Below are 67654 nucleotides of genomic sequence, written 5' to 3'. Positions count from 1 at the left end.
AGTGAAATCCGGACAGGGGCCTGTCCCACCCTTCGCAGCCGTTGATCTCGCAAATCAACAATTGAGATCTGCTGAACACTTTCTGGTCCAAAACAACGTTGTTTTGGCTCAACAGATCTCAACCGTTGATTTGCGAGATCAACGGCTCCGAGGGGTGGGACAGGCCCCTGTCCGGATTTCACTCGGACATGGGATCCTAGGTGGAATTCCACCGCTTCATTCATCTCTGAGAGAGAGAGAGAGAGAGAGAGAGAGAGAGAGAGAGAGAGAGAGAGAGAGAGAGAACCGAACAGGAACAAGAAGAGGAGAAAGAGGAAAGGAAAAACCTAGAAGGAAAAAATCCTAGCTCTGCTGATTGAAATTCAAGTAGGTATGAATTCCAAGTTTTTAGTGTGAAATTCATATTCCTTGCTGCTCTAGTAGATTGATTTCAAGTTTAATTGGAATTGAGAGTTGGGTTTTTGTTAGGGAGTTGAAGAACTCATGAAAGCCCTATTGAATGTTTGGATTTTGTGTAGTTTAAGTAGTTTAGAACAGAAATTACTTGGTTTAGAATTCTGCAGAATTGGAAAAGTCATGTTTGTCTGATTTTGGGGAATTTTATTGAGATAGTTCTTAAATTTCTGAGAATTTTATTGAGAGTTCCTCTATGAGTCTTCTATCTATGGTAAAAATTTCAGGATCAAGTTCGAAATATTGAGCTCTATAGAAATTCTTAACCTAGCATTACTCATTTTCGGAACTGTGCAGTCTGCATCGACACATGTTGGGGAAACGGCCATAATTTTTAGCTCAAGCGATGAAATTACGAACCGTTTTTTGATTTTGAAACTAGATTCATAGACCTTAACAAGTATGTGGAGTTTGTACCTTAGTTATTTTCGTGCAAAGTCAGATTTTAAGTTGAAGTTGATGAAATTGCAAATTCTGAAATTATTTCTTGAGATTGGTTGTCTAACTTCATATCTTTCACTCTATGACCTTATGTTCATTAAAGATAGGCTTATTTAGCATCTTCTAATCATGGTTTTGTTGCCTAATTGTCTAGGAAGTTCGTGTGACACGTGAATCGAGGTGAGTGACTCAATACCTAAATTTCATGGTTTTATGCAAGTTTTTCAATTCAAAGCTTGTTCTACATGTTTTGTACTATGAGTTGAATTCCATGGAAATAAATGAGAGGTGGCTATGTTTTTCTATCTAGAAAGACATTCCTACTATGTGACACTTATACGCTAGGGGTACGGGTAATGCTAAGACGTCGAAGCTTATTCACTACCGGGGACGCTTAGTATATACACCAACTATGGGAAATGTGCTTTATAAAGGCTATGCCTCTATGTTTGAAATCTCTATGAAATGTTTTATCATTTCCATGGAAAACATGTAAATTATATATTGGTCACTCATACGAGCGTTAGCTTATGTATTTTTCTCCACCTTTCAGGATGCGAAGATTAAAGGGTTGACGTGGACTCTTTTGTGTGGATAGGCTGTAAATATAAGACCTGTACTTTTGTTGTAGATATTGAAGCTCTACTTTAGAGACTTGTTTGTTTGTAGTTGAATCTTGTAAGATATGTGGAAGGCACAGCTCTGAGTGGTTGACAAGGAAAACCATGTATATAACCTGTGATGTTCGATATGGTAATATATATTTTGTTCCTTTGTCATTGCTTATAAGGTTTGTTACTTGATATGGCCTTGGTGGGATTTCCATCGGCGCTTTGTTTTGGCTTAACCCTTGGGATCGAGTTAGGGTCGTTACATGCAGCTCACCTTACACTTTGCACATCCGAAGAACCTTCGACCTAGATTCTTTTGTATTTCAGATTTCCTCGATGGTGCTGGTTCTCCACAAAAACAAAAGATCCAAAAATCGGGATCACCACTTCCATTGTTATCCGAACTACTTCCTTCCATCTAAATGGGATATGGCCAGAGGGAGAGGGATTCAAGAGGAAAAAATCTAAACTCCTACATTAAACATCAACAAATCGACAACAATTCTAAATTTTTCCTATGTACTGATAACAAATGGCCAAACAAGAGATGTTCTTATAAGTTAGGACTTATGAAACTACACAAATGGGAAAGCTGATGGATTAACCCTAACTTTATAGCTGGATAAATGAATTCCGTCCCTTATTTGTTATTGTTATTCAGCAGGGCAACACCCTATCCTCTCACAACAAGGATGGATCTCAATACATCTCTCTAATTAGTCTCCAAATTCGTTTATCATAGCCACAATTCACAGCTTATATTATGCGTTGGGGTCAAAATGAATTACCCGTCCTAAGATATCAACTGCCAAAAATGAAATTCAAAGTCCATTGTCCAACTACAACTTATAACGACAATGAACGCTACAAAGACTACTAATACAGAGGAAGTAGTTGGTCGTTATTGGAAGGCTAAAAAATATCATACAAGAAATAATACTAGCAAAATGAAAACTCAAAAATCATGCTGTCTTACTTTAGCAAGAACGGTTCAATCGAAGCCCTAATTTTTGGGTTCCTGAAAACAAAATATTCTGGTTTCAAGCCCTAAATCGCAATAAATATAAACTTAAAGGGTAGATGATGCATGTGGTTTGTATGGAACTTATTAAATAATACCAGAGATTACCAAAAAAAAAAAAACTAATTTTTCTAAAGCAAAAAAAAAAATCCCAAATTTTTTCACAAACCCAAAATTAGTCGAGTTTAATCGAGAGAGAGGCAGAGATCGAGAGAGAGTGAGAGAGACCTTGTTGTTCATCTTCATTTTCTAGAGCTACGTCTTTGTTCTTCGTCAATCTGATACAAAATAAGGAAAAAAAAATCCTAATTTACAGTCCAATTGAGAGAGATACGAGTCAGAGATTCGAGAGAGAGAGAGAAACCTAGTGGGCTTCGATGTTCTTCTTCGTTCTTCGTCAATGGGCTTCGATCGATTTCTTCGTTCTCTTGTGGATTTCTTCGTTCTTCAACGATGTTCTTCTTCTTCTCTCTCTCTCTCTCTCTTGAGCTCTCTTTTACGCTAAAAAAATGGGGGAAAAAAGGGAAGACCGTGTTTTAGGTTTTTTAAAACCGTGGCTGTTGGATCCATCACGTCCCGCACCACCGCCCCCATCCGAGATCCCTTAGGAGATCCTTGTTGTGTATGTATATTAATATATAAATAGGGGTATAATGGGGTAACTTGACAATTTGAGGATGGGAACATAAATATTCAAACTGACTAGGATGAACACCTAAATAAGTCTTGTAAATATGATGCCTATTTAATTTGTTATATTTTTTGGATGATGCTATGGTGTCCCCGGTCATTTTGGGGACACCGTAATTTTTGGCATAATTTTACCATTAGGAGCATAATTAAAATCAATTACAAGCATGACAGAACCCAAACAAGGCATAACCAAAGAATATCTAAAAAACCAATCAAGGCCGTAACTGAACCCAACCAAGGCATAACAAATACAACAGTGCTACTTGCACATATTTTTGTGCACATATCATGCACATACATTTTTGTGGGGCCCATATTGGGGTCCTACAAAATGATCCGAACCGCTCATCTTTTTTAAAATATTTTTTGGAGGGTTCCTGTAAAAAATCAGCTCCAACGGATATCGGCAAGAGCTTTCTCAAAAATCATAGGGCAAAACATAATGATTCGCCCTACGATTTCCGAGAAAGCCCTTACCGATATCCGTTGGAGTTGATTTTTTACGGAAACCTTCCAAAAAATATTTTAAAAAAGATGAGCAGTTTGGATCATTTTGTGGGACTCCGATATGAGCTCCACAAAAATGTATGTGCATGATATGTGCACAAAAATCTGTGTGAGAATCATTATTGTAACAAATCAACAGTGCTACTTGCACATATTTTTGTGCACATATCATGCACATACATTTTTGTGGGGCCCATATTGGGGTCCTACAAAATGATCCGAACCGCTCATCTTTTTTAAAATATTTTTTGGAGGGTTCCTGTAAAAAAATCAGCTCCAACGGATATCGGCAAGAGCTTTCTCAAAAATCATAGGGCAAAACATAATGATTCGCCCTACGATTTCCGAGAAAGCCCTTACCGATATCCGTGGGAGTTGATTTTTTATGGAAACCTTCCAAAAAATATTTTAAAAAAGATGAGCAGTTTGGATCATTTTGTGGGACTCCGATATGAGCTCCACAAAAATGTATGTGCATGATATGTGCACAAAAATCTATGTGAGAATCATTATTGTAACAAATAAGTTATGACTTGATATAGTTTTGATTATGCCTTGCTATGGTTCTGTTATGCTTATAATGGGATTTGGTTATACTCATAATGATTTTGTTATGCCAAAAGTTACGGTATCCCCAAAATGACCGGGGACACCGAAGTCATTCCCATATTTTTTATTTGGTTAGTTTAATTTGGTTATTATCGGCTGACACGGGGTAATATATAGTAGGAGTATCAAGAATATTACGTAGAGGGCACAAAATATGGAACATTTAGATGGACCAACTATTTGGGCCAGTAGGTGGACTAGTCCAACTTAAAGTCCAGGTCAGGTAGTGGGTGACTCTGTTGAATGGTCAGGGCCAATCCCTTCTGTTGTAGGGATATGACAATCATATCCATATTCCATACCCATCGATACTCGATCCCATCCGCTCATTTGTAGGTGGATATTACTTGATTTTTCTCCAGTAGGAATTGGACCCTCTTCGGTCAGACACCTATTCTAGAACAACACCAATGGCTGATTCACCGGGGGAAAAAATGGAGTAACACCAAAGGCTTCAACTATTGAACCATTGTCAACCAATGACAGATATTATGGAAAACTTTAGCAAGACTGATATTGGGTTTGAGCTTATAAAAAAACATCTCCGTTTCGCTAAGGGAAATAAGTATTCCCTTTGTCTCAATTTAAGTGTCCACTACGATTTTGCGTGACATTTTCAATGACTTATATCTCTCAACATATATTATGTTTTAGGAGTATGTTTTTAAAATCATTGTTTGTAGAAATAATTGAGATATATCAAACAAGTTTTATATTGCATATTTTTAGCAATATACTTTAAGAGATATAAGCAATTGAAAATAACACGCAAAATCATAATGGACACTTAAATTGGGACGGAAGAAGTACTTATTTTTTGAATTAAATGTGATCTATTGTAAGAGAATGACATGTTTCATACATCAAAAAATAAATACTTAAAAAATAAGAACCTTCGCAAAACAGGCCTAATACTCAAATTCTCTCATTGAGACTCTACACTGTGATACCACGGGTCTTGTTACAACCACACACAAACTCGCTCACATCATTTGTGGAGTTCATACACACTACACACCTCCAATATGTGTGGAAGCCCACATGTGGGTTCACACACACTACACACCTCCAATATGTGTGGAAGCCCACATGTGATGTGAGAGAGTTTGTGTGTTTGTGTGTTTGTGTGTGGTTTTAGAATTATTGGTGATACTTCCACTATCCGCAAAGAAAGGCTCCCTGATGCATGGATGGTGGAAATGATGGACCAAGTATTTGCGTTATTGAGTGGACTAGCCCAACTTAAAGTCCATGCAAGATGGTGGGTGACTCTGTTGAATGGTCAGGCCAATCCAATTGCTTGGTCTAATTGAGCCATTTGCGAAATATTCGAGACTCGGTTTCATTCAAGTTCGATTCGTCCACTAAATAAACCGAACTTGAACCTTAATTTTAAGCTCTTTCAATAAATGAACCAAACTTGAGCCCAACAATATTCTGCTCGAGTAGACTCGCAAACATATGGTTAAAACGTACTGCTACTAACACTTTTGAGGTCTATTGATAAATACGGAGTATATGTTTGGGGGGTATATACATAATTTAATAATTTTTTTGATGCTATACGACCAGTTCACATATTATCGCTAATTTTGGTAACGATCTTGGTGTTCTTTCCCCTTTTTCTTTTCTTTTCTTTTCTTTCTTTTGTCATATATATGGAAATATTTATGTGGTACTTGAAATAAAATTACTGAAAAAATAAATTGGAGCCTAAATTCTGCTCAGTTTGGCTCATTTGATTTTAACGAGCCCTGCTGAGCCCGAGCTTTGAAAAACATTACTGACGAACTGAATTTGAGCCTCGGCTCGATTTGGCTCGTTGTAGTTTAACGAGCAGAGCTCGAGCTTTCGAATTCTTTAACGAGCTGAACTCAAGCTTACTTGTCTTGCCTCAAATCAAGCCCGAGCCAACTCAAGCCTGACATATACTTAAACGAACTAATCCCAGATCTAGTAGAGTTTGGCTCGATTCTGCTTGTTTACAAGCATTGGGGTGGTAACAAGTCAAGCTTCGTAGTGTTCGAGCTCGATTCGTTTACTAAAGAGCCTACAATTCGAGCTCAAGCGGCTCATATGTAAACGAGCCGAAACTTGGATAATTTACTTAAACGAGTCTCTTTAAGTGAGCTAAACTTCTACGAGCCAAGTGCGGCTCGTTTATTTTACAACCCTAAAACTCGAGCTCGGCTCGTTTACTGAAATGAGGCCGAGCCATGAGCTTCTCGTGAGCAGTTTGGCTTGCAGCCCTAGTTTCGATTCTTAGGCCCAAAAATTGAGGGGGTGTTTCCGGTAGTGAAAAAATTGTAGATTTTTATTCGTGGTTAAAAAGTTATTAGGTATTTTCAGTGGTGAATAAGTTATTGAGAAATGTGAATAAGTTGTTGATATTTTTGTGAGTTACTGTAGCAAAAATAATTTTTGTTGACAATTTATTTGTTAGTGAAAACGAGATGATGAAATGTTGAAATTTTTTTGTTAGTGGAAACGAGATGATAAAATACTTTCAATTTTTAGTTTTTTTTTTTTGTTAGTTAAAACGGTGCCTAAAACAAGTGTAACACCAAAGGCATCAACTGTTGAACCATAATCAACCAATTCAACCAACGATAGCGAGAACCAGGCACCAAGAAGATAATTTTGTTACTACTAGACTTTCTTTTTTTTGAACAATGCTCCTTACTTGGCCTAAACATGATTCGTTTGCAACTTAATAAACCTGTTTAAAAAAGATAAACCGGAACTACGATTTTTACTCAAAGCCATTTCCCCAATTTTGAACCCTATTTTGCTATGTTTGAATTTACGAAAATGATTCTGGCACTCCATTTTTTTGATAAATCAAACTCCAAAATTTATATCTTTTAAAAATTAAACCATCTTTATGTGTAATGCCAATATCATTTCTCATCCCTCATCCGCAATGATAATAATCAAAAGGGAAAATGACGGTCAATGACGTGTTTTGTAATTAATACTAATAACCAAAATGTGTCACGTCAAAATTTGATTATTCGTTTAGTCCATAATCAAATTTAACAACCTCTACTTCCACATTGGTTATTTTTGCATCCCTAACAAAAAAAAATCCCCCCACAATACACAATGCACATTGCCCAATCGCAAACAAGTTCCAATCACGCACCCGACCATATCAAATTATTTGTCTCGATAAGACGATTCCAACGTGAGGTGTTTTTGAATTATTGAGTTTTGAGTTTGGTTATTGGTAAAAGTTGTTAAATTTAGTTATGGAATAAGTGAAATTTGATTATTTGCTAAAAAACTTGTAACTTTGCTTATTATAATGTGCAGTATTTTTTTGAACATTGTTAAATTTGCTTATCCACACACATTTGCTTATTACAATAGGGATGCTCTTATTGCTCTCATATGCTTGAACAAAGCCAAATGTAATTAAGCTCCTCCTCTTCCTCCTCCTCCTCCTCCCCTCTCTCTCTCTCTCTCTCTCTCTCTCTCTCTCTCTCTCTCCATTGCACTGTCGCACACATGGTGCCCTAGCCAGACCTTTCAGGACTTCCATCAAGTGTCTTTCCACGAAAGAAACCTCTCGGTGAAATTCAGTCGATCAGGATTCAGGTGTTTTAACTCTTATCAGAATTTGTTACATCTTGACAAAATAGCCAACTGGCAAACAGGGAAAGTTCAAAACCTCTAGTGGACCCAACAATACTGTTAGGAGTACTATATTTGTTAATTACTGTATAATTTCCTTGAAAAAATAAATACTCCAACTTATGCTTAAAATCATACTTTCCTGTTTTTTCCCCCACGCAAATGTGATGCTACGAAAATCTCGAATGATGACCGTTAGACCAATTCCTCGGAAAAAGGTTTTCGCTAGACTTTCCCATGACCGAATCTCTACGGCGTATAGCATGAAAAATACTATATGCCACGGGACCGGACAGTACTATACTTTGATTTGGGTTCGACGGTCAAAGGTGTCCGGACCAGCTTATAAGTAGCTCAACGTCAAACACGTATCCAAGAAAGTATTATCTTGCAGCATGTTTCTAAGAATCGAACCCTGATAAATTTTATAGAACCCACGAACCAACCAGACTAACCCCCATTACTGAAGAAAATGCGTATCCAAGAAAGTAGTATTTTCTTGTGGCCTGATTCCAAGAATCAAACCGTCATCAATTGTGTGAAACCCGCGAACCAACCAGGCTAACCCTCGTGATTGAAGAAAACTGATTCCGAAATAAAACTCACTTTGGTTTTTGGGAGGTCACACGTATGATTATTTGACTAAATACATGTGATACTCGTATCTGTCACCAACGACAAATTGGGAAGTGAGATTTCAAAAGATTTCCTTTTGGGAGTCACGGAGCAATTTAAAAACCCACCGGCCACCAACTTCGTCCAAGAAATTATTGAGGATTCCAGGACTTTTTGGCCTTATATACTCTGTTTTGCACCTAAAAAGATTTACAGCATATGAAAATCCAAAGTAGATAAAAAGTAAGAAAATGAAAGATTGAGCAGAAACAATAACAACACAAAGAAGATCCAATGTCAAAAGTAACAGGCCCAATGCCTCAGTATTGGAATCCTTTTTCTTTCCTTCAGCAACTTTTTTTTTTTTTTTCGACAGTCATGTCCGGACCAGCTTACTTGCACCTTGACTATTTCTCTATCCGATTCGATCAAAAGCAAGTCATTCATGCCAGGACTAAGGGATTCACAAGAGATTTCTCTCTTGTGACCCAACCTCAAGTAGTAGTCAAGTTTCGAAATCAAGATGTCAAAGTTTTCAACTCATGTTATCACTTGAGCTATGGCTTAGGTTTTTTCTTCAAAAAACCCCTCTCTCTCTCTCTCTCCCCTAGCTCTTCTGCTTCTTCTTAGTCCCATTTCCGATTTACCCTCCATCTTTTCCTCCACACTCTCTCTCTCTCTCTCTCTCTCTCTCTCCTAGCTCTTCTGCTTCTTAGTCCCATTTCCTATTTACCCTCCATCTCTCTCTCTCTCTCTCTCTCTCTCTCTCTCTCTCTGTTTTGCTTCTGTCATACCATCATCTACTGGTACAAACAAGAGATACAAACGCAAGTTTTTCTCCCTGGTTATGGTCATGTCTAGAAGGACTTTACTGGAAAAGTTGGACAACCAGCTACCACCACTAGTGGAGTCACCTCCAGCGGTGCCGGTGGTGGTGGTGGTGGAGCAGCAAAGCCACTCCTCAACGAACCGGTCAATCGAGACACTCGTGGTGGTGTTAGCAGTGATCGTCATAGTTGGTGTCGTTGCAGGGATCATAGCCCGGCTGTGCCGCAGCTGCATTGACACCGATGTTCCACCCGCACCTCCACCGGAAGCGCCGAAGCCACCGGCAACTGAAGCAGCAAAGAAGTGAGAACAGGTAGACAGAAATATATACATCAGTGGGCCCATTTTGAAAGGGTCGTGGTTCTGTAGTGTTTTTATGTGCGGTCCCTAGTCTTATTCTGCAAACAAAAGTATAGTGACACAGATGACAGATCCTTAGGTGGGTTAGGGTGTCTTTGATACTGTGTTGTTGCATAGCTGAAGAGAAGCTTGTCAGATCATACAGAAGAGAAGGAAAACCTGATTAAAGATGTTCTAAAGTATTTTGCAACTGATCAAAGGCTCCCTTATCAAATGGGTATCTGATTTCTACTCGGATGCCCATTTGTAGCCCAACTACAATGAACAATAAAATGTTTGTACCACAAAAGAGCAGTAGGGTAGTAACAAGTAACAACCCATTCGGATACAGTGATTTGGTAAGAAACCTACAGAAATTATTAGAGTTTCTCGCCAAATCACTCATTACTCATTTAGATGAAGTGATTCAGTGAGAAATAGGGAGAGAGAGAAGTACAAAAATGACACTCTTATTCTTTGATTGGTTGAGCTCCTCTTTCTTACCACATGTTTCTCACAATCCAAAAGGGTTGTACTTAGCTGACGTAGAATCTGTAACAAAGCATGCTCCATTCAATATTTGTGTCATTTGCTATCAAAATCACATGAGCCTTTTTAATCCATATTTAGCTCCTTCACAATGCATGTGAATATAGAAACTGGACCTCAGTGTTGTCCCTTAAATTTTTTTTTTGGTAAATTTTGCATGAATTATTTAAGAAAAAAACAAATTTGAGGAGCATTTTGCTTTGTGTTATTTTTCAAGTAAAAATGTTATATTCGATGACATTAATCCAACTCCTCCTTCAACCCCAAGGGGCTTGTCGCATTGGTAGTGGACTTGCCTCAGCGGGGCTTACCACCTCAAGGTCCCAGGTTGATTCCCCTCGACAGCCCGGAGAGATTAGTCCAGTTTTTAGGAACTCTTCGCTACCAAAACAAAAATTCTTCGAAGTCTTCCCCTTAGTTTCATCATCAGAGTTGAAATAATAAAAAGATGATTAAGCTAATTCCTAGGGCTGTAGCATCATTATTGGGTGAACACGATCCGACCATTGCTTTCTCCAAGACCTTTTCTTTATTAGAAAGATGGGACCCCTCTACCTCATTCTCGGGTCCCTGATTTATTAAAGAACCACTAACCGTTACTGATCCTTTGCTGGCAAAGAGAAATAGCCAACTGAAAGTCATTTGACCATAAAGTATGTTTTGGTCCAACAGCTCATAATTCAACTCGACAAGACCCATGTTTTTTGGCACATTATAGCCATAGTGGTGTTCATGACTTCATGTTAAGAAATTTTACGAAAGTATTTTTTTTTAATAACCGGAACTCTGGGATAGCTTACGCGCTCACCTTGACTAATTCCGGGATCCTGAAATTTTTTTTTTTTTTTGGGTAACTAGGCTTTGAAGTTAACGACTAAGCAAACCTTTCAATGGCCCCAAGGTTTAAAATGTTCGGCTTCTGTAGGATTCAAATATGCGACCTCATGGAGAACAAACACTTAGCCTTCCCATGCTCACTTGGAGTTAAGTTTTACTTAAGTATTTGTTTCAAGCTAGCTCACAATTAACTTAACAAGCTAAACATTATCCATCTGCGTAAGGGTGTTTTTACGTTCTCTAATGTCAAAGATTTAATGTACTAAATTATTTGTCAGAAGTACACTAGCAACAAATGACAAAAATAACTCAAACAAGCTGAAAGCACTTTCAAAAGACTATCGTGATTTAAGGGCGGCTCAAAATTCAAAAGACTAAAGCATCTTCACCCCAAATTGAAAAATGCACCAAATCCTGTAAAATGTACATCATAAGACTATATATTTTGGAAGGCCCACTTTAAAAAGGTCTCCATTCAAGCACAAAGGAATAAAAAGGCCACCCATAAACATAACATAGGTACTACAGATTTTGAAAAATGCCTCCAACGTGGCATAAGTTCATCAAAAGAACATACTCTAGTTTCCAGGAAGCTCTACATTGGCAAATGGCTACAGAGTTACAAGGACTCCAACATGTCATTTTATTTAGAGAAGTCCACCACCAACGTGAGGTAAGTTTTACAGGCTGAGCTAAAGTTTTTTAGCAGTCTTCGGCAAGAAATAACTTTGAATATACTTCCAAGTTTGGTCCATTTTATTTTATTTCATTTCATAGCCATTGTGCGAGGATCTAAATAAACAACAAAAGTTGAGTCACAAGAATTGGAGAGACACATGATTGATACTTAAAGAACTTGCAGTAAGAATTACTAATCTCTATCGTATTAGTTGCACAAAGAAGCAATTGAGATACCTCACAGCTTTCAGCCAGAAGAACCTCATGCTATATCACCAACTCTTCTCATCAACTGCTTCTATGCACCTTTTAGCTGGTTGAACCTGAACATAGCAAAGCATTCAACAAAATATGAAAGGGAGGGCAAGAAACTTTGTACAAGAGATATCAAGGTCCATTAGAGGACTCACCAGGGTATCATTGCTCCTGCTATAATGGCCTCTTTAGACCCTTCATGTATCAATTCACAGCGACTCCAACTTGCATGGGAGCAGAACAGGACAGAATGCCTCATTTGTGGGTTCATTTGCCAGAACAATGCATTGGTTCACAATGCAAGGCTCCCAACCATCACTGAGGATTGTATGCCAACTTCTCCCTGTCTAGACACATTACTTACAGGATCTTGCATGTGTTGTAGGACAGAAAATGCAAGAAAAAGACATTACAGCCTTACAGGTAGAGAACTTACGCATATTGTACAGATACATCATACACTACCTCCCTCCCTCCCTCTGACTAGAGGTGGATAGAGTAGCACTTTAACAGCATACTTAGCTGCTGTGAGTTATACTAACATCATAACAATCTGGCCTAAAGAAATCCAAAACATACTAAAATAAATCTGTAATAGAAAGAAACCACGTAAGGTTCAGTATTTCATTAAAAGAAACCAGGGTTCAAGCAAACCAGACCCTTTTATCCTCCTCTACAGAAACTGAGCATCCAACTCCCCTGTTCACAAAAAATAAAAATAAAAAGGTTTTCCATTTTAATCTCATTAGTTTCCCTAAAAGATAGCAATTGACCCTTTCTGTGAACAACCAGCAGTGGAAGGCCTTATCACTAGGCTAGATGGCTATTTCGAAGAACAAATTGAGACACAAGGAATTGGACTAATCATCTCAATCTGAATGTAGATGAAGAGTCTTATTACATCATCATGATTACCATCTTGGTTCACTAGGTACGCCATTTTTTTGTGCATTACTAATGCCCTGAATATTGAATGAAGGAAGCAAGGTAACGAGCACATAAATTGAAACAGATCTCTAGGTCTGCCTACCCTCTCTAATCCTTTCCGGTTTATCTGGGGACATGGTTCCATGGTACAATGTCTCTTGAGTTCCTTGTTACATGCCAAGTTTTCAAATGGTAAAACTTTACGAGAGCAACCCCTTTTGTGCATATAATGCCAAAACAAAAGCAGGACAGTAACTGGTCATCACCCCTCATACCCCCATCGGTTGGGAATACATGGGTACTGTTATTGATCAAATGATCCATCTTCATAGGCAATCCATGGCCATCCGAAGATTAGATAAATATAGTCAACAATATAATCTCATCCTAAGATTAGATAAATATAGTCAGGATTTATCCTCCTGAAAGTCAATGTTAGATCTTGTACGTCAATTTCCTCCCTTCAGCTAACCAAACAAAAAAATCCTTCCACAAACAAGTGAGAACAGAACACCAACCAGCATGGTTAGCTGCATAATTTACCTCTACTTCCCTTAGAACATAGTACAAGAAAGTGTCTGATGAAAGCATCAAAATTCTGATAATACTTGTTCACCATTCGGAATTTCCGTACTCGAAACTGAAGCAATCAACCAAAATTGAGGTACCTGATTGATTAACAAATGGCATTACACAGCTTCAAAAAATGGTTCGCCCCCATTTGTATGCAGTGGAGTCATACAAAATGAGTAAAATAAAACTAACGAGAAAACACTCTCCAGTTCATGTTCTGCTCACAACTGTTTCTGGAAAGCACATACCATAATCCAACAATGAAGACACACACACACACACTTTTCAGAAAATTAGGATTGATAGATTGAAAATATATACCAAAACCAAACCCTAACCGAGTTCGCCGACCGGTTTCCGTTCCGTTCTTCGACTCCGATCAAATCAGCTGCTGGTATCATTTCCACGCGACCGAGGGAGAATCACAACCCCGACAAACGAGACTGCACTGTGACCCTTTTGGGATTACGGGTTCTTTTTTTTTGTTTGTTTCGTTCCATGTAGCCGGCCGTACACAAAAATGGCTGTACGGTGAGGGTTTTGCGGTGGAGTTGTTTACAGAGACGCCGCAGCAGACGTGTTTGTCGGGATTGTAATTCTCCTCCGATCGAACGTGGAAAACAATATCAATCGAGGATATTCCACGGCCAGAGGAAATGGATGACATCGCATCAAAATTTTCAATCTTCTAAGGTCCCGTTTCAGAAATTTTTTAAAAAAATAAGCAACTTATTTCATATTTTCAAACTCAAAAATAATCTAAATAAAAAATAATTTTTTAATTTTTTTTCACCGTATTAAAGATCTTGATGAGATCTATTAAATAAGATCCATATTGGTAGGAAAATTATTTACGTAAACACATTATTTTTGAACTTAAAATTACATTCTTAAAAAATAAGTACTTATTTTACGTTCCGAAACGGGACCTAAGTAGTAATTCTTTGCAGTACTCCTTCCGTCTCGTTTTGATAGTTTTTATGAAATGTTGATGTATAATTTTTAAATAAAAAACAAAGTATTTTTGTACATTATTTTTTTAATTTTTGTTTCAAAAACTTATAAACAAAAGTATTTTAGTTTTTCATTTATAACTTACACATCTTTTCATAAGGAACTACTCCCTCCGTCCCTAAGTGTCCGGTGCGTAAAATTAGACTTTACAAAATATGCATATTTTTTATTAAAAAATTTAATTTTTTTTCACAATCTAATAAAACTCATTGCTATTTATTGATTTGTGAAAAAAAAAATTTGAACGAAATAAATGCATCTTTTTGAAGACATAATTTTGCGCGCTGGACACTTATTTAAGGACGGAGTAAGTATAACGGAAGGAGCAGTGGTCATCAATGGCGGCCTAGCTTTTTTGATTGTCAGTGGTCAACCCGCCTTAAAAAGTGGTCCCAAAATCTTGTGTTTTTTTTTTTTTTCGTAACATTTTTTAATTGATTATATTTTATAATTTATAATCTTTTTGATAATTTTAAAAATTTTGTATAAAAAAATTTATTGAGATCTATCCATATTCGCTATAAAAAAATATTATAAATTAGAAAATATAGTCAATCTTTTGAAACTTCCAAAAAATAAAAGAGGACCAAAAATTTAGGACGAAGGGAGTAAAACAAGAGTTTCATAATTAGGGGTCCCATTTTGGACAAGGTCCCTGGCCCAATTGATTTTGCTGATTTTAAGGGTCTCATCCAAGCTCAAAAACATGATCCGGACTATTCATTTTACAGAGCCCGACACATAGAATAGCCATCCAGAAAATCAAGTCGATCGGAGATTGTTAGCTCAGAGAAAACCAAATATTCTGCTGTGTATTCTTCAAATAATAGTTGCCGTTCATTTACTGAGAAAAAAAACGTGATTCGTTTACTAAGTTGCAAATGTCTGATTGACTTGTTTTTTTTTTAAGGCTAATAAACACCTCGAGATTTACAAAATAAACAGTTCAAATAGTGTCTTTGAACTCGGGATGAGACCCTTGTGGCAGGTAGGCGGCACAGCAGCTTGTTATTTCCTCCCCGTGTCATGGAGAACTAGCTCAGTATGTCTTCTCCTGAAATTAAATATTTTCCTCTCTTTAGGGTTTCAGTTTTTTTCTTTACTTTTTCTTGGATATTTTTGAAAATATATATGTAAAAGTTATAATTTTTTAATTTTCCGACTCCTCTCATCGAAACAAACCAATAATACATAAAAGCTTGGCGTAAAACTAACAAATGTGGAAAAAATTTGAATAAGGACAAAATCAAAAAATTATACTACCTCCATCCCCTTTTTTAGAGTCCAGTATTCTATTTTGGACTGTCCCTTAATAAGTGTCCATTTTGTAAAGTTAATGGGTAAAAGTTAGTGTATTTTCTAATTTGTCCCTAAAAATGGATTCCATTTTGAAAAGTTAGTAAGTAAAAGTGTAATGATGATGTCTCCATAAATAGTAAACATGAAAAGTGGAGGTAAAAGTTGATGTGAAATGTGTAATGATGATATATTTTTAATAAGTTGGAGTTACGAAACAGAACACTTAAAAAATGACGGAAGAAGTAGTTTACAACTTGTTAGTTAATGAAAACACTTCTGAATAGGGTCTAGAAAACGATACATAAGTAAATCCCAAGAGCGTAAGATTATGATTGAACAACTACATTATTATCAACATCACAATGTCCATCCTGGATATTGTGATGTTGATGGTAGGTATCATCCAGCGAGCAAAGGTGTTTATGCTAATGATTAACTTATGCAGAATAATTTTTTTGTTCAAACTTGTTCAAATTTTTTTGGGTGTTTGTTAGTTTTACGCTAAACTTTTATGTGATATGGGTGAGTATTGATGAGAGGAATCGAAAAAGTAAAAAATTATGACTTTTACATAAGTAATTTGGAAAATATCCAAAGAAAAGCCCAAAAAGTTAGTATTTGAATTTTTTCTTGGATATTTCCGAAAATACTTGTGTAAAAGTCATAATTTTTTACTTTTCCGATTCCTCTCGACCTTACTCACCGTATTTCCCAAAAATTTGACGTAAAACTAACAAATGCAAAAAATAATTGAATAATGGCAAAACCAAAAAAGCATAATTAATCATTAGCGTGAAAATTTGAAAACTAAACGGAAAAGGCCCGAAAACATACAGCTAGTGATTAGGCCACCGACTTTAATTGACCCTCCACCACTGGAAGGTGGAATTGATCCTCAGAGATCAGTCGAGGTGCCTCAAGCTAGCTCAAGTAGGAAACCAAAATCTCACATAAACAAATACTACTAGGTACTAACTTACTCCTGCCACAAGTAAGTGGGACGAGAACACCATCTAGGATAGTAAGCTGCATTATTAGTAAGCTCTACTACTTCCCTAATACAGAACCCACAAGAAGGTGTCAGATGAAAATGGCAGAAATCAAATCAAATGAAATGGTATTCGTAGACTATCATCATTGAACTAGTAGTTCATAAGAGTAAACAATAAAGCAATAGAAAGGGTTGTTGAGGCTGGGTTTGGTGATGGAGTTGTTGTTACAGAGGCGCCATGACAAACGTGTTTGTCACGATTGTAATTCTCCTTCGATCAGACGTGAAAAACAGTATCATTCAATAATTCGGACATCCCAGAAATAAATACTACAGTAGATCACATCGCATCAAAATCATCACCGTTTGCAGAGGAGTAATTCTACAATGGTCGTTAGTGGCGGCCCAAGTTTTTTCTTGGTCACTACTCAACCTTTCAATTTTTAAAATCCAAATTTAATTAACAAAGATTTTAATTCTTCCAAAAGTTAAAGTACCAAATTCTACTTACGTCCAGAAGTTTACAAATTAACATAAGGTGGGCCAGAGGAAGGAGTAATGGAAAAAAGTACAGTAAAATAAAGAGTTTCACAATTAGGGGCCTAATTTTTTAGTGGTAGGTATTATTGATTTAGATGAATTTAATTTTGAAGTTTGGTTTAATATATTGTACTTGAAATTTTCAAATCCCTCCATACTTCTATTGTCAAATTATTATAAAGTAAAAAACATTTTTAATAGGAGAAAGACGTAATTAAACTCCCCCAAAGTATGATTTCAACGTTCTAAAGTATTTTGCAACTGATCAAAGGCTCCCTTATCAAATGGGTATCCAATTTCTACTCGGATGCCCATTTGTAGCCCAACTACAATGAACAATAAAAAGTTTGTACCACAAAAGAGCAGTAGGGTAGTAAGAAGTAACAACCCATTCGGATATAGTGATTTGGTAAGAAACCTAAAGAAATGATTAGAGTTTCTTACCAAATCACTCATTTAGATGAAGTGATTCAGTGAGAAATAGAGAGAGAAAAGTACAAAAATGACACTCTTATTCTTTGATTGGTTGAGCTCCTCCTTCTTACCACATGTTTCTCACAATCCAAAAGGGTTGTACTCAGGGATGAAGCTAGGGAGGGGCGGTCGCCCCTGCAAGAAGAAAAAGAAACATTACTATTATATGTAAAAAAAAAAAAAAATTCCTATGAAAGTATATAGGCTCGCCCTTGTGTAAAATTTTGAAAAAAAAAATTATAATTGTAACCTTTGAACTACGAGGATACCAACATTAATTACTAAAGGCTAAGGGCTAAAATATAAGAAAAAATAAAACTATAAGGTTAATATTGTGAATATTTAAGTAATAAATTCCACATTTCGTTAGATGGTTTTAGTATTTTACAATTTTATTTCTTTTTGCCCTAAAATCTCAATGGCACACCAAATCCCCCCCTCTCTTGGCACAAACATCCCTAATTGTTAAGACTTCAAAGGCAATTTCGAGAAAATAGAGACAGAGGAGAAGAGATTTTGGAAACACAATTATAAGTAATTTTGATAAAATTTAAGTTGTAGGTATGTCTTTCCCCGATTGTTCTAGATTTCTCCTAATCTTTGTTTTTTGACTGGTAAAATAAAGTAACATGAAAGCCCATGTACCGAATTCGTTCAGTTGTGATGAATGAAAAAAAAGAAGTTGAACAATAATGAAAAGCAAGACACATACATCAAGATCGATCCTATTAGTTAAACCGATTTATGTATTTATGTTATTTTGAGTTTTAATGTATTTACGTGATTATGCATGTGTATTTATATTTTTTTTTCTCGCATGCACGGTCGTCCCAGCGTGATATTTCTGGCTCCGTCCCTGATTGTATGTAGCTGAAGTAGAATATGTAACAAAGCATGCTCCATTCAATATTTGTGTCATTTGCAATCAAAATCAGATGAGCCCTTTTAACCCATATTTAGCTCTTTCACAATGCATGTGAATATAGAAAGTTGACCCTCAGTTTTGTTCCTTAAATTTTTTTTTTTTTTTTGGGTAAATTTTGCATGAATTATTTTAGAAAAAAACAAATTTGAGGAACATTTTGCTTTGTGTTATTTTTCAAGTAGAAATGTTATATTCGATGACATTAATCCAACTCCTCCATCAACCCCAAGAGGCTAGACTTGCCTCGGCGGGGCTTACCACCTCAAGGTCCCAGGTTAATTCCCCTTGACAGCGATTTGTCCACCTCACGCATTTGCGTGAGGCGATGGAAGGAGTTGGATAGATTAGTCCGGTTTTTAGGAACTCTTCACTACCAAAAAAAAAATTTCTTGGAAGTCTTCCCCTTGGTTTCATCATCAGAGATGAAAAAAAAGGAGGAGAAAATGACAGCCCAAGACATGTTTTGATAATTAATATCCACTAATTAATTATTAAAATTAACGGGTATTAATTATCAAAACACATCTTAGGCCGTCACTTTCCAAAAAAAGAAGGGTAAATTTTCGTAGTCATCCCTCTAGTTTTACGGTTGTCTCAATTTCGTCCCTCTAGTTTCAATTGTCTCAATTTCGTCCATGTAGTTTGTTTTACGTTCCAAATTGATAAAATCGTTAACACCGTTGATGAAACTAACGGAAAAAATATGATTAAAAAATTAAGTTATCCAATTTTCAATCCGGTTGAACTGGTGCGAAAATCTTTTTTTTTTGATCATTTTATCCTAAATGATCGTAATGAATTTTTGCCTCTAAGGCTTTTCAACGAGCACCCAAAGACTCGTTATTTAGTTCCAGGGCTCTCTTAGGATGCTCATTGAACTGCCTTAGAATCAAAAATCCATTATGACCATTTAAGATAAAAATATCAGAAAAATAAGATATTCGCACCGGTTCAACCGGATTGAAAATTAAAGCACTTAATTTTTTAATCATATTTTTTCCGTTAGTTTCATTAACGGTGTTAACGATTTTACCAATTTGGAACGTAAAACAAACTACAGGGACGAAATTGAGACAATTGAAACTAGAGAGACGAAATTGAGATAACCGTAAAACTAGAGGGACGATTACGAAAATTTGCCCAAAAAAGAAAGATGATTAGGCTAATTCCTAGGGCTGTAGCATCATTATCGGATGAACACGATCCGACCATTGCTTTCTCCAAGACCTTTTCTTCATTAGAAACTAGGTATATCGCGATGTGCAAGGCACGTCCGTCATGCCCGTTGAATTGAGCGGTGTTGAATATTTTTGGGAATTGTAAGTTGCATAAGTTTGATTAAGTGCATGACTTCGATTACAGGTTTATGCACTTTCTGAAATCCACAATGTTCTGTAGCAAAAATACCCAATAGTGACTATACCAGTAAGGAAAGAAATGACATTAATGAAGATGCTATAACGCATGGAAGGCCTAGAGAAGACAACGCAGCTCTTGAACAAGATGTATGATTTAGAAATAAGAGTGTAAAAGCTAGAATAGAAAGATAAAAAATAGCCCCAAAAAGTTGTTCATAAGATTTGTTCAGCAGAGACAAATTCCAACAGTCCACACCCACACATGGATTTGTTTTTTTCTTGAGTAGAAAACAAACAATAGAATTCTCTCTAAATGTCCCTAATTCATAAGCAAGCCTGTTCTAAGAATAGGATTGAAAGGACCAGGGAGTAGATATAATTAGGAACAAAACCAAATCTGCATGACGATCCCTACCAATGTTCAGTCCTAAATCAGTCTGTGAATCCTGTTCCACCAACTCTCCTTCTACATCCATCATCTTGACTTATGTCCCTAACCATGCAAGTGTACAGATGTTCTAAGTGGATAATGTACTGCATAATCCAATCGATAATTGAATAGATCAAAATTCCCCAAAAAATGTAGTTTGACATTGGTTATCTGATCTGATGGAAACAGGTACAAAAGTAAAAAACATGCAGTCTCCAATCTCCATATGCATAATAAGCATGAAAAACTACATCTAACAAAACCAAAAAAAGAAAAAGAAAAACTAAGATGCATAGGAAAAAGCAGAATCATGACTAAATAGATCCTCTCTGTAAAGAAATTAAAAGGTAATACAAAACATGCAGGGGAAACCCAGCTTAAGGATCTGTTTCATTTTCCCCAAGCAAATGATATTATATCACTATTCGATGTTGAACTCCAACCACGGAACACGATTAAACAGTCCTACAAAAACAATATAAGTAACGCAAAACTAATAAAAACACTACTGCTATACCAATAGGAGCATCAAAAGTCAAGCAAAAGAATACTTTACAGTTCCATGCGTGTGACACAAAGATGTAGGCAAAAGACTAAGCATCTCTTTTCCTCTTTACATATCACTGCAAAATTGGTTAAATGGATGCACAAAATTCAGTTTAGAAACATTGATTTCCCAAACCATGGGCAAGTTTGTAACCACAACCGTCATGGTAAGAAAACGTGTTATTTATTATTCTGGGCAACTATAATACCTCATCAAAAATATGCACACTTCCTCCTACGAGACCTATATTTCCACCTTGAAGAACAACCGCCAAACATCTAGAATAACAGTATTTCAGAATCTGAGAGACCTAAGCAATTAAAGTAGCGTCAAAGTCTTGCCCCTATCTCAGAGGGAGATAATATGATGCCTCAAAGCACTTCAAATCGAATTGAGAAGAACCAGAACATCCAAAGCCAATGTAAAATAACAGCAAAAATTTCATTGCTTTTGAATATAAACCATCAGTTTGTCTAAACGCACACCTACATCCATCTATTCTTAGAACAACACCACACATGCACAAATAGATTCAATCAACAAATATGAAATCGTAATACACAAACTTGTCCAAGTAAGGTGGATATTACCGATCTATGGCTATCTAAACCTCATCCATCTCACTTTCATCGATCAAGGGCTAGACATGGGAAGATTCAAGCGAACGGAATAAATGCTAAGGAAGAATTAGCTAAATACAATTCTTAGCCAAGGCATTGTCATGACATGAATCATGAGAACAAAAAAAGAATAAGTAGTTTTAACTTCCACTAAACTAATTAAATATGCTTCAACAGTAACGATATTATAGCATGATACAATCTTACAACACATAAGCCATACAACATGTCAACATGGTAGCAGAGGAACTGTAAATCATCCCATTATATGAAACAAACGATTCACATGCTTTCAAGAATACCCACACATGCATGCATTCACGACTTAATACCTCCAGAGTAGGAAAACATATAGGAAAAGGAAAATACATTCACTTAAATGTACAGAAACAAACAACCATTGAAAAACTCAACCCTTTGTATTCCATTCCCCACTTGAGTTTCACAATGACCCTCTTTCCAATCAAATTGTTCAAGAAAGGTTAAGGATTGACTGGTACCGTCTGCAACATTCAGATGAAAAAAATAAAATTGCAAGCAAGAGCAACACTGTATACCATGGAAATTCACAGACTTCTGGATCATAAAATTCAATAAAGAATCATGCACTTGAGTACACTTTTGTCAAACAAAAGAAGGGAAAAAGAAGCACAAGATGTATGTTGCCAGTATGTCTAAGTAATGATGCCAGGAATTGAAGTTAGCAGGAATAACAGAATCCATGCATCAATCAAACATACATAATGCTGCTTAGTATCTTCCATATGTTACAAAAAATACAAATAATTGAGGTCTCGATACTCGAAGTTTATACAAACAACAAAATAGAGTAAGGGAAAGAACCTAAGAATTATTAATCTATCATTCAACAAACACAGCTAGTGACATGAGATATGTAGAAAACTATGATTCAACCCACTCTATTTCATGAACATCAAAAAAGATGCGAAATTGCTCAATTACCTAAAATCACTGGGTATGTGATTTCGAAGAGTTTTGGGGGCTGAAAATCACTGGGTATGTAATTTCTAAGGTTTTCGAAGGGATTTAGGGTTGATTCAGAGTTTCCGTCATCAATAGGCTAGGGTTTTGAACATTAGTAGTTACAGTGGAAGTCGATTTAGGGTTTTGAGGTATGGATGGAGATCGATTTAGGGTCCAGAGAGAGAAAGGGTCTGAGGGAGAGTAACAGATGGGATCACCGTCTTTCTCTCTCTTTCACTCAAAGAGAGAGAAAGACTTGGTGATGGTGCCGCTAGTAGAGAAGAGAGGCGGTGCGGTGTAGCGGTGGTGGGTCGGAGGGGCAGAGAGGTAGTGGATAGAGCGAGGCGAGAGAGAGGTATTGCGATCACATAAAAATCGATAACTCGCACACACAAATCAAACACAGAAACCAGAAAATCAGAAAAAGGAAGAAACGAAGCAACTTCAGAATCGGAAGAACACAAGCCCAAGCTATAGCAACACCAAAGCAAACCCAAAATCAAAAGAACAACACCCAAAAACCGACCAGATCTGAGAAGCAACGGCGGTGAAGATCCGAGAACCAGCACTTACCAAACCTACGTGAACCAGAGACTGTAAGCAAATCTGAAATCCCTCTCTTTTCTCTTGTGCTATAAACCGCCCCACCCAAATTAAGCAATCCACCCCCTTAGGCCACGTAGCCCACTAAGTGGCACAAGGAAAATGACCATTTCACCCAGCATAAGAAAAAGACAAACCAACAATAGAGGGCTAAAACTGTCCAAATTGGACAAAAGTAGTGGCGAGCGAAAATTCCCCCCAACTGGTTCTTCTTTAAGAGAGGTAGGAGATAGGACCCCTCTCCCTCTCTCTTGGGGTCGCAGATTTATTAAAGAACCACTAACCGTTGCTTGATCCTTTGCTGGCAAAGAGAAACAGCCAACTGAAAGTCATTTGACCATAAAGTGTATTTTGGTCCAACAGCTCATAATTCAACTCAACAAGGCCCATGTTTTTTGGCACATTATAGCTATAGTGGTGTTCATGACTTCATGTTTAAGTTTTACGACAGTATTTTTTCAATAACCGGAACTCCAAACCAGCATACGCGTACCTCGACTAATTTCGGGGTCCTAAACTTTTTTTTGGGAAACTAGGCCTTGAAGTCAACAACTAAGCAAACCTTTAGCGACCCCAAGGTTTGAAATGTTCAGCAAGGATTGGAATATGCAACCTCATGAAGGACAAACACTTATTAGCTTTCCCATGCTCACTTGGAATTAAGTTTTACTAAAGTATTTGTTTCAAGCTTTGCTTGCAGCTTGTAACTCACAATTAAATTAACAAGCTAAACATTATCCATATGCCTAAGGGAGTTTTTAAGTTCTCTAATGTCAAGACTTATTAATGTACTAATCTATTTGTCAGAAGTACACTTTCAACAAATGACAGAAAAATAACTCAAAGAAGCTGAAAGCACTAGTTATCGTGATTTAAGGGCGGCTCAAAATTCAAACGACTAAAAGCATTTTCGCCCCAAATTGAAAAATGCACCAAATTCTGTAAAATGTGCACAATAAGACTATATTTTGGAAGGCCCACTGTAAAAAGGTCTCCATTCAAGCACAAAAGAATAGAAAGGCCTCCCATAAACAAGTACATAACATAGGTTCTACAGATTTTGAAAAATGCCTCCAACATGGCATATTCCAGGAAGCTCTACATTGGCAAATGGCTACAGAGTTATAAGGACTCCAATTCGTTATTTTAATTAGAGAAGTCCACCACCAACGTGAGATAAGTTTTACAGGCTGAACTTATGTTTTCTAGCAGTCTTCGGCAAGAAATAACTCTAAACATACTTAAAGTTTGGTCCATTTTATTTTATTTCATTTCATAGCCATTGTGCGAGTATCTAAATAAAACAACTAAAGTTGAGTCACAAGAATTGAAGAGACACGTGATTGATACTTAAAGAACTTGCAGTAAGAATTGGAGTACAAATTTCTATGACATTAGTTGCAAAAAGAAAGCATAAAGACTCATGGAGAGTCTGGCCAGCCTTGCGGCCAACACAAGGATGTTATATGAAGTCCTTGTGTACTACCAGAAAAAAGAAGCAATTGAGGTACCTCACAGCTTTCAGCCAGAAAAACCTCATGCTATATCAACAACTCTTCTTGTCAACTGCTTCTATGCACCTTTTTTAGCTGGTTGAAGCTGCAAATCTACCAATGGGCCTGTAGCCTAGTTGATAACTCCTGGCCATTGTGGGTGGTTTGTGGGTTCAGGGCTATGATAGCCTCTGAACCCCCTGTGGACTAACTCACTAACTTCTCCCACTAACTCCCGCTAATGTATACAATATTGGCAAAAAAATAAATAAAGAAAGAAAGAAGCTGCGAACCTAACAAAGCATTCAATACAATATGAATGGGAGGGCAAGAAACGTTGTACAAGAGATACCAAGGTCCATTAGAGGACTCACCAGGGTATCATTGCTCCCGCTATAATGGCCTCTTCAGACCCTTCATGTATCAATTCACAACGACTCCAACTTGCATGTGAGCAGAACAGGACAGAATACCTCAATTGTGGGTTCATTTGCCACAACAATGCATCGGTTCACAATGCAAGGCTCCCAACCATCACTGAGGATCGTAAGCCAACTTCTCACTGTCTAGACACATTACTTACAGGATCTTGCATGTGTTGTAGGACAGAAAATGTGAGAAAAATACATTACAGCCTTACAGGTAGAGAACTTATGCATATTGTAGAGATATATCATACACTACATCCCTCCCTTTGACTAGAGGTGGATAGAGTAGCACTTTAACTGCATACTTAGCTGCTGTGAGTTATACTAACATCAAAACAATCAGGCCTAAAGAAATCCCAAACATACTAAAATAAAACTGTAACAGAAAGAAACCACGTAAGGTTCAATATTTCATTAAATAAAGCCAGGGTTCAAGCAAATCAGACCCTTCAATCCTCCTTTACAGAAACTGAGCATCCAAAGAAAAGGTTTTCAATTTTAATCTCATTAGTTCCCCTAAAATATAGCAATTGACCCTTTCTGTGTACAAACAGCAGTGGAAGGCCTTATCACTAGACTAGACGGCTAGTTCGAAGAACAAATTGAGACACAAGTAATTGGACTAATCATCTCAATCTGAACGTAGATGAAGAGTCTTATTACATCACCATGATTTCCGTCTTTGTTCACTAGGTACGCCCTTTTTTTTGTGTGCATTACTAATGCTCTGAATATTGAATGAAGAAAGCAAGGTAACGAGCACATAAATTGAAACTGATCACTAGGTCTGCCTACCAATGCTTTTTGGTTGATTTGGGGACATGGTTCCATGATATAATATCCCTCGAGTTCCTTGTTACATTCCATGTTTTTATTATGAGAGCAACCCTTTGTGCATATAATGCCAAAACAAAAGTAGGTCAGGCACCAGTCCTCACCCCTCATACCCCCATCAGATGGGAATACATGGGTACTGTTATTGTTCGAATGATCCATCTTCATAGGCGATTATGGCCATCGTAAGATTAGATAAATATAGTCAACAATATAATCTCATATAGGAGTTAGGACTAGCTCGGATGTATCCTCCTGAAAATCAATGTTAGATATTGTAAGTCAATTTCCTCACTTCAGCTAACCAAACAACAAAATCCTTCCACAAGCAAGTGGGAACAGAACACCAACCAGCATAGTTAGGTGCATAATTCACCTCTACTTCCCTTGGAACATAGTACAAGAAAGCGTCGAAAATCCAATAATACTTGTTCACCATCCGAAATTTCCGTACTCGAAACTAAAAGAGAAGGAAAATGGGTGGAAAATGGGCAGGAAAATTTACTATTCACTGCACTTGAAATTCTTAGTTTCTTCGCTCTTTCTCTTCCAACCAAACAATTAAAGGGAAATTTTTTAAATTTTCTTTTCTTTTCCTTTCCTTTCCCGGGGTTCCAAACTGAGCCTAAAGCAATCAACCAAAATTGAGATATTACACAGCTTCAAAAAATGGTTCGGGGCATTCGGCCCCTTTGTATGCAGTAGAGTCATACAATATCAGAGTAAAACAAAACTAACTGTTTCTGAATTGCATATACCATAATCCAACAATGAAAGACCAACACACACACACACACACACACACACACACACACACACACACACACAAATTAGGATTTATAAATTGAAAATATATACCAAAACCAAACCTAACCAAGTTCGCCGACCAGCTTCCGTTCCGTTCCGTTCTCCGACTCCGATCGAATCAGCTGCTGGTATCATTTCCACGCGACCGAGGGAGAATCACAACCCCGACAAACGAGACTGCACTGTGACCCTTTTGGGATTACAGGTATTTTTTGTTTCGTTTCATGTAGCCGTACATAAAAATGGTTGGAAGGTGAGGGTTTTGCGGTGGAGTTGTTACAGAGTCGCCATGGCAGACACGTTTGTCAGGATTGTAATTCTCCCCCGATTGAACGTGGAAAACAATATCAATCGATAACTCGGATATTCCACAGCGAGAGGAAAAAGGTGACATCGTATCAAAACTTTCACCTTTTAAGTGGAGCAAGGGTCTCTTGGCATTTTAATTAAATAAGAAAGCTTTTTTGTTCTTATAAAAAAAAATTCATATTTATTATTTTTGTATCAATTTTTCGAAGATTGTTACATTTTCATGATTGGAGGAATTTAAAAAATAAAAAAATTACGATCAAAATTTAATTTTTTTGAATAAAAACGAAGTTTTAATATGAATATTTTACTTTTTTAGATTCGTCTCGTCATAAATAAGCGATAATTCTGAAAAAATCAACAAAAACTAATAAATACGATTTTTTTTAAATAAAAAAAATTAACTTAATTAAAATGCCAAACCACTTCTAATTCTAAGTGGTCATCAGTGGCGGCCCAACTTTTTTGGTTGTCTCCCTCCCCAACCCTAAAAAGTAAACCCCCTCTTGTCTTTGTGGTTCAATTTTTTAAATTCAAGTCAAAACTAAATACTTTGACTCATAAAGTTTGAGTCCTTTATTTTAGGAGTATTTTTGGTTGTTCCACAATTATGTGGTAAAAAATGGAGTATAGAAATCAATTTCCTTTGTGTTCCTTTGGCCTTTTACAGAATTCAATGTTCAACATTTCATATATTTAAATAGTGAACACTGAAGCAATTATCTTAAATTCAGCGATTAAAATGGCATTGCACAGCTTCAAAAAAAATGTTTGCCCTCTATATTTGTAGAACAATCATAAAATATCACAGTAAAATCAAACTACCATATGATATTGTTAACGAGGAAAAACGGCTACGTACAAGGTTTGTTGAGGGTGGGTTTGGTAATGGACTTGTTACAAAGGCTTCATAGCAGACGTGTTTGTCAGGATTGTAATTCTCCTTTAATCAAACGTGAAAAACGGTATCAATCGATAACCCGGACATTCCAGAAATAAATACTGCCATAGATCGCATCGCATCAAAATCATCACCGCTTGCAGAGGAGTAATTCTACAATGGTCGTTAGTGGCGGCCCAAGTTTTTTCTTGGTCACTACCCAACCTTTCAATTTTTAAAATCCAACTTTAATTAACAAAGATTTTAATTTTCTTTCAAAAGTTAAAGTACCAAATACTACGTACTATTTTAGTACGTCCAGAAGTTTACAAATTAACATAAGGTGGGCCAGAGGAAGGAGTAATGGAAAAAAGTATAGTAAAATAAAGAGTTTCGTAATTAGGGGCCTAATTTTTTAGTGGTAGGTATTATTGATTTAGATGAATTTAATTTTGAAGTTTGGTTTAATATATTGTACTTGAATTTTTCAAATCCCTCCATACTTCTATTGTCAAATTATTATAAAGTAATAAAAAAACATTTTTAATAGGAGAAAGACGTAATTAAACTCCCCAAAAGTACGATTTCAGATGAAAATTGGAATTAATAATTGTAATCCTAGGAGATCGCCATACGATACCTAAGGCCTGTGATTGTTACATCGTTATATAGTACATACACACTATTTATTTTTTAGATTGAACCCAATTACTTAGTGCTCTTCTCAACATATGTACCAACCAATTGAATATTTTTCCGGCACGTTTGTTTGATTAGATATGAGCATTATATTCAACCTAATATGCAAAATATCCAATGTCTAACTTGGGGACCCAGGGACCCTGTAGTGAGCAAGTCACTACAAGAGTGTAGTGATCATCCTGACCGTCCGTTTTTTCAATTGATGGCTCAGATTTGTTAACTTTTACCAGTCAAAGATATCAAACATATCTGATCTATTGATTGTCGAGATGAATGGCTCAAGTTGCGCACTACATGAGGCGCTACAGAGTTGCTCACTACAGGGTCCCCGCTCCGCTAACTTGAACTAGTTCGTAAGAGATGACAGGAGAAAGAATTAAACAGTAAACACTGAAGCAATTAACTTAAATTGAACGATTAAAATGGCATTCCACAGCTTCAATAAAAGGTTAGGCATCTTTATTATATTTTGCATAACACTCATACAATATCACAGTAAAATCAAACAACAATATGGTATTTTTAACGAGAAAAAAACGACTACGTAAAGGAGTGGTTGAGGGTGGGTTTGGTGATAGACTTGTTACAGAGGCCCAATTGTAGATGTGCTTGTCATGATAGTAATTCTCCTTCAATTAGACGTGAAAAAACGGTATCAATCGATAACTCAAACATCCCAGAAATAAATAACTGTAGACAAAGAATTTAATTCTTTCAAAAGTTAAAGTAACAAATACTATTTTAGTACAGAAATTGATATCCCTCAATCGATAGTTCAGAATCATTAACTTTTATCGATCAAAATTATTTTTTACCGATAAAAGATAACAAACATATTTAAATTATTGATTGTCGAAATGAACTGCTCAAATTGCTCACTACAAGAGACGCTACAGGATTGCCGCTCCGCTAACTTGGACATATAGTCACGGATAGGGTACAAGTTCCATGGAAGTGTGGTATGATTAATCAAATCACTATTATTAATTTGGTGGGATTTTATAGGGATACAGCTGAAGCCCAAACATAGGGAATAATGACCTTTCAATATCTTAGTAATTGCCATTATAAACCACTATGTGCACACAAGTTCTGAAACAAATTCCTCAATATTCTTATCAGAGCTTCCACCTTTATCCATTGCCTCTTTAGCCAATTCTTTCCACCTACCTGCATTCCTTCTTAGCTCATCCCTTCTCTCTCCCTCCATTACTTCTTCAATCCTCAACACTACCTCTTCTCTGGTGATAATTCCCTTGTCATTGACCTTAACCCTAACCCCTGCATCCCAAACATCCACAATGTACTTTGCATTTGTTGTTTGATCCGTCCACTGTGGCATCGCCACCATCGGCACTCCCAAGCTCATGGCTTCCAAGGTGGAGTTCCACCCGCAGTGAGTCAAGAAACATCCCACTGCTTGGTGGGACAGAACCTGAAGCTGCGGACACCAATTCACGACCAGACCTGTTTGGGATACATTTGTAAATCGTTGCAGAACATTGTAAACTTGGAATTAGAAAATCAATAAAACAAAAAGCGGTTGAATTTGAAGTGCATGGGTTAAAAAGCACGTTAATAGATCTAGTAGCAAAAGCGAAGAGAAGAGGAGCAAGAATTTGGTCTAAATATGATATCACCATTCGATCACAATGTTAAAAAATAATACAATTTCTCATTGTGTCTTCATAATTTGGAGGGTTCTTCATGTATAACGAATCAAAATCGATTCTTCATTTTCAAGAAAGGAAGTGAAGAATGGTTTTTTGGTCTAACTACGAGAGTATCAAATGAAGAATGGTAGGAGTTAAAGATTTGGACAACGATTATGAAAGAATGAAGGGTTGGTTGGAGAAGCTCTAAGCCTCTAGCCAGACCAGGCTTACATTTAAACAGAATTTCGCAACAAGAAAAACGAAAAGGGAAAATGACAGTCAAGGACGTGATACCTGCCAAGGACATTTTCAGCATTAATAAATATTCTCAGCATGTCCTTGGCGGGTATTGATTATCAAAACACGTCCTGGGATATCATTTTCTCAAACGAAAATCAAGTTTGCATTTCCATAAACAAAAGGGCAAATTTTTGTAGTCGTCCCTCTAATTTTACAGTTGTCTCAATTTCATCCCTCTAGTTTCAATTGTCTCAATTTCATCCATGTAGTTTGTTTTACGTTCTAAATTGGTAAAATCGTTAACACCGTTAATGAAACTAACGGAAAAAATATGATTAAAAAATTAAGTGCTCCAATTTTCAATCCGGTTGAACCAGTGCGAAATCTTATTTTTTTATCATTTTATCCTAGGTGGTCGTAATGAATTTTTGGCTCTAAGGCCTTACAACAAGCACCCGAAGACTCCTTATTTAGTTTCAGGGCTCTCTTAGGGTGCTCATTGAAAGGCCTTAGAGCCAAAAATCCATTATGACCATTTAACATAAAATGATCAGAAAAATAAGATCGTCGCACCGGTTCATCAAGATTGAAAATTAAATCACTTAATTTTTTAATCATATTTTTTCCTTTAGTTTCATTAACGGTGTTAACGATTTTAGCAATTTGGAATGTAAAACAAACTACAGGGACAAAATTGAGACAATTAAAACTAGAGGGACGAAATTGAGACAATCGTAAAACTAGAGAGACGACTACGAAAATTTGTCCTAAACAAAATAACCAATAAAAAGAACAGACCTTTCTCCGATGTCTCGGTGACGAAGTTACTGGGTAGCTTACTCACTTCTGAAGCCCGGACTACCCACAAGAAGTTTTCATTGCTGTTCTTCAGACCCATTGCAAGTTCCTCCATTTGAGACCCTCCCACAGTGGCTATGCTCCCAAAGGAAGCATAAACGACTGAGGATTTTTCCTTTGTGTCTAGCCACTTCATGCAAGCTTCAGCACTTGGGTGGAAGAGATTGAGGCCATAATATTTGTCATCCTCCAGCTGCTTGTCTAAGTATACTGAAGGAATTGTTGGTCCTACTGTCTTGATCATAGGCCACTGACTTGCCATCCAATTCAGTACCTAGGAGAACCAAATTCTGTTTTAGCCTACTGGGAGAAAGCTGGTGAAAATCTAATTAGCATCAGTAAATCCATTTTTCCCTTTGTGATTGTTGCTTCCAAAACTACCAAAAAGAGAATACATACATATAGACTAGACTCCATTCATTTTTCAAGAAATTGTTAAAGAGAAGTAGTTCTCGAGAAAAATTTCGCGAAGTGAAATATATTCTCAGCAAAGGCTATAATTTACATGTTCCAATTATGGTTTGGGTTCCAGGTGGGGCTACAGCGTACAGCCTACTATGGCTCAAAATTGGACCCAAACTGGATGGAAGGAGATTGGGGACCGAGTCCCAAACACACACCTCCGAGTTTAATAGTTTATCAATCCGACTGCATTTGAAATACTAACTTGATACGAATTTTCTCAGAACAAAGATTGAAAATAGAAGGGTAACTTGTTTATCAATTCGAGCCCATTAATCTTTTAAAGTACACAACTTGATCCCCCCCAAAAAAAAAAAAAATACCTACAAACACGTACCTCTTCTTCAAGCTTATCAAAAGTGTTCACCAGCAGCCAATCTGCTTTCTGAAAATTTGAGAATTGGTTCACCAGTTGGCTCAAGAAAACCGGATACAAATCCCTATCTGGTATAAGAGACGGCAAATCCCCAATCTCCATCACTGGCATCGCAGGCATAGAAAACGACGTCGTTCCCAAATGATCCCCAATCTTCAAGTTCCCCTCATTATAATGATAGTACAGTGCCGAAACAGCGCACGCCTGAGTAAAAAATGCAGCCCCTTTGATCCCTAATTTCCTTGCCACATCGAGGCAGAACGGCATGATCGCGTCGTAAACAAGGGCGATCGGGGGGTCGCCGGCGGAAACAAATTTCCCGGCGAGGTTTACAAGGTTTTGCGAAACGTTGTCGACGAAGCGGCCGAGGTGGGCTTGGACGACGTAGGTGAGATCGGCTTCGTCAAAGCCGTCAGAAATGGGCTCGATTTCGATGGAGGCATCGCAAGGTTGGAGGTGCATGGATTTGGCGACGGAAGTGATGGTGATGATTGTGATTCTGAGGCCCCTTGAGGCTAAGCGCTTTGAGAATTGGAGGACAGGGTTTATGTGACCTTGTGCTGGGAATGGGAAGACTAGAATATGTGGTTTTTTACGGGCCATTTCTCCTACTCCTACTCCTCCTCCTCCTCAGAATGTTAAGGCGAAGAACAAGTGCATTAAGTAAGAGAAGAAAGCGCTCTGTTTGCGTGGGGATCAAGAATCAAGGTGGCTAGATGTCCATAAGAAGAAAGATCTCTGCTTGTGTGGGGTTCAAGAATCAAGGCGGCTAGATATTTTTAGTATCTTTTTATATTTTTGAAAAGGAAGCTTCGTTCCAATATTATCGGATGTCTTCGTAGGGAAAAAAAACTTAAACCGGCTAGATTGATAGAACCGTAGACAATCAATACACTTGTATATATGAACTAAAATTGAAGGCTACCCACTTATGTGTCATTTGTTCCGAAAATACCCATGAATTCAAAGCTTCTCTGGCTCTCATTAATGGGGTTAATTTGGTCTCGTTTTTTAATGGAGGAATTCAAATGTACTAAGTTCTGCGTTCTAGAAAGAGCCTCTTTTTTTTATTCTTTTTTTTTAATCCGCTTTCTTGAAAGAGCCTTATAATGGGATAACTATGACTTCCAGTTTTTTAGAGAAGCAATAGATCAATTATTGGGTACATTCAGAGTATCATGTGACGTTATCGTATGATACTCCTCACAAATAAAATATTACCACCACACAATTTGAGTTACTCCTTGTCTCGACCATCCATCAAAATTAAACAATTTTGATCCAAAAAAACAAAAACAAAAGTAAACAATATATCTCTACAGCATGATTTGTTGAAATGTAAACGGTTAGAAAACAATGTAGGCAACGTTGTGTTCCAAGATCATTGAATAATTACGCAAGGAAAAAGCAATTGAGTAGCTGAGGAGACCCTGTTGATTTGGGTACTGAAATCAATGGTGGAGTCCCGATTGTGGACCACCGCGGATGGACACTTTCGTTCGCATTACGCGAAATACTTGAAAGGTTTCATGGACAGATCTGCTCAAATGGTGGAGACAAAAGAGGAGTCATTTTTGTGCGCGCACACACATCTGTTCCATTTTTTAGCCATATGAAACAAGAAATCAACAGAAATAGGAGCCCGTACACACACACACACACACACACACACACAAATTGGCTAAAATAGAGGCCATACCTGAGTTCACGAAGCAAAAATCGATTGCACTCCTAATCGCCACCAAAACCCTATTTTCTCGCCTCCATAGACAACAAAGGGGTTGGCGATAGAAATGAAGGCAGCAACAGAGGCCTGGAGTTGGGGGAAGGGGATAAGCATGGGTGATTTCGTCCAAATTCCACCCTTTTACAGTAGAATAAAATTTAGGGAACCCAAGGGAAGCCCAAAAATTATAAGGCAGAAGCCCTAGTATGCGTGAAAAAGAAGAAAATGTGAAAACGTATAGGGGAACCAATCTTGGTTCCCAAACACCAGCAAAAGCATGGCTCCACCCCATTTACCCATCTGATATTCCTCCCCCCCAACACACACTTACTTTTTGTAGTACAACTTTCATCTCATTTTAATAGTCCTTCATGAAATGATGATAAGTAATTTTCAGATCAAAAAATAAAGTACTTTTACATATCATTTTTATGATTTTTTTTGAATTAAATTAAATTAAAGAAATCAAAATCTTTAATTTGATGCGAAAAAATTCAAAATATTATGAAAAAAACATTTCATTTTTTATTCAAAAATTACCCATCGTTTTTTTATGAAACTGTAATATAGAACGGAAGGAGTAGTGGTCATGAGTGGCGGCCCAACTTTTTTGGTTGTCAATTGTCACTCCCCAACAAGTGCAATTTTGTTCACTCTTACTTTTTTATTGGTTAAAATGGGGTAGATTTCACTTGTGCAATATATTTTTTGGTAAGCATGACATAACTTTATGGTGTGATCCACACCATTTCAATCAATAGGAAAGATAATAATGTTCACCCTATTAAGTGGACAATAATTCTAACACTACACCCAAATACACACCCACACTCACAATAAGGGTGGGTCCCACACACACTGGGTGTGTAGTGTGTGTAGACTCCACCCCTATTGTGAGTGGAGGTGTGTGATTGGGTGTGGTGATAGAATGATTATTAAGTAGAGGGTGAACAGAACTCAACTCCTCCCAGTCCTAAAAAGTACCAGTAAAACTTACTGGTACTACCTCCATCTTGTTGATCATTTTTTTTTTAATTTAAGATTTAAGTCTAAAGTAAATACTAGGAGGTATTTAATCCAAAAGTTAAATTGGCAAATATTTTAGAATATTCAAAATTGCAAAAATGAATACTCCAAAGTTGAGACGGAGATGTCAATGAAAAAACAAGAGTTTCATAATTAGGGAGGGGCCTCATTTTGGGCACGGTCCTTGGCGCAGTTGATTTTGCCCATTTTACGGATCACGTTTTGAGGTTTTTATTTTTATTTTTTATCATTCATTAATTCTAATCTACACTATTCTAAGGGAATTGGGGGAGGGGGAGGGGGCTTACGGGAATCGAACCATGCCCAAGTATATGAGAGCATGTAAGGGAGGCCAACTGCACTCCACTCCACTCCACTTGCATCTCGTCCTGAGTTCGAAAACATGATCCGAACTATTCATTTTAATGAGTTCGATGCGTAGAATAGCTGTAGAAAAATCAAGTCGATAGGAGATCATTAGCTCATAGAAAACCAAAATATTCTGTTGTATATTCTTCAAATAATATTTGTCGTTCATTTACTGAGAAAAAAACGTGATTCATTTACTAATTTAAAGATGTATGATTGACTTGATTTTTCTAGGGCTAATAAACCCTTCGAGATTTACAAAATGAACGGTTCAAATAATGTATTCGAACTCGAGATGAGGCCCTTGTGGCAGGTAGGCGGCACAGCAGCCTGTTATTTCCTCCCAAGTTACGGAGTTACGACTAGCTCAGTATGTCTCCTCATGAAAATCAATGTTAAATCTTTTCCTCTTTTCAGGGTACTAGTAGTATTTTTTTTTTAATATGTATTATTGGTTAGTTAGTGACAACACCCCCTGAATAGGGTCTAAAAAATGGTAGATACTACATAAGTAAGTAAATCCCAAGAGCGTACGATTATTGAACAACTACATTATTATCAACATCACAATTTCCACACTAGGCAATACTAGTAGGCATCATGCCATCATCCAGCGCTTTAACAGATGCACCAAAGGAGCATTGAAAACTGAAAAGAAAAGGCCCGAAAACATACAGCGACTGATTAGGCCACGGACTCTAATTGGCCATCCACTACCGGAAGTCTGGAAGGTGAGATTGGTCCCTAGAGGTCAGTCGAGCAGGGCCGGCTTATATATTTTGGAGGCTCGAAGCGAATTCCTTATATTAAGCTCCTTACATATTCATGATTTTTTTTTTTAAAATGATAAAAGTACAAAAATAACAACAACAACAACAAAATCAAACTAAAAGGATACAATTATGACAATATAAATATAAAAAGATAATGTATCAGTGCAAGAGTTTTTGAAAAAATAATATACAATTGTGTTTTTATTTAGAAACATTCTAATATTAATATGTAAATTACTATACATTACAGTGGGGCCTCAATTTTAGACCAAAATTCGGGGGCCGAAAGCGGCCACTTCCCCGGTTTACCTCCATGAGCCGGCCTTCCAGTCGAGGAAGGTGCGATTGGTCCCCAGATATCAGTCGAAATGCCGCAAGCTAGCTCAATGGGAACCAAAATCTCCCTCGAACAGTTATGTGCATTGAGATCCCGACATAAACAAATGCTACTACTAGTACTAACTCCCTCCTGCCACAAGTAAATAAGTGGGACGAGAATACCATCTAGTATAGTAAGCTAAAGCTCTACTTCCCTAAGAACACCACAATAATTTAGAGATGGCAAATGAGCGGGTTCGGACGGGTTGAAACGGGTCACGAGTCGTATATGGACGGGTTACATACGGGTCGATAGTAGACAGGTTGAAACGAGTTAGGTCAAATATGGGCCAAGTCAATCCCGCCCCGCCCCGTTTTCCTCTCTCTCTTTTTTCCCCACCGTCTGTATATGGTTTATGTTGACGAGTTTTTCGACCTATGCATACATGGTTGGAACTTGGAAGGAACCATGGTGTTCTTGAAGAAGGTGTCAGATGAAAATGGCAGAAATCAAATCAAATCAAATGGTATTCGTAGATTATCAACATTGGACTAGTAGTTCATAAGAGATGACCGGAGAAAGAATTAAACACTGAAGCAATTAACTTAAATTCAGCGATTAAAATGGCATTCCAAAGCTTCAATAAAAGGTTATATAGCCCTATGTATTATAATTTGCCGAACAGCTATACAATATCACAGTAAAATCAAACTACCATATGGTATTTTTAGCGCGGTAAAAAACAATACGTAAAGGAGTGGTTGAGGGTGGGTTTGGTGATGGACTTGTTACAGAGGCCTCATAACAGACGTGTTTGTCAGGATTGTAATTCTCCTTCGATCAGACATGAAAAACAGTATCAATCGATAACTCGAACATCGCAGAAATAAATACTACCTAGATCGCATCGCATCAAAATCATCACCGTTCGCCGTGGAGTAATTCTACAATGGTCGTTAGTGGCGGCCCAAGTTTTTTCTTGATCACTACACAACCTTTCCTTAAAAGAATATACCCCAGATTCCACTGTTCAATTTTTAAAATTCAACTTTAATTAACAAAGATTTTAATTCTTCCAAAAGTTAAAGTACCAAATACTGGAGTACTATTTTAGTACGTCCAGAAGTTTACAAATTAACATAAGGTGGGCCAGAGGAAGGAGTAATGAAAAAAAAAAAAAAGTGTTTCATAATTAGGGGCCTAATTTTATAGTAGTAGGTATTATATATCGATTTAGATGAATTTTATTTTGAAGTTTGGTTTAATATATGGTACTTGAAATTTTCAAATCCCTCCATACTTCTATTGTCAAATTATTATAAAGTAAAAAGCAATTTTAAAAGGAGAAAGATGTAATTAAACTTCCCAAAAGTACGATTTCAATGTACTAGATGAAAATTGGAATTAATAATTGTAGCCCTAAGAGATCATCATACGATACCTAAGACCCCTGATCGTTACATCGTTATATTATAGTACATACACAATTTATTTTTTAAATTGAACCCAATTACTTATGCTCTTCTCAACATATGTACCAACCAATTGAATATTTTTTTGGCACGCTTGTTTGATTGTATATGAGCATTATATTCAAATTAATATGCAAATATCCGGTGTCGAACTTGGGACCTAGGGACCCTGTAGTGAGCAAGTCATTGCAAGAGTATAGTGATCATCCTGACCGTCTGTTTCTTCGATCGATGGTTCAGATTCGTTGTTAACTTTTACCGGTCAAGTTATCTTTAATCGATAAAAGATAACAAATATATCTAATCTATTGATTGTCGAAATAAACAGCTCAAGTTGCGCACTGCAAGCGACGCTACAGGGTCCCCGCTATGCTAACTTGGACATATTGTCACGGATAGGAACAAAATTCCATGAAAGTGTGGTATGATTAATCTAAGCACTATTAATTTGGTGGGATTTCATAGCGAGACAGCTGAAGCCCAAACATAAATAATGATCAATCAATATCCTAGTATAATTGCCATTATAAACCACTATGAGCACACAAGTTCTGAAACAAATTCCTCAATATTCTTATCAGAGCTTCCACCTTTATCCATTGCCTCTTTAGCCAATTCTTTCCACCTACCTGCATTCCTTCTGAGCTCATCCCTTCTCTCTCCCTCCATTACTTCTTCAATCCTCAACACTACCTCTTCTCTGGTGATAATTCCCTTGTCATTGACCTTAACCCTAACCCCTGCATCCCAAACATCCACAATGTACTTTGCATTTGTTGTTTGATCCGTCCACTGCGGCATCACCACCATCGGCACTCCCAAGCTCATGGCTTCCAAGGTGGAGTTCCACCCGCAGTGAGTCAGGAAACACCCCACAGCTTGGTGGGACAAAACCTGAAGCTGCGGACACCAATTCACGACCAGACCTGTTTGGGATACATTTGTAAATCGTTGCAGAACATTGTAAACTTGGATTAGAAAAGCAATAAAACAAAAAGGCGGTTGAATTTGAAGTGCATGGGTTAAAAAGCACGTTGATAGATCTAGTAGCACAAGCTAAGAGAAGAGGAGAAAGAATTTGGTCTAAATACGATATCGTCATTCGATGACAATGTTAAAAACTAAATACGATAATTTCTCATTGTGTCTTCATAATTTGGATGGTTCTTCATATATAAAGAATCAAAATTGATCCTTCATTTTGAAGAAAGGAAATGAAGAATGGTTTTTTGGTCTAAATACGAGAGTATCAAATGAAGAATGGTAGGAGAGAACGCATTCTTCATTTTAAAGATTCGGACAACGATTCTGAAAGAATGAAGGTATTTGTTGGCGAAGCTCTAAGCCTCTAGCCAGACCAGGCTTACATTTCAAAAAGAATTTCGCAACAAGAAAAATGAAAATCAATTTTGCGTTTCCATAAACAAAATACAGAGTAACCAAAACAAAAAAAAAACAGACCTTTCTCCGATGTCTCGGAGATGAAGTTGCAGGGTAGCTTACTCTCTTCCGAAGCCCTGACTACCCACAAGAAGTTTTCATTGCTGTTCTTCAGACCCATTGCAAGTTCCTCCATTTGAGACCCTCCCACAGTGGCTATGCTCCCAAAGGAAGCATAAACGACTGAGGATTTTTCCTTTGTGTCTAGCCACTTCATGCAAGCTTCGGCACTTGGGTGGAAGAGACTGAGGCCATAATATTTGTCATCCTCCAGCTGCTTGTCTAAGTATACTGAAGGAATTGTTGGTCCTACTGTCTTGATCATAGGCCATTGACTTGCCATCCAATTCAGTACCTAGCAGAACCAAATTCTGTTTTAGCCTACTGGGAGAAAGCTGATGAAAATCTAATTAGCATCAGTAAATCCATTTTTCTCTTTGTGATTGTTGCTTCCAAAACTACCAAAAAGAGAACACATACATATAGACTAGACCTCGTTCATATTTAAGAAAAGTAGTTCTCGACAAAAATTTCGCAAAGTGGAATATATTCTCAGCGAAGGCTATAATTTACATGTTCCAATTATGGTTTGGGTTCCAAGTGGGACTACAGCCTACTACGGCTCAAAATTGGACCCAAACACACACCTCCGAGTTTAATAGTTCATCAATCTGACTGCATTTGAAATAACTTGATATGAATTTTCTTAGAACCAAATTTGAAAATAGAAGGAAGGGTAACTTGTTTATCCATTCGAGCCCATTTGAATTAATCTTTTAACGTACAAAAAACTGTTTTCAAAAACAATACTGAACTAGATCCCCCCCCCCCCAAAAAAAACACAATTCCAACAAACACATACCTCTTCTTCCAGCTTATCAAAAGTGTTCACCAGCAGCCAATCTGCTTTCTGAAAATTTGAGAATTGGTTCACCATTTGGCTCAAAAAAACCGGATACAAATCCGTATCCGGTATGAGAGACGGCAAATCCCCAATCTCCATCACCGGCATCGCAGGCATAGAAAACGACGTTGTTCCCAAACGATCCTCAATCTTCAAATTCCCCTCATAATAATGATAGTACAGCGCCGAAACAGCGCACGCCTGAGTAAAAAAAGCGGCCCCTTTGATCCCTAATTTCCTTGCCACGTCGAGGCAGAACGGCATGATCGCATCGTAAACGAGGGCTATCGGGGGGTCGCCGGCGGAAACAAATTTCCCGGCGAGGTTTACGAGGTTTTGCGAAATGTTGTCGATGAAGCGGCCGAGGTGGGCTTGGATGACGTAGGTGAGATCGGCTTCGTCAAAGCCGTCAGAAATGGGCTCGATTTCGATGGAGGCACCGCAAGGTTGGAGGTGCATGGATTTGGCGACAGAAGTGATGGTGATGATTGTGATTCTGAGGCCCCTTGAGGCTAAGCGCTTTGAGAATTGGAGGACTGGGTTTATGTGACCTTGTGCTGGGAATGGAAAGACTAGAATATGTGGTTTTTTACGGGCCATTTCTCCTACTCCTACTCCTCCTCCTCCTCAGAATGTAAAGGCGAAGAACAAGTCCATTAAGTAAGAGAAGGAAGCGCTCTGCTTGCGTGGGGATCAAGGCGGCGGCCGGATATTTTTATCTTTTTGCGTGGGGATCAAGGCGGCTGGATATTTTATCGGATGTCTCCATAGAAATTTAAAAGGCTAGACTGAGAGAACCGTAATCAATCAATACACTTGTAGTATGAGGTTAGCCACTTATGTGGCATTTGTTCCGAAAATACCCCTGAATTCAAACTTTTCTGGGCTCCTTTAATGGGGTTAATTTGGTCTATCCACGTATTTCCCATTTTTATGACCGAGAAGTTGGCAAGCAGAACACGTGTCTCGTTTTTAAAACCCAGGAGTTGGCACGCAGAACATGTGTCTCGTTTTTAATGGATGAATTCAAATGCAAGTAAACAGAATTCGAAAAAGAGCCTTTAACGGGATAATGAGTTTTAGAGAAGCAAATAGATCAGGGCCGGCCCTAGACATAGACCCAATAGGCGGTCGCCTTGGGGCTCCTGTTTTCGGCCCAACTGTAGAGCTCCAAAATTCTGGAATATGTTAAAAATTATGTATATACAAATTTCTACAAACCGACAATTGTAGCTCTGGGGGTAAGTTCTTTGCTCTCTCACCATAAGGTCGAGAGTTCGATCCTCACTCCTTTCTTTTTCACGGACAATTGTTCAAGTTTGGCCAAACAAACATACTTTAAGACCGCCTTTTTAGGACTCGAACACGCGACTTAAGGGTACCCTATGCTTCGCGCACCTGCCAATGAGCCACTGGTACATTTAAGTTTCTCTTATCGAACAATCTATATAATATCTATATAATCTATATAATATGGGAGCGTGGTTTATATTTTCCACCGTTGGATTGGAAATACAATACTAACTGAAATCAAAATACATACCATCTTTTAATTCATACCTTTTATGGAAATACAATTCTCACCAAAATCAATCATTTGATTTGGAAATACATACCATCTTTTTAATTACGGAAATCTCTTTCAATACATACCTTCTTTTTGAAGGAAAAAAAACATGCCTTTTACATGTCTTTGAATCAATCAATGCCTTTTCATAACCGAAATCCTTTATTTTATTGATTAATTTTCTAGAAATTAGTGACTAATTATGGTAATCTACAATTAATGAAGTTATCCTAATCCTAATGCTATAATCAGCCAAAATTTGAATTAAAAATAATGAATACACGTTATGGTAATCTACTTGATTATCTCCAAAATTGGAATTCATCCTAATCTTCAGGAAATTTACAGATAGTAGAGCTAGCGATACATTTGGAAAGAATGAAAATTTAGAAAAAGGATGAAAGGTAACCTAAAATTGATGTTTCCTTATTAATCTTATTCTGATTTCTTATTTCCGAATTTTAGAAAGGAAATCAAAGGTAAATAGAAAGGAAACAATATATGGCTCTTAATATGGTAGATTTACATATTTCCTTTCTCTGTCTTTGAATTTTAGAAGGCAAAGCAAAGTTTAAACAAAGAAAAAAAATGAGATATATTCTCTGAAAAATGGGGGAGAGAGGGGTTCGTGTTTATTCTTCATTTTTTTACCGGAAAATCAAAATCGGTTAGTGTTTTCATTTTTTTTTAAAATGAAAACACTAAACAATTTCATTAACCCTGTTTTATTGGTTTAGCTGTTGGTGATCGTCCTTTAGTCGCAAACAGTGTCATGGAAGGACTTCAAGGTTATGCGATTAGATATCAAAAAGCCATTGAATATTGCAATTTCGCAACTGCAGAGAACTTTTGAATTCAACATATTTCAATTATCTCTGTTTTGAATGTATGTTTTCTCTTCCTTACATTTGGTTAGGTACTGGTAAATTCCTAGGGGGTGAATCAAAATTCTGGTTTCTTTAACTCTAATTTGGACAACTATGCTCCTACAATCGTTATGATTGTCTGTGATTGTGATGTCATAGAATTTGATTAGCTCATTTTTTTTTCGAAACCAGAAAAACAAGCAAACTCGATTGTGGTACATACAAAATTTTGGCCATCAAACTTGGTTATGATTGGATTTTTCCCGTTTCAATAATGCATGCCATCAAATAAGTGGAATAGATATGCATTGTGGCCCAAATCCAAGGGTACATAATGTGGTTGAAATCGCTTCTATAGAAGACTACAAGTGTGGTTTCTTCTATTGTTATTTCCATCCTTTCATATATATATATATATATATATAGTCCGGTTCCCTTGAGGGATCCCGCACGGGCTTACCGTGCGGGACTCCCATTTCCCGATCGAATTGGGACGATCCGAGCCGCTCAAAGTGATCAGAACGTGATTTTAAGGGTACCCATTAGAAATCAGCAAAAAAAATGATCGGAAAGGGCTTGATCCGAGCAGTTTTTTATTGAACGGTTCAGTAAAAACTGCTCGGATCAAGCCCTTCCAGATCATTTTTTTTGCTGATTTCTCGCGGGTACCCTTAAAATCACGTTTTGAACACATTGAGCTGCTCGGATCGTCGCAATTCGATCGGAAAAGGGGAGGTCCGCACGGTAGACTGGTAAAGGATCCCTCATTGGATCCGTGGTGTGTGTGTATATATATATATACCTCTTTTGTTGTAGGCAATGAGATGCAAAAAAGTGAAATGGGAGAAAAGATAAGGTCGCATCAGTTACTTCCGTCAACAACACCAAATGGGCTGCTGCAATTTTTACCTCCTTGAAGACTTTTTTTTCTTTTCTTTGAGAAGGTAGATACATGTACCAAAAGCTTCATGTCAAGTGATAGTGGTTAATCCAACAGTGATTATTGAGGTCGATGACTCTAGATACTGTTGTCTATCTCGACAATAGTTTTTTGTGGTGTTTGTTGAATAGTTTCTATTGCCAATTGTTATGCCTTTGGTATAAAAGGATATCACTTTTTGTTAGGAACTTCCAAACGATCTTATGACTAGATGAGATCGTTCATGAAACCAACTAGAATCTACTGCAAAAGCAACATACTTTTCAATCCTTCTATAGTGTAGCTGGGAAAAAAAATTACTTTTTCATGTTGTGCTTTGTGGATTTAAAATTGAATACTCTATCATAAAGTTCTTTTCTTGGAATTCTAATCTTGCCACATTTTCCTCATTTTCTCAATCTTTCCTTGGAAGTCTAATCATGCTACAATCATTGTTATGAGGCTAACTGCTCAGTCTCCTATTTTGTGGTTTGTAGCTTCTCATATTTGTTCTTTTTTGGTTGGTTGCACTCCACGGTGCAAGAAGATATCCCTTTATTTGAAGAGAAAAATTTTGTTGGTCAGTTGAACTAGGAGGTCTAGTTAGATTGTTATTTACTCGCCCATTAGTTTTGATACTTTTGAACATTTTTTTTAACGAAAATCCTATTGGTACCGATGGTACCGTAGGGAAAATGCACCGACGGCCACCGAACGGCCGTCTCCGGCCACCGGACGGCCGATCCGAGCCGTCCAAAAATTTTAAAAAATAAAACCGAGTGGGCTTTCGCGAGAATCAATGGCATCCGAGGTGTGTAGGGTACTTGATCCGAGCACCCCTTTTTCGTGTATATACTCGTATATACATATATAGACGAAAAAGGGGTGCTCGGATCAAGTACCCTACACACCTCAGATGCCATTGATTCTCCCACAGCCCCACTCGGTTTTGTTTTTTAAAATTTTTGGACAGCTTGGATCGGCCGTCTGATGGCCGGAGACGGCCGTCCGGTGGCCGTTGGTGCATTTTCTCTACGGTACCATCGGTACCAATAGCAGTACTCTTTTTTTAATCCAAGTGTTGTATCTTAACTTTCAGACTTCTTACTTTAGTTCTTTATGCTTTCCTCTTCATTTGATTTTATCATGAACAAGCTCTATTTCACCACAAAAAAGGGAAGAAAAATAGAAAGTGGATGGTTTTATTCATTTTTACGCACTATTTCTATTATCCATTCCTAAACTTCATTTAATTTTCAGGACTAAGATTACTTGGTTCTGAAAGTAGTTCGACTTTCATTGTTACATGCACAGATATGGATGAGGAAACGAATTAACGAATTAACAATGGCTGCGACTGCCACCGAAATGTTTTGATGGTTGAAATTGTATTTAGGAGCGGAAACAATATTGCACCATTCAACCTATTAGTCCAAAAATAACATATTTTGATTTTGATCATTAACTTTCTTCTTACTTTTTGGGTATACTTTGTTAATTGGACATTGGTCTCTAGATTTTCTGAAACTTTAATTGGGAGTTGTCGGGTTTGATTTGTATTTCATATGTGAACCAAGGGTTTCTTATTCCATGAATGATGATTTCTACTTTCTTTTTTTTGAAACTTTAATTTGGAGTTATCGATTTTGTTGGTGTTTCATCTCCAAAGCAAAGGTTTCCTAATCTGTTAAGTTAGTTTTCATCAATTAACAATTGAGAGTTGCTGATTATTACTTCCTATCTTATTATTGAGCGTAAATGCTGAAGAATATGCTAGAGTTATTGTTTTTCGCAGAGTTGAAATTGTTGGATTGAGGTTGAGATATTGCATATGCAAGCACGTAATGATTTGCATTTGCTGATTGCTCAAGCCGCGGGCATGTGCTAGTTAATTTATATAGAAAAGATGGGAGACCCCATTTTCTAACATCACCTAGGGCTTCGAAAATCTCAGGGCCGGGCCTCAAATAGATCAATTGTTAGATACTCTAGGAGTATCATGTGACATTGCTGTATGCTACTCCCCACAAATAAAAGAATATCACCACACAATTTGGGTTACTCCTTACCTTGACCATCCAACAAAAATAAACAATAATATCTCTACCGCATGATTTGTCGCAATGTAAACGGTTAGAAAACAATGTAGGCAACGTTGTGTTCCAAGATCATTGAATAATTACTCAAGGAAACGTTTGAGTCCAACTGAATTTGGCATGAATTTGAGTTATGGAGTGGGATTGGATTAAAGATTATTTTACTCAGATTATTGAATTCAAACAAAGAGTTAGGACAGGAGTCACTGGACCCGAGTTTCTAGTACTCCTGGCGGCTTTAGGGCCCGTTTGATAACCTGATTGGGGGTTGGGTTGGGAGTATGAATCCCATGGGTCTCACAGTACCTTGTTTGTTTGCACATTTGAGGTCGGGATTGGGGAGCCCAAGGGACTAGCAATCCTGTCATTGGGGGTATTGGGAATCCTCTCTTGGACATGGGATTGGTAGTCCAGTCCATACTCCTCCAATGTGAAAAGACAAAGATAGCCTTGCTTAAATCATCTAATGACCAAAATACCTGCAGCTTATAGCCTTGTTTTATCTCTTTTTTCAAAAGTATTTTTTTTTTCATTTTTTGATTATTTTCTGAAAAATTGGTTTGATCCAAAAAATATCCATCCAAAAATTAAATCAGTTTTGCATAAGGGCAAAAACGGAAATGTATACTATCAATTAGGGCTGCTCGCGGTCCGGTTCGGTTCGGATTTCTAGGAATCCGAGGACCGAACCGCTAGTCACGGTTTTTACAAAATGAAATCCGTGTCCGGATCAAAAGTCCTACGGTCCGGTTCCAATCCAATCCGTGACTCGCAGATCGGTTACGGTTTTGTCCACGGATTTTAGCAAAAATAAAGCTCAAACATATATCCCACAATAAAAGGGAAGAAGGTTACATTCAGAATTAAGTTTAACACCACCAGAAAATACTTGTTACATAAACTACCAAAAGCTTACTTTAGAAATCAAATTCAAAAGAATCTAAAACACTAGTAGAATTGTATCATTATAGTACATTACATAACATAAAATAATCGGAAAAGAAACAAACTATTAAAACTCAACTAGGGTTACCCGTAATTTATACGAAAAAACTACAATTTACTCCTTATATTTTATGTACATACATTCTATCTCATTATTAAGATAAAATACTAAAATTGGTGGAAAAAAGTGTTAACATTACTAACAATTTATTATATAAATACACACACACACACACACACACACACACACACACATATATATATATATATTATTTATATAAAATAAATATCTCACAGTCCGGTTCGGTTAATCCATGGTTTCATAATGAAAATCCGTGGGCCGAACCGCGAGTCACGGTTTTCTAATTTTTTAATCCATGTCCGGACCAGTAATCCACGGACAAAATCCAAAATGTACGGATCGGTTCGGTTCAGACCGGTTTCATGGTTCACTAGATTTTTTGAGCAGCCCTACTATCAATCCAATCCTATCTCATGTGAAACAAATATGATATTAATAATCTCATCATCTAATCTCATCTCAAACAAACATACTCATCACCAATCCCTTCTCATTACCAATCCCAATCCTAATCTCATCTTCTTACGAATCCCAACTATCTATTACCGTTATCAAACGGATTAGAGAAAAGTTGAACTGTTACCTATATTTCGGTGTTTGTATTTATCTTAAGCAGACATTGAGGAGAAGAATGAGATATCAAGGATGACCTTTGACCTTTTCTGATAATAAGGTGTCATGCTAAACCTTACCCTAACCACCTGACTCAAAAAGTTAACATCAAATTATACAGTAACTAGCCAAAATTTGTTATATATCATTGCTTTTTCAACGTTGCCCACCGATGTGGGACATGAGGTCTCACAATCTCCCAGCAACCTTCCCTAGTCCATGGTGTGGCACTTATCTCTGTACAACACATTTGTGTACTCATACTAGATTTTAGAGGTGGCCCCCATCATGTAGACCGAGGTTGTGCTCTGATACCAACTGTAACGACCTGCGCCAGCTGACCTGCTAACCTTTAGCCTGACCACGTGGTTCAAAAGGTTAATCTCAAGTTATACAGTAGCTGGTCGCGTTTTCGTATATAATATCTTTACTTTACTTTTTTCCCCGATGTGGGACAGACAACCTTTGATCTCCTTTTTGATAATCATGTGTCCTAGTTAGCTTGCCCATAACTCGACTAATCATGAAAAATCAATCTCACCATCCACTCGCGCAGGCCCATTTAAAGACAAAACAAAACTCTGTATAGACCGGCTCCAAAAAAGTTAATAACACCTGGGAGATTTTGAATATGAAACCTTAGGATGAAACAAACTCCTAAGTTCCAAGCCTAGACCACCATACCAACCAGTTGAGGTTAAAAGGTGCCCTATGATCTCAATGACAACGTCTGATCTCTTCTGCTTATTAGCGGTTGGGAGAAATAGGCGTGGATCAATTTTAGAGAGAAAATTAAAAGCAAAGAAGCGAATGTGAAATTCTCTTGTAAAAAACTATTTATGTATACCATTAAATAGTCGAGGATTAGTCAATGTGCACACAAGCTGCTCCAGACATCTAGTTATCAGGAGGAAAAAAAAAAACCCTCATGAATTACCATGTGAAGTTCTTGTCTAGTACTACCAAAAAGTTCTTTACATGTTTTTAATCGTATTACAATGTTAAGGTACCTCGCAGCTCTCAGGCAGAAGAACCTCATGCTATATCACCAATTCTTCTTGTCAACTGCTTCGCTTCAAATTAAACGAAGCATTCAAAGGAATATGGATGAGATGGCAAGAAAGGTTTTATAAGAGATGCCAAGGGTCAACTGGAGCACTCACCAGCGTACCATAGCGGCTGCTTTAATGGCCTCTTCAGACCCTTCATGGATTGATTGATAGGGACTCCAACTTGCAGGGGAGCCGAGGATTCACGTGCTGACCACCAAAATTGGATACTTCATTCGTGGGTTCATTTGCCGCAACAATGCATCAGTTCACCGTGCAAGGCTCTCAAACCATCACTGAGGATGGCATGCCAGCTTCTCCCTGTTCAAACACCTCATTATGGATCTTGCATTCGTTTTAGGATGGAAAATGCAAGGAATATCTGGTAACAATGTGTAAGAGTATAATCGGCAATTTGACAGCAAAAGCAATAAAAAATCCAATATAGAATATTATTTCCAATGCCACAGGATACGATTAGACATTAAAATGTTTTGTATATGCATCCCCTACCTTTGACTAGAGGTGGATAGTATAGCATTTTAACAGCATACAGCTGCTTTGTGTAATACTACATCAAACCAGTTGGACCTAAAGAAATCTCAAACATACTAAAATAAATCAGCAAGAGAAAGAAACCACATAAGGTTCTACTGCTACAGTTCATCAAATAAAATCAGAACATAAGCCAATGAGGCCCTTCTATCCTCTTTTACCAAAACTGAGCATCCAACTCCCCTACCAAAATACGAAAGTGGTTTTCCACTTTAATCCCAGCAGTTCCCCTTAAGTTAGAAATTGGCCGTTTCTTTGACAACTTCATTTAGTTCCCCAACCAGGTGAACTGTTATGTAAGGCCTTACCAGTGGACTAGACGACCAATTCAAAGAAGAAATTGAGATGCAGGAAATTGGACTAAGCATCTCTATCTGCATGCAGATGAAGAGTCCCATTACATCATCATGAATCCTACCTTCCTGGGCAATCCATACTAATCCTAAGTTGAGAGATGTAGTCAAGAACGTAACCTCACATGGGAGTTAGGACTAGCTCAGTATGTCTCCTCCAGAATATCAATGCTGGATCTGTATTACTTGTCAATTTCCTCCCTCCTGCCAAGTGCCAACCAATAAGGTCTAGAACTTGGAACTTAATTAAACCTCAACATGCTCTCTTTTCGACCAAGCATCCCTCAACTTCCAACTCTTATGCCACATCCATCTACTTCCGCGTCTCAAAAAGCATAGAATATATAACCGCTCTCCTATAAATCTGCTAGCATGTTTATAGTGTGTGCTAGAGGACTGTCAAGATAAATTTTCCGAAATTGGGTGTTAGGAATTTAGGATAACTGAAAAGGGATTACTGCTTTCTAGGATCAAAATCCTAAAAGCCATTATGCTTGAAGAACTCTATTATCAACTTCACAATTTCCACACTAGGCAGAAGAGCTGGACGCACCAAAGGCGCATTGAAATCGAAAAAAGAAAAGGCCGGGAAACCTAACGTACACCTTCCTTTTTAATAGAAGTATAACACTACCAAATTTAATCATATACCCTTCTGCAAAGTGAAAAGTTGAAACAAAATCATTCATAAAACATACAGCTAGTGATTAGGCCCCCGCTAGTGGAATGGGGGATTGCCCATAGGGCTGTAAACAAGCCGAACGGAGACGAATATAAGAATGTCCAGATTTGTTCGTTAAGTTTTCAGCGAACTCTAACTCAAGCTTGAACTCAAAAAAAATGTAACGAGCTTGACTTAGGCCCTCGATGAAAATGTAACGAGCTCGAGCTTGCCTAAGTTTGAGTCCAATTTGAACTTGGTCACAAGCTTTGACGAGCCAAAAATATAAGGTACTTATGCTCACATATAAGTCTAGAGCTGCAAATAAAATTTATTACGTATGTAAAAAAGTTCATACATAGATCATATGAAAAGAAGATATACATAAATACAACCATATCAGTTTATACATTCACAAGTTATATAAGTTAATACATATTCAAGTTTATATATAAAATTCTCATGATATCTATATACTCCAAGTTCGCAAGCGTAATTGAGCCGAATAGTTCGTTCAGTAAACGAATTGAACTCGAACGAGCCTTCAACGAGTCGAGGCTCGAACAATTCACGAACGGCTCGATTCATTCGCAGCCCTAGGGATTGGCCCCCATAGATTATGAAGAAAATCGAAAGATATAGTCATATAGATGACAATGAAGAAACCGAAAAAAGCTCTGTCGCTAACATTATGTGCATCTAGATCTCGACAGAAGCCAACAATTTAATCCTGCCACAAGCAAGTTCATGAATCGAACCATGTATTGTTCACTATGAACATTGAAGTAGTTCATATATAGGAGAGATGAGGAAAGAATCACACATAAAAAACGAGGTACCTCAGACATAAAAAAAGTAGCATTACACAGGTTCAAAATTGAGGTACCAGAAAATTAGGTCAGGATTTTCAGATAGGAAGACGACATAAACAAACCCTAACCGATTTCGCCAACTCAACCGGAAGTTGCCGGCTTTAACCGCCGATCAGTTTCCGTTCAGATCGAATCAGCAGCTGGTATCATTTCCACGCGACCGAGGGAGAATCACAACCCTGACAAACGAGACGCGCTCTAAGCAGGAAAATGGAAATCCCCATGAAAAAAGTTTAACGATATGCATATATATGTTTGTGTGTATGTACGTAGGACTCGGTGGATAAGGGTATCTTTTGGTTTGGTTTTATGTTGCCATACATAAAACGGTTGTGGAGGGTAGGTTTGCTGGGGGAGTTGTTACAGAGACGCCGTGGCAGACGTATTTGTCAGGATTGTAATTCTCCTTCGATCGGATGTGAAAAACAATATCAATCGATAACTCGGACATCCCGCCGCAGCTGAGGAAATGGATGAATCGCATCGTAATTGCCATCCTCTTGGGTGATTTTATAGTGGTGGTCAGTGGCGGTCCTAACTTTCTTTTGGTCACTTCACCTTCCTAAAATTGCAATGGAAGGGTTTCATAATTGGGGGTCCCATTGTTGGAGGATTTTTTTTTAGATAAATGTTATTTTGAGTTTGGTTTATTGGACCATCACCGGTCCATACCGAAATCTAAATTTGAGTAAAAATACCCAAAACACAACTCCACTCTTTCACCAAATGTCATACCAAAATGAGTTTTTTACTCGACTTTTTCACAAAAATTAGATGACAACCAAATCCTTCACCAAATTTTAAGTAGCTATATTTTTTGTGGTAGGCGGCGGTGGTTGCCAAATCTAGAGTTTACAGAGAGAGAGAGTGAGTGTGTATGGCTATATCAAGCGGCGAAGGTGGGTCAATGTCGACGACAACGACGACAGCGACCTGGTGATGGAGGCAACTGGGATTTTGGTGGCGGACGTTGGCAATGATGGTGGTAAATGGATTGGATTTAAGTAAAAGACGGGCTTATGACTGGACGGACGGCTCCATACCAAATCAAACTTTTATCCCAAAAAAATTATACTCTTAGGGCATCCACAATATAATAATCAAAAGTGAATAATTAAAATTTGTCACATCAGATTTTGATTATTTATTTAGAGATTGTTAAAATTAGCAATGTCAAGTCCCATATTTTTTATTTTTAGCTCGTGATTAAAATGAGCTGGCAAAAATTCAAATCTAACGGTCAATTTTTTCTTTCTGAATCTAATGGTTTACATTAAATGACATTCTAGTAAAATAAGTGAAAGTGGAGAGCATTTATTAAAATTCATAGAGTGATCAATCTCTATTAATATTATAAAACAAAAGGGTGTGGGGGCAAGTTATTGGAACGATTTAGATTCATTTGATCCAAAGGCTGTAGCACATTATTCCACTTCCTGGTTAAGTGCCCATGGTTTTCACTTAAATCACACAACTGATATCCCCTTCCAAACCAGGATGCGTAGTGCCGTAGGCACGGGTTAGCACTAGTATTGTTAAATGCACAACCACTTGCCAAAGTGGAGAGTGAGTTTCACTTTCCCATAATAGTTGTACTTGATTGAGAAAATGTGGGGACCATTAAATTTGGTTATTGGCAAAATGTTGCTAGTTTTTATTATCCAAAGGCCAAAATTTAATGAGTTGCTAAGAGGTTGCTAAGTTTGATTATTGCATTGTGAGCACTTTTTTTAGCACACATTGCTAATTTTAGCAACTCTTTTGTTTTGATTATTACATTGTGGATGCTCTAAAGCCATCCATAGTGGTACAATCAAAAGTCAATTATTTTTAAAGTTAACAATGTTTGTGCAAAAGATGGCTTACAATGGTATAATCAAACTTTACAACATCCTTAGAAATAATCAAATTTTTGGCTTTGGATAACCAAAACTAGCAACATTTTTCAATAATCAAAAACATTTTTAAGCTTTGGATAACCAATTTTAGGCAGTGGACCCCTTATTTTGGTTATGGACTAGAAGCGACCACTGTGAACCTCAACATTGGTAAGCTTAGCAATCTCTTAAATGAATAATCAAAAAAATGATGTGGCAACTTTTGGTTATCTATTTTTGACCATATCATTGTGGACCCCTACCAATCACGACACGTACTGAATATTGTCAAAGCCCACCCTCGTAGGAAAATCCTCACAGAGGATTTGGATCCCTCTTCTTAAACCCAAATAAAATTAAGTTTACGATTCAGATTAAATATGCATTAGGATATAAAATACCACAAGTATGAAATATACAATACCAATATAACTCCGACCATAATTAATCTGGTGGGTTATATCCTGTGAACATATATCTTCCCTATTACTTCCGCCAAAACAAACGAGGATTTAGCTTTTGTCTATTCAATTTATGATCATGCAATATTCATTTCAAATTTATCGATTTCACAGATGATACAAATTATTGGATAGAACTCACCATTGAAAACCGGCTTACAAGAGAAGGGTGCCCAAGAGTTGAGCTTATATGCACATGGTCAAGCTCATACTTAGCCGATATGGGACATTGGGATCGTAACAATTTCACAGGCAGGCAATAGAGAGAGGAACAGTTTCATGTTCTTCATTAGACTTCATGGTATCTTACAACAATAAGAAATTAAGGTGGATGCGTGTTGTGGAACAAGAACCGTTTGGATAAAAGGGAAATCCTATTTTCCCATCCTAATAGCGTTTATTTGGATCTCAATATGAAATCCTATTTTCTTGTAAGAACAGTTCGAAAAGGGAAAACTCCAAAGATTGCTTTAAAGTCAGATTCTCGCGTTGACCCTTCCGTGAATCAGAACCGGGGGAAGGTGAGAGGAAAAGGGCTCTTCGTATAATTTCCTCTCTGTTATCTGTTCTCTCTCTTCCATATTTTATTTCTTAGTTTCTAATGTTTTCTCCCTCAAAATATTTCAAAACAAATCATAGACGTGAAAAAAATATTTCTCCCTTGTCAGTGTTAAAAAGTTAGAGGAAAAATCTCCATCCACTTAAAAAAGAAAAATCATAGATTGACAAAAAAACATCAAGTTAACATTAATTAAGAAACCAGCATGTAGCTTTATTACAGAGACGCAACAACGAGAAATCCCCCTCACCCCCTCCCTACAACACAAAATGCGCCTACCGACAAACCAGAATCACCCATCACCCTAACAAAACTAATACATGCTTGAAAATACCCAAATACACAAATACAGGATTGAAAATGCCCCCCTTTGACATTGGTGACACAAATAGAATGCTAATTTATTCCCCCTCCTACCCTAGAAGAAACTACTTAAACTTGGATTTCAATTGGCCATTTATACATCTCCTCTTCAGGGACCGGGATCGCAAAGGTCAGTAACCCAGTAGCAGGTTCGTACTCGAAATCCACATCATTATTGCCCACTTTGCATTTCAGTGGGACTTGGGAAGAGTAAGCACCGAAACGGCCACATCCCCTCGCTTTGAGTGATATTGTCGCAGTTGGAGATCGGTTTCTGCTGAGAGAAGTGGACAGCTCAGAATGAACCTCACCATCAAAGTGCTCGGGTTTCTTGTCGGAGGCCAAATGGACTTCAAACTGCTCCACAGCCCCACCGGAGTTGAACATGTTTAGCAGGCCTATTGGTGCAAAAGAAATGTTGGCAGCGATTTCCTGTGCAATAGATTGATGGAATGGAGTTATGTTTCTATTCCAATGAATGCATAAGGGGAACCAAATGTAATGAAACAAATTTGTTAAAAGACCCACCTTTAGAGGGCAGAAGTGGTAGAGTTCATATTCAAGAACTTTGAGTGTCACCGGCAGTGAAGCACCTTTTGGTAGCCGGATTACCTCCCCTGAAATCCACAGCACATTGTAAGCTTGAGAAAATATTTTTGATATTCCAATAAATTAACATCACGAGTTTAGGTCATAATTAGATACTTCAAAGTTGAGCATCCAATAAATCAGTCACAATTGTCACGCCCAAGTTTGAGAAAAAAAAGAGAGTCAGATCTTAAGAAGTTAAAAACTTTATACTCGAACAATCAATAAGGAGGATGCCAAGTATCAATAGTCATATATAGTTTGCATATTGTCTTCAGTTTTGTGTGAACAATAAATTACTGAAACTTCAACACCATCTTCAGGTTTAAGGGCATGTTTCCCAAACAAGTTTTTCTGTTCGTCCGGAAAATGGGAACAGTGAACAAAAAATGTAGACAACACTTGACAAATGCACATGCTAACCATATGAAAATAAGCAATTTAAAGAGTAATGTTACCTGATTTATGGGCGTAAACCACAGTTTCCCCATTCCAATCTGGCCCTGCAACTCGAGCGAGGGCATCAACATCAGTGGCTTGCACGGAACCAGTGAGGGTACCGGGAGATGTATCATGGATACGGGTCGACTTCACAACCTTGCACCAACCAGCACCTTGGCAGTTGAACACACCAACCACACCCGTGCATTTGTTCACATTCCAAATTTTAAGCAAGCTGCAGAACAGGGACAATTAAATCATTTCTTCATTTTGTACAAGAGTATGACATCATACACACAAGGAAAGTGGCTAAAGGTTTGGACCTCCAACCTCTCCTATGAGACTGTTGAAGTGATCCCACTTGACCTACAGGTCTTTGGAATCGACAATATCCACCTTTTTAATGCAACGTTAGTTTTACAAACTCTCTTAAGGTATATAGACTCTTCTAAATGATTTAAGTACCCGTGTCGGATAGTCGTCACTTGGCATTCAAGTTAACCATCAACTTGTGCATAAAACAAGTATTATTTGTGAAATGGTCCACAACACCTTGTACATATTAAATATCTCACAACATAAAAGATGGTGCGAGGAAACAAGAATTAGATAGAATCTGATTTAGATACGTGCCAACACCCAACGTCAGTGAGTCGGTGACCATGTAACATATATAGCAAATGACATGATGAACAAGTATTATAGAAGCATGGTTAAGAAATCTAAACCTGATTCCATCTCTTGCTGGATCAACAAAAAGGCAGTCACGGGTAGGCCTGCCCGGTAATTGGGATCGAAGAACCGATCCATCAGGAAGGACAATCTTCTTTAAAAGCTCAAAGTTGTGATTCCCAGGCTTGTCACTAACCAATAATCAACAGGTTACATATGTCATCAGATCATAACCACTGGCTCACATAATATAAGCTTTGAAAGGAAACAAAGTATGACAAACTCATGAAAATACCTGACATAAATTGGGCAACCTCCAACTGACCGAGCAGCAGCATGGTAATCTGCAGCAGGATGCAGACTCTGGGGGGAAAAAAAAGATGCACTGGTCAATGTTTGGTTTCTCAAAAAAAAAGGAAAAACAACGAAAGGAAAATGAAAAGGGAATTATCTTCCCCTTCTTTGGCTTTAATGAAATGACCAATAAAGAAAAGGGAAAAATGGGAAGCGTGGATAATAAAATAGCTTTCCGCTTGATTTTTGTTGAATTTTCTCCTCACTCCCAACAGGGAACCAAGCATATGAATGCATTGAAGTTAGTTCTTCCCTATCTGTTCAGGAAGTTCCATATATAACCTAGAGACTAACTGAATGAAGTTGTAACTATTAAGCCTGCTATACTTACATGGAACATGTCCCAATCAGGTTGCATAAACTCTCCAAGGAATAGGGAATTGTACGCAACTGAAGAGATGTGGATAGTGTGGGAAGCAGGATCACGAGGGTAGAAATCGTCAGAAGCTCTTACTATAGCAGTCTGCTTGGCACTGTACAGCCCATCAGTATTATGACACATACAAGCAATGCAACCATTATCCGGGAAATTCCGTGCGATAGAGGCCTCAAGGGCCTGATGATAGGCCCGGGTTAGAGAAACCCTGCCACCATGGCCTGCCCCTAGGGTTTCAATGATGTTCTGGACATCGACCTTTACTCCATCGACTCCACAAGAGGCTAGGTAGGCATGAAGTTCATTGTAGAAGTTGAAAACCTTCTTAGGGTGCACTAGACCGAGTCCATGCACTGCGAGACTGTCCATGACTATGTCTGGTTGGTTGCCTAGTACACCAGGAGATTGAACTGGATAAGCCAAAGCGGTATCGTAGTGCTCCATCCCAGCAGCGGCAGGCTTAACCCCTCCCCAGTAACCGGCTAAAGCATGCCATACATAGACGTTCCTGTGACAGTTACAAAAGAAACAATAGGGGATTTGTAAGTGCAAATTGGAATACTTCCCTCGAACAATGTGTGCAGATGTTCTTCTAACAGTTTTTTTCCCCCCATTTCTTACTTGTGATGAGAAACCATTGACATTGCAACAACACAACTTTTGCGGAATTTAAACTAAAAATTTACCAAATAGTATGCAACATGTGTTGTTATGTACTGACAGAATCAACAAATGGTTAAAATGAAATTAAACCAAATTTGACCAAGAAAATTAAAAAATGCAACCAAACAATTAGTCCCTAGATTCTAAAAATGGTAGCTTTCATTTTACAACAAGGGACACAAATGAAAGAAAGGTTTGCAGCTAATCACAAGCAACTCAGGAGGAAGAGTGGGGAACAAAAAAACAAGAAGATTACAAGCAGCACTAAATTTGGCCACTTACTTCACATTGTGGCGTTGCTTGGCTTCATCGACGACGATTTTTAGGCCCGGGACCTGGTCATTGCTCTTTCCATTCTTTTGGAATTTCTCATTCTCTTTTATTCCCGTCAGTCTGTTAGCAAACCTGCAAGATCAATTTTGTGACAGACAACTACCTGTTAGCTTGCATGCCTTGCATGCTAAAACTGGAAGCATTGCAGCGAGTCAGCAAAAATACATATATCAGATAAAGACTTTTTTATCATTGGTGAGTTAGTTTGTTCAATCATAAGCTAACACTCTTGCACCATGACTTATCCATGCCAACTCTAGCACAATTTTCCACACACCCTAACTTTGCAATGCCTCGTATAGTATCGAATGGAATAGTGTCATATCTGGATGAAATCAAATAGCCAGCATTATCAAAGAAAGCTGACTTAGATGCACTATAATCCTCTTCCCGTTTTCATTTGCTTTACGAATGACACAATCAAGCCCATTATCCTTGGGTACAGATTTCAGAACTCCTACTTAGATCTTTGATCAGTGTACAACATTAACCAAACCAGCTTTTTTCCCAAAACAGGGCACACCCTCCCATATGACATACTAATAGAACTATTCCTTTTGTTTTTGGGCCCCCATCCCTCTCGAAACCTCTGTAATCTTTTTCACATAGGGAGTCATCTGAATCTCTAGCTACCAGAACTAAAACCACAACTCAGCACACCACGATGTAACCGTAACCTATCAAGGGAGAGCAAGAGTGGAAGTATCTTACTGTGCTCCTTCTTGCACAACACAATTGCTGTCCTTTGCTTCAGCGCCAATCTGTTGCCAACCATCATCTATGATAAGGAACCGTGGAGGAGTACCTCCCTCTGCCAAGCTGCAATAATAGTCATAGAATACCTAAGTATCTAGGATATACAAATAATTACTCCAAGATTCAAAAGAACCTCAAGGACCTCATCCTTCCATAATTGAAATCTAAAGTAGTTCGGCATGATTCAAAATCTTACCTTTTAAGGCCTTCCTCAACACCCTCGGCTGTGACATCCGTATAAAAAGCATCCCATGTGCACCAGCCAAACCAGTCTACGAAAGAAGGCAACTACATACAAACACCACAAAGATCACATAATCCATTTCGAAATACAAAACCCCATAGTTTTACGTGTAGACATCCTCACCTTCTTTTCCTCACGATGGCGTAAAGTTTGCATGTGCTTTTCCACAGCTCTGTTTCATGACAAAAGCATTACTGAGTAAATAGGGTAAAGTATTCACGCATAAAAGAAGTTTTAACAGTGCAAAGGTAAACAGTTGATTGAACATAAAGGCTAGTCTAGGTTTCAGATTTTTTCAAGAAACCAACAAATCCTTGTTGCTCAATGAAACCAGACCATGAAAAGAAAAAACATTAAAGGGAGAAAACTTACTTTACAGACTGGTAGATGACCTCAAAGGGGTTGGTCCCAGCGTGCATATAGACAAGGTAAAGTCCTTGGTTGGTTTCAACAGCACTATCCCCTGCAAATAGAATCACACCAACAAAACACAATGTCGTTTCGGTTCTCTAGGAACTCAGTTGTTTCTACTTTTTCTTTCCCGAAAGGTCTATAATCTCCATTAGTTTGATTCATTCGAATGGAAGTGTGATTGATTCATTTCTCCAACGTGGTTGTGTACGCATTAACAACAGCTCCACCCCACCGTATTGCACGGTTCTTCGTTACTGATAGCCGGGATGGGACTGGCTTAATGGAAGACATGCCTTAAGAATTACACCATTTACGTTTGATGGCCATGATCTACTCACCACTCTCAAGGCAAATCTCAAGTTCATTCTTCTCGTTTCCCTGGAGAACAGCACGGAACTGGCCTTCAAGAAGAGGAAGGAAGACAGTATATATGGTTGGGGAATCATCATGCTCCTCCTCATTGGTCTCTTTGCTCTCCACAAGCAGGAATTGTGTTTCAAGAGGAATATCCTTCCCACATGTCCCCATCCTCTGAGTCATCCACCATAGCTTGAAGCGGAAACAACACATGAATCGGAGACCCCTGTTACAGAGAAGTAATTAAAAAAAAAAAAATCTGAAAAATGTGTTCCTCGTTCACACAAACTGAATGACCACCTCAAGCCAAAATTGACTCAACTATAACACACTGACTCAAGCAGATGTCATGGATTCCATAGTATATGAAGTGAAAACATGCAGTGACACAGTAATCTAGCAAGAGAGCAAAACAAATCCGACTCATCTTGATTGGTCCTTAATAGTGTTGGATAGGATTTATCACGTTTACAATAACACACATTTTGCAACGTGAGAAGGAAAAATCCAACACTTGTGGATCTATTTAGTGTAGCTGATTATCACATACATCACATATATAAGAGACTAGGAATAACGATCATGCACCAATATGCAACTCAGATTAAAATTATTCAATCAAGAATCATTTTGACCTAACATGTGTGATGAATCTCGTGACAAGTATACCTTTGTTGGTGTCACATATTCACTGGCGAAAAATTTTGCATAAATTTTTGGTTTCTAAATTTTTTGCGCAAGGTTAGACGTTTTTGTCAGCCAGCATAGTTTTTCCTATTTTAACTTTTAGGTCGTGGATGCCGCAAGTTCACAGTTACGGTAAGTAAAGAGAAAATGAACAACGAAATGACATATCTCGGCAGCAGCAAATTCCCTAAGGGCTAAAAGATGAAATTATTTCCACAAGATAACAGTGGCTATAGAAACAAGTTTATTGCTTACTCTAGTACACCCATGGGGAAGACATGGAGGCTTTTGCTATCATCAGCGGTGGCACCAATGAAAGCGCCAGCGACAAGGCCCACACCAGATCCCGGAGTCAGAACAATGTTATCGGGCACACCCTTCAGTATGGTCTTCCCATGAACCACTAGGTTGCCATCATTGACGGAGATCTTAGGAGTAACCGTCATCTTTGCACACTCTACTACTTGCCGACTGTAAACTGCATCGACAAATGAAGTAATAGTCAAAAAATCAGGAACCAGAAAACAAATCGACGCATTTATACCAGATGCTGGATCCAAGAAAGTACAATTACCATAACAACCTGAGCTTGGTTGTCAAAACTATTGGAAGTACAAATCAGGCAACTACTAACATTTTGTGCAAACCATTAATTACTCAAAGTATATGATTCACAGCAGGGAACACAGTATGCATCATTAGTTAAGGAGGAAACTTTAAGGGTTGTTTCATACTATTCCTTAGCAGGGAGGTTACAATTGACAACTTATAAGCTTGTACATCTATTTGGTACTTACTGCCTATCCTGCGCTGTGCCAATATCATCCTAGTTTAGCATAAGCTTACAAGTATTTAACACACCATTGCACCTGCTTACCCTTAGTTGCACGAAGGGGAAGCGGGGACGGGAGCGGGAGTGGGGGCGGGGGCGGGGGCGGGGGAGCGGATGATCATAGAAGTGTGGGAGCGCCGTCGGGAGCGTTTAGGAAAAATTATTTATTTTTATGTATTTTAATGTAGTTAGATGTCAAAAAAGAAATATTATTTTACCACTTAAAATGCAAAACATAAAAATATATATAGTTTTAATATGTGATTCCAGCTGTTCTCCATATCTTAGTTACACAAAGCGAGGGCGGGAGCGGGAGCGGGAGCGGGGGCGGGAGCGGGAGCGGGATCGGTGGTGGAGAATTATAGGAGCTCCTCTTCCGGGACTGGGAGCATTTAAGAATAATACATGAAAATATATAATGCAGGTAAATATTATTATGCGTCAATCATGTCAATTGCAAAGATTGCCTTAGTAACTAAGTAATATTATAGTTATATTATGTAATTGACTAATTGAGCAAATTTAAGTTAATATTTTTCTAATATCTTATCATTACTTTATCTTTTATCTTGCTTGGTATCTTTTATTTTTGTTTCTTTTGGGATTTATATGCCTAAGAGGTTCTATCCTAGTTGGGAGCGGGTTCCTTCTCAACGGGAGCGAGGTTCCTGACTTGGGAGCGCGGGAGCGAGTTTCCGAGATGGATTCGCCACCCACATTGGAGGTTCCTGCAACTAAGTGCTTACCACAAACACGTACCATTACACCTTGTGATGCACCGACACTGACACGGACACCGACACGGGAACACAGGAATTCTAAAAAAATGGGGACACGGGCACAGCGGGAGACACGCCACGTGCTTATTTATTTATATAAATAATTAATTAATTAATTAAGTTTGACACCCATAATTTTTTAAAAATTACAATTTGGCCCCAAAATTTTAAAAAAAATTACAGTTTGACCCCCAAAATTTTCAAAAATTACAGTTTGACCCTTGCTGTGTCCCCATAAGTGTCTCCAGCCGTGTCCCCCTAAAAGATTTATATTAAATTATGGGACACGCCCGTACGTGTCCCCGAGGTGTCCTCGCTGTGTTTCCGTGTCCAACACTGCGATACTTCGACCTCTAGAGGTGTCGGTGCTTCATAGATTTGCACCTATATCATACACACAAGTATGCAATACAATAAAAACACAAGTATATACACATAGTTATAAATCTGCACAGACCCACATAGCGAAGACAGAAATGAGTGTTGCTGAAGAAGTATAGGTATTCTACATACTTTCTTGAAATAATTCAACCTAAGAGTATCTCAAAAACCAAATATGAAATATGAAAATAAGTTTTTGAAATTTTTAGTACCCTTAGCATGCTCTACTAGATACCTCAAACACTAGTGCACTCTTCAAATTCCAAATTTCACCACAGAAGGTAATTTGGTATTTGAAGAAGCTATTCAGAGATAATAATTACGGTAAGAAAACAGAAATAAGATAATATATCACGAAAATTTAAAGATTTGATGGAGTGCACTATAAAATCTCTTCTCTCAAATTATAAAATGAGGTGTACCGAAGTACACTTTTGATGATAAATAAAAAATAGTACTCCGTAACAAACAATAAAGTCAGAAGAGTATGTTGGGGGTGCATTACAAAACATAATTGACAGCACTAGTTAATACAGAGCATAACAGGGGACCATGGCTAAGTTTTAGGCAAATTACCAAGTATACTAGTACTACTCAAAACAGAGCACGTTAGGGGACCACAGTGAGGTTTTAGGCAAATTACCAAGCACACGACTTTTACTATGACAGAGCATATTCCGTTTCAACTTTTGCAAAATCCTTGTATGTCCAAAAGGAAAACAACTCCAAAAAAACACAGAATATTTTCGAAAGGTCCGAAACCGACTAACACGAAAAAAGATTTGGTTCTGAGGAAGTGAAGGACCAAGGAAAAATGTTGGGAAATGGCTAAGATTCATAGACATATCCAGGATAACGACTGAAAAAGGTCAATTAACTTTTCTAGCCGCAGAATGAAGGCTCGCAAATTTCCAGGTATCTCATGGAAAGTTACGATCAACGGAAGAGGGACAGTTCTAGATAGAGAAACCATGTTAGAGATATGTCCAATTAATAGTTTTAGAGAAAGATGAGAGCAGCCCGGACAAATGGGAATAGGATGAATTAGACTTTACACTTAACATTTCTCTTTGAAATTTTACGAACATGCGACATTATTAGTGGACTTCTACCAAATAACGCCATTGCTGTCCAAATCATGGCTCCGCCCCTGGTGGAGATTGTTGCGATCAGTGCCAAACTTGTGATCAAATAGCTTTAATTGCAGGAAAAAAAACGAAGAGTAATAGCCAACAATACACCAAATTTAGGAAACATTTTTCACCAAAATTCAAATATCTTCACCATGAAGAAGAGACAGAAGCCTAGAGTCACCTTCGATTTTTGTGTTCAAATTTTTTACTCTTCCGTTCGGACGAATGTTTAGAAGAAGAAAAAAAATGCACGTATAATTGAGAAAAAACACTCAATAAAAGACAGAACAATAAAAAAAATTAGTATTAATTTGTTTTCATTTTTGTCTGTGAATTGTTTCTCGAATTTTATGCCGTTGCAAACAGAAAAAAAAAATTTAACCAGAACTTACAATAAATAAAGATAAAAAGGAAGAGATTTAAAAATATTCAGCCGAGGCTGAAATCATCAAGATCCTTATTTATTTTATTTTTCGCGTTTTTTCAGTGAATTGTTTTTCAAAATTTCTCCCTCATCATTAATACCAACAGGAAAAAGAAAAAGTTGACCAAAATTTATTTATTTTTTTAAAAAACACAAAAAACGAAGAGACTCAACAAAAAATACAACAAACAGAGCAAATCAACAGAATCAAGCAGGAATCAATCTAAGAGTTTCCGACGAAAATCAGACGCCTTAACTCGGCTCGAGATCAAATTCCAAAGCTCCCTAGCTGGATTACGAAATGAACAATCTCCCATAAGAAACTCACGAAACAACTCACCACCGAGAACAAAGGGTAAGCCTAAGGTCCGAGTCTCACCGCAGAGTCCCATTCCATTCCATTAAATTAAATTAGAGTAGGCTTTCTTGCATGTTTAAAGAAAAAAAACACAATTTCCACCACCGAAACTCACCTCAACAGAATTCCCCAGAAACCTTTCGTCCTCCCCAAGCTCCGATCAGCCAAACCTCAGGTCTGGACGTATACAAGTGATTGTACGTATAGGTTGAGAGAGAAAGAAGAGAGAGAGAAGGCTAGAAATGGAAGGAAAACTCAGCAGAAGCGCATTCCAGAAGGGAACGCTAACTTCAATGAGGTGGAAATTGACAGAGCTAACGCGTGAACAGCTGGTAATTCACGGCTTAACACACAACAATGGAAGTGAGGAGGAAAGAAAGGCAGGGATGGGGGGTTTATATAGTCGGAGTCGGCTTAAAGGTTGAACAAGTTCCTCCGAGAAACAACTTATGGGATCGCGACACGTGGGGGAGCGGTCTCATCTTGCGTCTGTGATTTCCCGACCTAATTTCCCGACCTAATTAATAGTTACCAGTAGGAGTTTTGTGGTAATGATGACATGGAATGGCTTCGCGACAGCTTGCATTGCATTAATATCTTGTGGAGTATTATTAATAATGGAGAGAAACTTATCTACGGAGAGTTCTTTACGAAGCTAAGCGATCTCAGCTGTCTGTTTCAGTAATCAACGATTGAGATATGTTTTTTAATCTTTGACATAAATTTCTTACTGGTAAAAGATTAACTTTAATCCGAATCGTCTAAAATACTTTTGAATGCCGAAATTGAGCTCCATAAATATTTATTTACAGTTGCTCTGTAAACAAAATTTTCTCTCTTATTAACATCATAGGTTAGTAGTAGTTACTTTTCACACTCTTTTCCGCTATTAACTTCTGGTAATTGATTTTGACACTTTATTTTTTGATAATCAGACTCTAATAAATCATTGCCCTTGGCCTTTACGTGAACATGTCAAGAAAAGAGTGTGAGTATAAGTTAAGAGAGTGTGAATGGGTAGAGACTTTTAGTAGTAATATACTTTGGGTAGGTTTGGTACTTCACATGGTTAGGTGGTGTGTAGAAAGGAGTAAACAACTCCACATATCTACTATTGCCTTAAGCACCATGAGGAAGTCACGTGTGGGCAATTGGGTCGCCACTCAATTTTTTCAAAACTCTCATCTTTGCAACGCCCTTAAATTTAATTTAACAACTTTGGCCCAATAATGTTTGTAATATTGGTCAAGTAAACTATAAAAATAAATAAAATTGCCCAAAACTTTTTCAAATTGAAAGAACTTCGTTCGTAATACTCGATAATTTGCCCTTTATTTTATTTTGTCCATTCGTATATCGGAATAAGTATTTACTATCCTTCCAATGTATATGTATCGTTAAAATTATAAAAATTCCTCAAGGTCTACTATCTACTATAAGTTAGAATACATACCTTAGTAACATAGATTAAAGGTTTACTATGGTAAAGAAATTTATTTAGCATTTTCTAGTTAAAATTTTGACGAGTAGTGCTACATGTACCGACCTCCCCGGTACCGAAATCGTACCGCCGGCCGCCGGTGGGCCGTCTCCGGCCACCGGACGGCCGATCCGAGCCGTCCAAAAATTTTAAAAAAAAAAAACGAGGGGGCCTACGCGAGAATCAACGGCATCCGAGGTGTGTAAGGTGCTTGATCCGAGCACCCTTTTTTCGTGTATATATGTATATTCGCGGAATATACATATATACACGAAAAAAGGGTGCTCGGATCAAGCACCTTACACACCTCGGATGCCGTTGATTCTCGCGTAGGCCCCCTCGTTTTTTTTTTTTAAAATTTTTGGACGGCTCGGATCGGCCGTCCGGTGGCCGGAGACGGCCCACCGGCGGCCGGCGGTACGATTTCGGTACCGGGAGGTCGGTACCAATATCATTTCTGAATTTTGACCTCATGATTGACTCAAAATCATGGTTGTGCTCTTGATCCAACATAATATCTAAAGGGAATTTCACCACATTTATATCAAGATCGATGCTAAAAGCGTACATCGTCTAAGAGTGCGAAAGAAATTGTTTACGGCTAGACTTGAACCTATTTATTAAGCGTTTCACTAAATCACTCACTTGATGGTTTTTAAAAGCTGACCACCCTTTTTACAAAAAGAGTGTTTTCGCTAAATTAAATGGACTAAAACACATTTATACGGGTTTTTAGACATATCATTCTTCTTATATCCATCAACTAAAATATTATTTAGCGAAAATAACTAAACTATTGTCGTTAAAATAATACAGCGCAAACCCATAAATAGTTTCGGTTAATGCTGCTTGAAATGGCACGTGCAAAATCAAAGTGTAAATGTCATTTTCAGGTTTGAGACATGGAATATTTTAACGGACAAAAATAGCCGAGAAGAGGACTCTGACGTAAATTCGATGGGAAAAAGGGATTTGTTGTGTTTCCGTCCTTTAGTACACAGAACCCAACGCAGCCGCTGACTGACATCATGCATTGGAAAATTAGTAGTACTCCGTAGTAATTGCTCTTTGGACATCGTCACGTTGTACTATTTCAGGAGCCTTTTTACAACGAATATGTGCTCCACCATTTAAGTAGTTAGCTGTCACATAATGCACGAGTGCGAGTGGTAAAGTATCCATCAAAAAATTCTAAAACAATAAAAAATTTGTAAGAGTGAGAAAGAAGATTGAAAATACGAGCGAAGGCAAAATTGAACCGCGTGTTTCTCCAGCAGCACCACTGGTAAGTAACTTGCAGGCGTGCGTGTCTGTTGCATCCCCGGGAAGCTGATACCTGAAACGGTGAGGGCAGCATTTTTGGAAGGCGGAATCGGCGCAGTAAGTTTTTTGAGTGGGCAAATTTCACTGACCTCCCTTGCGGTTTCTGACACATGCAGAGACCTCCCCTGAGATTTTTGAAATGTCACTGACATCCCTTGCTTTTCCTGACAGTATCAAGCCTCCCCCATGTCGTTAACTTGTAATAGATGGCGTTAACTGCTGTGTTTAAAAGACCAGAATACCCCCCTAATAACAATGCTTGAGTAATTGTGCAGGACACTTAGTATTTTTTCATACCATCTTTCACAAAAATTAGTAAAATTAAATTCACCAAAAACAAACTTTAAGCTTTAGGCATCTGTAAACATAGTTTTTTTTTTTTTTTTGGCTAAGTCATTTGTAAACATAGTTAATTACTAGTAATTATGAATCCACCCAATGAAAAACTAAATAGACATCATAAAAATATTTTAGATGCATTCTATTCTAATTGAGAACAAAATAATTTAGCTAAAGTCTTTCGATGTCAATTGACTTCTTGAAATTGGTTTTCTTTTCATACTTTTGTTCCTCTTTTTGAATTTTTATTAGATTCAATTAATTATCCGTATTGATGAGAGAAGTCTAAAAATTGAAAAATGTCATTACCAAACAGCAAAAAAATAAAAATAAATTATTAAGATGAAAAAAATACTACCAAACAGCTAGTATTGTTAATATTTTTACCGTCTTATATGAACTTTTTTAGTTTCGGTCCACATTTTTTACCCTTCACTGATTTCTCTTGTCGAG

General features: G+C 37.7%; 4 protein-coding genes and 4 long non-coding RNA genes across 13 annotated transcripts; 2 read left to right on the top strand and 6 right to left on the bottom strand.

Moving 5' to 3' along the window:
- Nucleotides 1-8545: 8545 nt before the first annotated feature.
- LOC131322717 (uncharacterized) lies at nucleotides 8546-14208 on the bottom strand. Of its 2 annotated transcripts, none has more exons than XR_009198926.1 (4): nucleotides 13894-14208; nucleotides 12228-13667; nucleotides 12055-12140; nucleotides 8546-8786 (listed from the first exon to the last, which is right to left on the bottom strand). It is a non-coding gene; the product is annotated as an uncharacterized LOC131322717 (long non-coding RNA). The 2 variants fall into 2 exon arrangements; XR_009198927.1 differs by lacking the exon at nucleotides 8546-8786 and adding an exon at nucleotides 10239-10305.
- LOC131322715 (uncharacterized) lies at nucleotides 8874-9953 on the top strand. Its single transcript, XM_058354137.1, has one exon. It carries the CDS (start codon nucleotides 9434-9436, stop codon nucleotides 9719-9721), a length of 288 nt encoding a protein of 95 aa, XP_058210120.1. The 5' UTR covers nucleotides 8874-9433; the 3' UTR covers nucleotides 9722-9953.
- Nucleotides 14209-20914: 6706 nt separating the features above from the next.
- Nucleotides 20915-26765, bottom strand: LOC131322719 (uncharacterized). Of its 3 annotated transcripts, none has more exons than XR_009198932.1 (3): nucleotides 25225-26765; nucleotides 21359-22273; nucleotides 20915-21226 (listed from the first exon to the last, which is right to left on the bottom strand). It is a non-coding gene; the product is annotated as an uncharacterized LOC131322719 (long non-coding RNA). The 3 variants fall into 3 exon arrangements; XR_009198933.1 differs by lacking the exon at nucleotides 20915-21226 and adding an exon at nucleotides 23281-23332 and having other exon boundaries at nucleotides 22182-22273; XR_009198931.1 differs by having other exon boundaries at nucleotides 20915-22273.
- A 3008-nt stretch (nucleotides 26766-29773) lies between these two features.
- Nucleotides 29774-33186, bottom strand: LOC131322711 (mogroside IE synthase-like). The gene is made up of 3 exons (XM_058354132.1): nucleotides 32363-33186; nucleotides 31504-31837; nucleotides 29774-30277 (listed from the first exon to the last, which is right to left on the bottom strand). The coding sequence occupies exons 1-3, from the start codon at nucleotides 33002-33004 to the stop codon at nucleotides 29886-29888; spliced, it is 1368 nt and encodes a 455-aa protein (XP_058210115.1). The 5' UTR covers nucleotides 33005-33186; the 3' UTR covers nucleotides 29774-29885.
- Nucleotides 33187-38493: 5307 nt separating this feature from the next.
- On the bottom strand, nucleotides 38494-41098 carry LOC131322710 (mogroside IE synthase-like). The gene is made up of 3 exons (XM_058354131.1): nucleotides 40389-41098; nucleotides 39548-39881; nucleotides 38494-39012 (listed from the first exon to the last, which is right to left on the bottom strand). The coding sequence occupies exons 1-3, from the start codon at nucleotides 41028-41030 to the stop codon at nucleotides 38621-38623; spliced, it is 1368 nt and encodes a 455-aa protein (XP_058210114.1). The 5' UTR covers nucleotides 41031-41098; the 3' UTR covers nucleotides 38494-38620.
- Nucleotides 39019-39443, top strand: LOC131322720 (uncharacterized). The gene is made up of 2 exons (XR_009198934.1): nucleotides 39019-39249; nucleotides 39294-39443. It is a non-coding gene; the product is annotated as an uncharacterized LOC131322720 (long non-coding RNA).
- A 6489-nt stretch (nucleotides 41099-47587) lies between the features above and the next one.
- On the bottom strand, nucleotides 47588-51584 carry LOC131322718 (uncharacterized). Of its 3 annotated transcripts, none has more exons than XR_009198929.1 (4): nucleotides 49042-51584; nucleotides 48681-48948; nucleotides 48528-48590; nucleotides 47588-48414 (listed from the first exon to the last, which is right to left on the bottom strand). It is a non-coding gene; the product is annotated as an uncharacterized LOC131322718 (long non-coding RNA). The 3 variants fall into 3 exon arrangements; XR_009198930.1 differs by having other exon boundaries at nucleotides 48528-48585; XR_009198928.1 differs by having other exon boundaries at nucleotides 48528-48582; nucleotides 49042-51580.
- Nucleotides 51585-54067: 2483 nt separating this feature from the next.
- On the bottom strand, nucleotides 54068-60630 carry LOC131324644 (probable galactinol--sucrose galactosyltransferase 2). Its single transcript, XM_058356686.1, has 13 exons — nucleotides 60408-60630; nucleotides 59447-59691; nucleotides 59067-59157; nucleotides 58818-58866; nucleotides 58647-58738; nucleotides 58406-58513; nucleotides 57644-57766; nucleotides 56654-57206; nucleotides 56264-56331; nucleotides 56025-56159; nucleotides 55314-55531; nucleotides 54796-54884; nucleotides 54068-54699 (listed from the first exon to the last, which is right to left on the bottom strand). Exons 1-13 carry the CDS (start codon nucleotides 60596-60598, stop codon nucleotides 54337-54339), a joined length of 2325 nt encoding a protein of 774 aa, XP_058212669.1. The 5' UTR covers nucleotides 60599-60630; the 3' UTR covers nucleotides 54068-54336.
- Nucleotides 60631-67654: the final 7024 nt, after the last annotated feature.

This window comes from Rhododendron vialii, chromosome 4a (assembly GCF_030253575.1).
Source record: "Rhododendron vialii isolate Sample 1 chromosome 4a, ASM3025357v1".
NCBI lineage: Eukaryota > Viridiplantae > Streptophyta > Magnoliopsida > Ericales > Ericaceae > Rhododendron > Rhododendron vialii.
The sequence above is the reverse complement of the archived record's forward strand: the minus strand, read 5'-3'. Positions and strand labels throughout refer to the sequence as shown.

Bases quoted from the DNA above. Each gene is read 5' to 3' on its own strand.
- LOC131322715 (XM_058354137.1), top strand. From the start codon at position 9,434: ATGGTCATGTCTAGAAGGACTTTACTGGAAAAGTTGGACAACCAGCTA.
- LOC131322711 (XM_058354132.1), bottom strand. From the start codon at position 33,004: ATGGCCCGTAAAAAACCACATATTCTAGTCTTCCCATTCCCAGCACAA. The intron at 31,838-32,362 runs GTACGTGTTTGT...TGGTTCTCCTAG, and splicing joins TTGATAAGCTTGAAGAAGAG to GTACTGAATTGGATGGCAAG. The intron at 30,278-31,503 runs GTCTGTTCTTTT...TATCCCAAACAG, and splicing joins CACCGAGACATCGGAGAAAG to GTCTGGTCGTGAATTGGTGT.
- LOC131322710 (XM_058354131.1), bottom strand. From the start codon at position 41,030: ATGGCCCGTAAAAAACCACATATTCTAGTCTTTCCATTCCCAGCACAA. The intron at 39,882-40,388 runs GTATGTGTTTGT...TGGTTCTGCTAG, and splicing joins TTGATAAGCTGGAAGAAGAG to GTACTGAATTGGATGGCAAG. The intron at 39,013-39,547 runs GTCTGTTTTTTT...TATCCCAAACAG, and splicing joins CTCCGAGACATCGGAGAAAG to GTCTGGTCGTGAATTGGTGT.
- LOC131324644 (XM_058356686.1), bottom strand. From the start codon at position 60,598: ATGACGGTTACTCCTAAGATCTCCGTCAATGATGGCAACCTAGTGGTT. The intron at 59,158-59,446 runs GTGAGTAGATCA...TTCTATTTGCAG, and splicing joins TGAGATTTGCCTTGAGAGTG to GGGATAGTGCTGTTGAAACC. The intron at 58,514-58,646 runs GTAAGATTTTGA...CTATTATTGCAG, and splicing joins GTTGAGGAAGGCCTTAAAAG to CTTGGCAGAGGGAGGTACTC.